The sequence below is a fragment of the Topomyia yanbarensis genome, chromosome 3 (assembly GCF_030247195.1).
Source record: "Topomyia yanbarensis strain Yona2022 chromosome 3, ASM3024719v1, whole genome shotgun sequence".
Classification (NCBI taxonomy): domain Eukaryota; kingdom Metazoa; phylum Arthropoda; class Insecta; order Diptera; family Culicidae; genus Topomyia; species Topomyia yanbarensis.
The window spans coordinates 311,417,615-311,487,191 of NC_080672.1; the positions used below are offsets into that span (position 1 = coordinate 311,417,615).

General features: G+C 37.9%; 3 protein-coding genes across 4 annotated transcripts in view; 2 read left to right on the plus strand and 1 right to left on the minus strand.

Moving 5' to 3' along the window:
* The window catches only part of LOC131693077 (bromodomain-containing protein DDB_G0270170), a 505,027-nt gene extending 492,704 nt beyond the window's left edge, over nt 1–12,323 (plus strand). Inside the window, exons 7-11 of the mRNA XM_058980586.1 lie at nt 9,140–9,284; nt 9,348–9,461; nt 9,538–9,986; nt 10,056–10,228; nt 10,288–12,323. Of these exons, the coding sequence (XP_058836569.1) occupies nt 9,140–9,284; nt 9,348–9,461; nt 9,538–9,986; nt 10,056–10,228; nt 10,288–11,919 (2,513 nt within the window). The 3' untranslated portion in view covers nt 11,920–12,323. The remainder of the gene's footprint in view (nt 1–9,139; nt 9,285–9,347; nt 9,462–9,537; nt 9,987–10,055; nt 10,229–10,287) is intronic.
* An 8,341-nt stretch (nt 12,324–20,664) lies between these two features.
* Nucleotides 20,665–41,752, minus strand: LOC131686764 (dosage compensation regulator). Of its 2 annotated transcripts, XM_058970745.1 has the most exons (7): nt 41,629–41,752; nt 41,430–41,564; nt 40,691–41,201; nt 24,011–24,184; nt 22,410–23,947; nt 21,828–22,324; nt 20,665–21,768 (listed from the first exon to the last, which is right to left on the minus strand). In XM_058970745.1, the coding sequence occupies exons 2-7, from the start codon at nt 41,512–41,514 to the stop codon at nt 20,851–20,853; spliced, it is 3,723 nt and encodes a 1,240-aa protein (XP_058826728.1). In that variant the 5' UTR covers nt 41,515–41,564; nt 41,629–41,752; the 3' UTR covers nt 20,665–20,850. The 2 variants fall into 2 exon arrangements, with proteins under 2 accessions (XP_058826728.1, XP_058826729.1); XM_058970746.1 differs by lacking the exons at nt 41,430–41,564; nt 41,629–41,752 and adding an exon at nt 40,198–40,282 and having other exon boundaries at nt 40,691–40,831.
* A 6,501-nt stretch (nt 41,753–48,253) lies between these two features.
* On the plus strand, nt 48,254–49,765 carry LOC131690618 (uncharacterized protein KIAA1143 homolog). Its single transcript, XM_058976535.1, has 3 exons — nt 48,254–48,700; nt 48,810–48,939; nt 49,524–49,765. The coding sequence occupies exons 1-3, from the start codon at nt 48,386–48,388 to the stop codon at nt 49,703–49,705; spliced, it is 627 nt and encodes a 208-aa protein (XP_058832518.1). The 5' UTR covers nt 48,254–48,385; the 3' UTR covers nt 49,706–49,765.
* Nucleotides 49,766–69,577: the final 19,812 nt, after the last annotated feature.

Here is a 69,577-nt window from a genome sequence, read left to right on the forward strand (position 1 = left end):
ATCACTCAATACATGAGAAATTTAGGGAAAATATAAAATATCAATATTTCAAGAATAATTTTTTGAGGTTTTGGCCTGCCTCCAGCCACTGTGCGCCGTGGTGACGCTAGCTCCAAAAGACGAAAACCCTATATGTGCTTCTGAGCAAACCTCTAGTCCAGCGGTTCTCAACCTTTTCATATCACGGACCCCTTAGAAATGACGCTAGGTTGCTGTAGACCCCCACGGATAAACATCGATTTTGTATGCTATCAATATGTTATTTCCAGTTTATTAGGAAACAAGACTTAAAATTTCAATATGCTCTCGGAAAACATACTTTTCTTCACGGACCCCCAGAAACGACTTCACGGCCCCTGGGGGTCGGCGGACCCCAGGTTGAGAATCACTGCCCTAGTCCAACGCGATTTCCCGCAAGAAAAGGAGTTCTGATTGAGCTGATGAGAATTAATTAAGTGGAAACAAAGCTTGGTTTGGCTTAACAAGCCAATGCAATATGCATCATTAGAGTGGTTCGAATATAACATTTTTCAGCACAGCACTTTTTGAGTTCCTTTTGTGGTCCCAAATACCTATGCAAAGTTTGGGAGCGGTCGGTTGCTTCCCGGGTTTGCGCATTGCGTTCAAAGTTTGTATGGGATTTTATATGGAGAAATCAATTATTTTGCATTTATGTTAATAAAGATCGCTATTTCATTCACCATGAAAAACCAGCTTTATAAAACTACAGTTCAAACCTTGGTTAACAACTTTGTCGAAGACGGTAACTAGCTACGAGTTTTCAAAAAATAGTTATAATGATTTTAAAACTTATGGTTCAATCCAAATGCATAATTTCATTATTTCTTCCAATACTGTCAGTACACCACGACACCGATACTTTAAACTTAAATAAATGAGAATATAGCCATCGCAGAGACTTGGTATCTTTGAATGAAATGTTCAGAATGAATTGCTGAATAACATAGACGTAGTTAGAAAATGAAAAGAAGAGAGGGTGTGGCTTGTGTACTCCCCAGTTCCCTTTTTAGATAGTTTAGTATAACATAAGAAGCACATCTTCAACGCAGGTTTATACCGCGAAAACAACACATAAATTGGTAGGTGTAAATTCTAAATATTGTAAATGTTATTTCCTACAACAAAGATTGTAATATGATTCATATTTGGGTCAATCAAAATATTAAGAAAGTTCAGTCGTTGACATTTACAAGGACGTAATGATTATTTGTCTTATACAAAGCAATCTAAAAAGGGACTGGGGAGTACACAAGCCCCCCCACTCTTCTTTTCATTTTCTAACTACGTCTATGTTATTCAGCAATTCATTCTGAGCATTTCATTCGAAGCTACCAAGTCTCTGCGATGAATATTTTCTAATTATCTAATTTTTTAATGTCGATGTCGGTGGTGCACCGGCAGTGTTGCAAAAAGTAATCAATTTCTGCTCTAGGATTTTACCATAAGTTTTAAATCGTTATCGTAGCTAGTTACGGTCTTCGACAAAGTTGTTAACAAACGTTTGAATTATAGTTTTATAAAGATGGTTTTTCATATTCAGTGAAATAGCGATCTTTATTAACGTAAATGCAAAATAATTGATTTTCCCATATAAAATCCCATGCAAACTTTGAACGCAATGCGCAGATCCGGGAAGCAACCAACCGCTACCAAATTGCACAGGCATTTGAGACCACAAAAGGAACTCAAAAAGTGCTGTGTCCGCTAGTTTAAATCATTGAAGTTTACCCATACAACCGCGAGCCACTCTAACGCATCATGTTATATTTCGCCTTGGTGGAGAAAAATTTGGGTAAATAGGGTGAAGTGCCTATTTTCACCATACTAAGGAGGGCGCCTCACTGATTCATTAATTACTCGGCCTACAAACAATGGAATACGCACAAATTGGCATCAACAGCTTTGCTTCGTTGTTAAGTATCAAGATAATAACATACATGCGCTGAAAACAGTGAAATTCTCGTGTTTGAGCGAAACGAAAACACGAATCGAGTGCCCCTATTGTTGCGCTACCATTTGACTCAATGCGTTAAACAAAGATGGCAGACACTGCTCTAACCAACGGCTTCAAATGGGTAGCGTGATAATAGAAACATAGCGATAATGGGCTCATCACCCTACCATTTTTTCTCCACTAAGAAGACTAAGCTAACACCAGTTTGGAACTAATTGCAAACAACAAAAACACTATTTGTATTTCTGAGCAAACTCCTAGTCCTGCGTAATACTTGCGGGACATCACGCACGATTGGAGGTGTGTTCAGAATCACAAATAGTGTTTTCGTTATTGGGAACTAGCCTCAATCCGGTGCTACCGTAGTCCTGTGCTCCTGTCACTAAGTTAGTGTCAGATTCTAATGAGACGAAGTCTAAACGCAAATTTAATAACCAATTTAGTTATAGGTTTTGTACCTTTACCGCGTAAGTGTGGGTTAACACAATTTTCTGCTTAGGGTTTAGGGGAGAAAAAATAGGTATTACCGTAAACCGGGGTGACTATGATCACTCTAAACTTTTTTCGTAGATCGCTTATTAAACCAGAATAGTCTACCGAATCATTTTAATTTGAATTGATTTTTACTCTAAACATATAAAATACTGATTTGTTATACTTTTTGAGTATATTGTTCGGTTTTTGGGTACAAAAACTACAAAAAACTGAAATTTGACTTCACCTGATTTTTACGAAGCTTCGTAAAGTGTCTATTTTTTATAAAACAAATAAATCTCAGATTTGAGCAAGAGTAATAAATTACAAGCGAGTTTTTATTTTCCTTTAGATTGGGATATGCTAAATTTAGTTTTAAGAGTTTGTTTATTTTTAATACTTTTTTGTGAAACTAGTTGGCAATAATTTCAAATTATTTTAAGCTAAAATTCTCAACTTTTTTATATTGTTCAATATTCCAACCTGTTAAAATGAATGAAACTTTTTGTATATTGATAAAAAACTGAAACAAAACAATTTTAGCAGCTTTAAAAGTTTTCAGAATCTTTTATTCTAGTTGGACACAAATTATACGAATTTTGGTTACTCGAATTTTACAGTACATTGAAATACTTTGTATAATACTAATTAAAATCTATTTAACAATAAGTATCTTTCCAGCATAAGTTTCAACAAACATTTGAATGAAAAGCATTGACATCAATATTTTAATGTGGGTGAACATGCAGATTATCAAAGTCACCCCCGAACACGAAAACGGACTTCAACTTGAAATCATTTAAAAAAAAATAGCTGTAAACGGGCCACTTTAGGTAAAACCTTACAATCTTGTTCTCCATACATCAGTACATGGTTTAAAAATATTAAACTCGAAAAAAATGTGTTGCGTCTAAAAATATGTAACGATTACTTCGAAAAATGATCAATGTCACCCCGGTTTACGGTACCTAAATTTTTCCCCACTAAGGAGAAAAATAGCATAACGTAACTAATGTTGAAATCTCGCTAGGTCAAAATATTTCCGGATTCCTTCTTATATTCAAATCTATTTAGGACAAAATTTGTCATTATAGAGATTTATTTCACTTGTTGGAAATCTGGAAAATGTCTTAACGGATGAAATTCACTAATAACCTCAATAATTGTGGCTATTGCTGCTAAATGAGTACAAAAGACGGCAGTTTATCATTTCATTAAATTATATAATTAAAAGAAGAAGAAACTTAATCTTCTAAATTATTCCAAAATACTCCAACTAGATCAAATCAGGTAGTAAGTGTACAATGCAAAAGAGTAAAATTAAACAGTTCTATCTGATCTAATGGTAATACTCTACGCGAAGTAAAAGAACCATGCTTCCTATTTCTGCCTTTTGAAACGTAAATATAAAAATGAGCAAAATGCTGACGTAGTAAATAATTATTTACCGTTAAGTGTGGATATCCAGGCATCTTTTCAAATTTAAATCCATGAAATTTCAATGTTTTTTCCAAAGTTGGAATAAAATTGAAGATACAATAAGCGGGGGTCTGAGGAACCCGTACCCATACAATTAAAATGTTCATAACTAGGGTTTTTTTTTCTAATTTGGACACTTCGATCTCTCGAATTCAGGATTCAACTACTTTTAAATTCTATAAATATGAACCGATGAGTTTATCTGGATCTCTTAGATTCTGAGCTCTCGAGGTACACGCTATGTATGTATCAAGGCCAGAACTGTACTGTAAATACAGATAGTAAACAATAGAAAACTCTGCGTGGGAGTTGCCAAGAATCGTCGAAAATAATCAACGCAACAAACAGTTTTTAAAGCTGTCTGCTAAACAACTAACAGCCTAAGCCTAACAAGCTTCAATTTAGCAATAAATCTGGGGAGTGTCTCCAAACTAACAGCCAGCCCCACCAGTGATGAAAGAAATGGGAGGGGGTGGGCGTAGCGTAGTTGGTAAATCGATTGCATTGTACGCAGCGCACCAGAGTTCGACTCCCGACCCCGCGCATAGGGTTAGAAATTCTTCGTAAGAGATTTTTCTAACCCGAAGAGGCGAATGACCTTAAGGTTAAAACATCTATAATCGAAATAAAAAAAAGAAATGCCAATTAAGATGAATACACCATCGTTATCCGCAATTGTAAAAGCAAATATGAGTGGATAATGGAATTGATAAGATAATGTTTGAAAACTCGTGTTTGACGCAAATTGCCATGGCTTATTGGTATCGAGGTATGGAGGTTTTGTAATAAGCCATTCTTCTAATTTTCACACTCTTAACTGGATAGGTCCTCAGTATTAGTAGGGTCTTCATACAATTCCTACATGTCCTACATTCCTGTATGTCACGAATCAACTGCGAATTCATTAAGGGAGATGGAGGGAGGGTTTTCAGCGTGAAAAAAACACTTTTTCTGTGATTTTTTTGAAATTTGAGTGAAGCGAATTGATCAAAACTTTTGTGCATTATAATTATTCAATAACATTCTGTAATAATCTATGCAAAAATATCGACAAGCGACTTGGTGACGCAGCTTTTTTTGGAACGTCTCTGAAAAAAAAACACGATTTACGGTGTTAGCTGCCATTCAAAAACTACTTGACCGATTTATTTCATACTTTGCATACACATTCTATGTAAAAATACCTAACCCTTATGTTGAGTTTTCAGGATAATTTTTCAATGCGCTGTTTCATAACGATATATTTTGATTGACTTAAGTGCTGGGCAGTTTAAAGTATAGTAGTCTTCGGGCACAAAATTGACCGATACTACCTAAAAACTGGTTTTGCATAACATCACGATACTAAATCTGGACCTTGAAAAGATTCAGTTGACGTATCTTTGAGATAAGTTACCTGGTTCAAAATTCCGATTGTGACATCAATCTGACTTCGTTTGACGCAACTGCAAATTTCTTGCCAAGCTTAGTATTTCCTAATAAGCTCCGAAGTTTGATATGTTTGTATTTTTATGTGACATCAAATTTATCACCATTAAAATATCACACTCTATGGAAACCGTGGTGTACACTACATCAAGTCATTTTCCAAAGGGGCGGTCCATCATGACCACGATGTCGAGCTTCATCAGGAAGATGTTTTTCACCGGCTCCTTCAACCACTCTTTCTGGATGATAGCATGCTGCTCAGGCACAGCTGGCCTTCACATACACTTAAACATAACAATGACAATTTTATCCAATTATTCACCGATTGAACACTTGCTCCGAGATCCGAGCCCAATGCGCGAAACGATGAAGTCACCTTACCCACGGTCTTCCTCTTCAGCTTCTGCTATAATATACTGTCGCGCAACACCACCGGATTGCCGGAATAAAGCTTCTGTGCGACACTTTCGCCTCTCTCTAGAAGTGAGAGAATGATAAATTAGTTATTAGAGAGGCGTTTCGAGTTTGTCTCATCAGAATTCGACACTAACTTAGTGACATGACTAAGCTAACGCCGAATTGACGGCAGCTCGAATAAATGAATACACAATGTGTGTTTCTGCGTGATGTACCGCAAGGAAAGGAGCTCTGATTTAAGCCGATGAGAAATTAATTAACCGTAACCTGGTTTGGCTTAGCAAGCCAATACAATATGCACTATGCTATGTTTGTCCTTAGTGGAGAAAATTTTGGCAAAAACCAGTTTTTCTCCAATAAGGAAGAGAGAGTGTTGCAAATGCCTGAACGGTTATTCCCGTGGTGCAAAGTGTGTCACGATGTCCAACTTCTTGGATTCGGGGTGAAGCGGTAGTACGAACAAATCAGCTTAATTTCATCACGGCTGCCAAAAATCAACTAATAAGGCTGTAATTTTTAACAGGATTCCTGCGACTAGTGATTCAAAGGTAATTGAAAATAAAACAACTGATCATAGTATGAAACAACAACAATCAAAATGTCTGCATTTTAGGAATCAAAAAGTGTAATTCTTCAGAGATAGACTTTTAAAATGATAATGTTCCCCCTTTCACTTATAGACAAGGTAGATAGTGTTGATAATGCTTAATTCTTCAATTTAGGTTCGGCACGCGACCTCTGGCTTGGGCCATTATTCGTCTGAGCTAAAGGTCTTGATTACAGCCTGACTATCGAGGCAGCAGTTTATAACTTTGCCGGACAAGCTCTGTTGAGGGGCCGATTGTACCCCGCACATAACCGCGAAGATTTCTGCCTAGAAATTGTTTTAATCTCATTTCACGACAGTAGACACCAGCACATTCCTCCATCAGAGAAACGTCAGTGTAACAGGCCACTTGCGTTTGTTGTTGTCTCTCCGTTTAGCCAGATAACCACTTCCCTAGAGAGGGGATATTCACATGGAATGTCTTGTAAGGAAAAGTGTAAGGTATGAGTAAGCTGACCAACGAAAAAATCCGTACATCATTCTGCAACAAAGCGTGATCGTTCACCAGGGTCAGGCAGATAGTCCGCATGGTGTACGGATTTTTTCGACAGAGTTGGTCAGCTTAGGTATGAGTATAATATCGCTGTGAGCAAGAATATCCGTCTATACTCAATTTCCTTATCTCTGCCCGTCTTAGTGACGAGCGAAGAATGCGGTTATTAAGCATTTCCTTTAGCCAACCCAAGATACATGCAGATACCCCATGACCGCGCGTCTCTTCCAGAATAGACTGGAAGGTCGCATTGTCAAAAGCACTTTCAATATCTAGGAATGCACTCAAACTAGATTGCTCGAGCGAGAAGGCCTTTTCAATGTTGTAAACAACATCGCGAAGCAGAGTGTTCGTGGATTTCCCACTTTGATATTTTGTTGCATTTTTTGCTATGGGTATTCAACTAAACTAACGTTTTTTTGAAAAAAAAAAAAAAGAATTTAAGCTGATAGGCCTAATACTCTCGGCTTCATAGTTTAAGCGCCCCCTTTGGGAATACAGTAGGATTCCGTTTTTGGCAACAATATTTTTTTCAGTTGCCAAAACAGGAACCGTGCCAAAAATGGAACCTTACATTAAAAGCTTTTGTTTTCAATTTGTGACATCATAAATGTTACAAGAATATTAATTATATAAGAATATGTGAAATGGAATGAAATAATAGAAAAAATCAACAAATTTAACTTTATTCGCTATGCCCGCCCCCATAAAATATAATAAATATGACTCCTATGTTTGAAAATATAGTCAAAAGCGATATCCATTATTAACAAAATGATTATTGAGCATTTTTCAAAAGATTTACTATGAACAAAAATAATGTTGCCAAAAACGGAAATTTTTTGTTGCCAAAAATGGAACATGCCAAAAACGGAACGTGCCAAAAACGGAATCTTACTGTATATGTAACAGTTATTTCTTGCCTTGCTTGCGGGATATACCCGATAACAAGACTGGAAAGCATAATCTTTTTCAAGACATGTTTGAGAATATCAAATCCCTTTTGCAGCAGCTCGGGAAAGATTCCATCTTTTCCAGGCGATTTGTATGGAGCAAAGCTGTCGACTGCGCACTTGACCGATTCAGTGGTAACCAATATTCGTGATAAAGCCTACGAGTCAGAACCACCATATATATTTATGATCGGATAGAGACGGTTCAGTTACATTTGGAACTTGCCAATTTCCCAGCTCATGCGAAATTCTTTCAGAACAAAATTTTTTGTCTAACACTTCAAATCTTCCAGACCTCGCAAAAGTTCAGAGCCTCTCAGATTGATGTCTGAGCTGCCATAAATGACGTGATGAGGATTTGCATCACTGCCGATAATGAGCGGAAGCTCATTTCTGCTACAATAAACAACGTTTTTGAAATTATCAGAAGGAGGTGACTCTGTATTCAGTAGATATGCTGAACTATGTGTATATTTTTTGTCTATGTTACCGACAGGACAGTCAGTGTAACTGTGACTGCACAGATAGCGCGAATTGTAAGCTCCGATATGAGACAAGCGTCAGCCTTATTTGCAAGAATATAAGCACGAGGCATTTCACGTGGGTTAGTCATGTCTGTCTTGTTGTAAGCAATGAAAGTAGTGTTAAGTAACTTTCCAATATAGAAGCTTCCTTTATGGAAGTACGGTTCTTGAACCAATGCTATGGAAGTTTTATTTTCCTGCATAAGTCGGGATAGATTCATAGTTGCAGTACCTTTATGTTGGATATTGATTTGTGCTTTTCTAACCATTGTTGATTAGAAAACTGTACATTTCATTTCCAACATATATTGCATAACAACTAGAGGACACTTCATCGAATTACCATCAGCGGAAAGTTTCACCAAACCTCCAACCAATAAAAATCCAGAAAAATATGCCGATCATCAGCGAAAAAAATTCGGTGCGTAGAGCAAACGTTTCGTTGCGTAATGCAGCATACTGGTGATTTTGCCCGGCTCTTCCCAGTCTCCGTTCACTATTAAGAAAATTTTGAAACCCCTCAACAATTTTAACCATTGCACGGGTCGCACGACACTATGGAAATGGGGTTCCCTGTTTGGTGGGTTTTTACCACCAGAACAGGGAGGCCGTAGTGTAATTCTTAGCCAGCTGAAACAACCACTACCGACACTACACGGCTTATCTAGACTGTTCGGAGAGAGCATCTGACATCGAAAAGCAGCTTCCATAGATGACCGACAGGCGTTAGATTTGGAAGGTACACAGTCATTGAACTACCCAATTTTTTGTTTCTTTCTACCATTCCAGGTGACATTGACGATTGTATTGTGTCACCGATAGTGCAAACACAGTTCACACCACTCACCGAGGCGCTTTGTGACGTCATCATGGAACTAACAGCACAAGGCCAATCGGCAACTATCGAGAATATTCGTTCGAGACTACGGACGAGGTAAGGAGAGCACCATCTCAATGGTCTCTTCCAAGTGACCTTATGCTACTATATATTTCGCAGATTTACACACATGCAGCAACCTTCGGTGGAGATGATCTACGATACGCTTGTGCAGCTCATGCAAGAGATCAAAATCTATCAAACCTCGAAAGGGTACTTCATCGTCACGCCCGAGTATGTCACATTGTTTGTGAAATAAATAAAACAATCTGTATAAACCGATAAACTTTTTGACGATTTTTTTTTTCAGGAAACGACGTAGCAAATCCAAACCGATCGATTATGGTTTTGCAAGCGACGAGACCTCACCACCCCAGAAGGATTCGAAAACGCTGCTGATGAGCAGCCACGAAGCGTTACGCAGTCTCTACGGTGAAATTTCGACCGAGCGCGACGGCGATCAGACGCATCAGTGCATTCAAACCAACCTGGCCGATGTTATCTGTGGAGGTAATCCGAACGACAAGATCCTGTATCCGAGAAGCAGCATCAGTAAGCAGCGCAATTCCACGTTGGCCGGTAGTCACAAAACATTGGAAAGACGCCATAGCTTGCGAATTTTTGGCTCTTCGAAGCGACTACAGCGATCCGCGTCCACCCGGAGTCTATCCAAGAACTACTCTCAAACGATATCAAAGGACAACAGTCCTCCTTTGGCGACCAGCTCAAGCTCAGACAACCAATCTAATTGTGATACAAGTACGTTTGGACTGTTGAAGTATGTACTTTTTGAATGTTTTATTTACAACTTTTAACTTCGTTTTGTAGAGAAACAAGCTTCTTCGCCATCTCTTCTATCGAGGATCTTCAGGCGAAGCACTCGATCAAAGAGCAAAACAAAACAGATCGAGACGTACTCAGCGCAGTTTCCACCACCAGAGTGGTTCAACTCTAAAACAACGCATCTACACAGTGTTGGCACACAGACTATGGATTATTTGGTACGTGCATTATTTGAACTACGATGAACTTTTTTTACGAAATTCATTTTTTCATGCAGGACATCCCCGTCAAATCTCGCCTTATGAATTCGACATTCTATGACAGTTCGGACGTGAGTCAACGATCATTATCGCTACCGAGACGACGCCACCACCGCCGAAATCTGTCTAGCGAATCGACGTTCTTCATATCATCGCGTGACTGTTCGCCGGTTCGTCGAGGAAAGTCACCATCCTACTATTGCGGCAGTTTACCACGATCCATCAACTCTACGCCTGCCGGTTCAGGATACTACAAAGCATCTCGGGGCAAGCAACTGTCGTCGGCGGACAAACTGCACTGCAACAGTCAGAATAAGATCGAAAACAAAGCTAGTCGAGTCGGTAGTGGTCCATCCAGTATCGACAGTGGTAAGATGACCTACATAACCTCGGGACCGTCCAGCTTTGACAGCGAAAAGTTGTCCTCTACCCGAACAAGCACGCATTCCAGTTTGGAATCTCACGTCTCGGCTGCAACTGTTACCACGACAATACAGCAGACTACTTCAAGCTACTTTATAGCTAACGACACGAAACCTTCATACATGAACTCCGGGGGATCAAAAGATCCACCGTCTTCTGCAGTAACTACCACGACCACAAATGGAACGAAGAGTAACAGTAATCACCATTACAAGGGGTTTGAAACCACCTTCGGGTATAATAACCAGGCCATCAACACAAACACAAATCACCATAGCAATAGTAGCACTAACAATAGCAACATAGTTAAGAATTCACTGAATGCACTTTGTAATGAAGTCATTACGAACAACGGCATTTTAACAAGCACCAATAGTAGTAATCTTTTAAAGATAGAATCGGAGATAACCAATGCAAGTAATGACATGGACTTTTGTCCTCGAAACGATCAAATCTCAGCTTTAAACGGAACCCTGTTAAACTTCAAGCTCAATTCGGAAACACAACCGGATATGCACGAGCTGAACAAATACAACAAGAACATAAACAAACAGGACAACACTCCGATGAACAATAGTAAAGCTTTGCCATCAACGCCTCCAGTACAACCGACCAATTTTTTCTACAAAAACGTCCTCAAAAACATCCAGCACGACGCTAAGAATATCTGCGGTGATCTCGCCACCGACAAAGATTTAACCGGCTCGATGGGCAGTAACCTACAACATAACGACCATCAGTCGAACCTGCGTCGTTCGAATTCGGAAATTAAAAAACTCAACTCAAATCTCGAGCTTAAGAATCAAACCTATCCGTCGGAAAAGATCAGCGGATTAATAGTTATGAAGAAAAGCCTCTCTGTGTCTAGCGAACCGAACCTTACCAACCAGATGCAGGAAACGAACAAAATCACAATTCTGGTGAAGGACACAGACAAACCCAACAATTCCGACCGACGATTTTCCTTCCAAAACAAGGACGATCAGATGATCGAGGAAATGTATGACTTTCCCAGCCTCACCGATTTGAGCTTCAACTTCACATCGCTAGCAGCTCAGAAGATTTTGCAAGGGGACGCCAGCCTAAACAGTATTGATACCCTGGTGGAGCTCAACATCAACCAGGAAAAACAACAGACAATAATGAAGCTGAAGAGCGATGCACGGATCATGGGACAGCAGTCGCAGGACTCCGGCAAGGTCGTGACCGACTTCGGAATGGTGTAATGAGGACGGGACAACAAAATGACAAAGCATTCGAATTGTACATTAAACCAAGTATAAGTGCCAATATTTTAATAACGAAAAAGAATGTAACTATAAATATTTACTAGGTATTATACATGCTATTATATAGTTAAATCCGTTGATTAATTGTATTATACATATTCAATGATGAAAAATAATCTATTACCGAATTTATAGAACGAAAAACATTAAAACCAACTTTTGGTGAGTTGAACACTGAACTATGACATATAATCAACGTAAACAATCCGGTCCCTGAGGTGAAAACCTGTTCGAAATATACTGAAAAACAAAAAACAGTACCCATCCGGGAATTTGTACAACATAATCCTTTTGTACAGCAATTGTATGTATAATTAAATATAATAAATAAATCAAAAATACTTGAAAATGTTTATTACTTTCATGACCGTATAATCCACTGCAGATTTGCATGTTTCTAGAAATTGAGTCGCCAGAGTAATTCCATGTTAAAACGAACGAAGATCAAACTCGATCATCGCAACTTGATTCCATCCAACGATAGACGAATCAAGTTAGTATTGTAGGAAATTCATTTTTTAGTATTATTTGCTACAGTTCGTTTCATTTCACTGAATCGTAAGTTGCCTTGAAACCCACAAACAGATAAATGAATACATATGAAATACATATGGGACATTCCACGCAAAATTTGCAATTGATTTTCGGGGTAGTAATCAAAAATATTGCACACATTTTTTTGTTTCAATATAGTAGGTGGATCTTTCGAGATGTCGTGTGTTGAATGGTCACATTTGAAGAAAGATCTTTTTTCCTTCGGTCAAAACTTTGTTTTTTTCATTGCGAAGTTGGATTGAGTAACCCAGCATGTTGTGGTAGTGTGGCAAAAAATCACAGCCACTTTTTCAAAAGCACCATTCAACTAAGCCGATCGTTTTTTCAGCAGCTATTTAGCATGATATGAATCATGATGATCCAATAAATCGACTGATTTTGGCAAAGCTGAACACATTTTTTCCAACACATACTATCAAGCGTTCAATTCTCATAGACACTCACCCAAAGTTCTTTGAACCTTAATCCCTATACTATTTTTGATTTTTATGACACAGCTGACGTTAAAGATACGTAATCGAACTTTTTTCCCTTTTTTGTACGCCAAATAACAAAAATTATTTTATAACATTGAATTATTACGACTGCACCTTCCATTTAACTACCTAGATCCCTATCCTTTTGCTGAAATAACTGTCAAAAATGATAAACCATGTGGCTAAATTCACTGTCAAGGAAGACCGGTAGTGTCAAACGAGAACGTGTTTACATTTTGTTTTTAGAAAATCAATTAAAAATCATTCTGAAGTTTTGAAGGTTGAACATACTGTTACATTGCGGGTTAGACCTTCGACTGAAGAGGATAGGCGAAGAAAAATCCACGTGTTCTTTTAATCAAAACATTCATAAAAGTTTTGTCTAGTCTAGTCTAGTCTACACATACACAGCCAATACATGTAGGGAGCCTGGAAAATTGCAGGCGTTCGTCCACAATTTTTCTTGTCATTATTAACGTTTGTGGCACATATGGAATATGACACAAGCATTAAAGCGGCCAGGCCAACTGTGCAGCGTACAAAATGAAGATGATTCAAAATTATACGGCAATCAAACTATTAATTTAATGAATAATTTAATCAACGAATCATTTTGAACCTTGAATAAGGAAGAAACCTGGACAACCGTACACAACCGTTTCAATTTGATAGGGGTTTGATAAATCGTTGGGAGTGACTTGGCTAAGAGGGTTAATGTCACTCCTTTGGTTCCGGGTTCCTGGGATGGGGCAGAGTTTATTAGCCCTGTCCTGGCTAATGAGCCAAGGTTATACCGCCTTTACTCGCTCTCTGAAATAATGATAGAGAAAATTGGCCAAAACGGTTAGTTATTGCTAAACATAAAGACAAAAGGCAAAAACGCCTAAACAGCTCTGAGAGCCGAAAAAATAAAGTCCAACGAAAACATTTCCACAAAAACAAAGTTACATAGTTAGTAATTGGAACTTCTTTAAATCAATATTACTAATACTAATTACTAATACTTACAAACTCAGCCCTCTTAGGACTCTAGCCCTTCGTCAGCTTATACAAGTAATCAAAAAATAACCAGTTTAATCTCGCCAAATTATCCGCTCAAAGCATCGAAACTCGTTTTGAATGTCCAGTGTTAAACGGCATAATCTTCATTCTGACCATCGGCATCTACGTCCATCTATTAGTTTCTTCTAAACTTGCACCTGGGAACTCAATTATTCTGATCCTCTGTGCGGCTTAAACCGACCATCCCTTTTTATTGGCAGTGCTTTATTCTCGAATTCCAGACTTCGATTCTAAACTCTGGTGACTTCTTCATTGATGTAAAATACGACACTTGAAAAATCTTCCACCCTCCGAAAATCACATCAATATTTAACACTTAAAATGTAACTTCCGGAGGGTTTAACAATGCTGGAAAGCCCTATTAAGACTGCATGAAAAACGTTCTACCAGCAAACCCGAAAAATTTAATTGAATATTCAGGATAGAACAATCGGCAAAAGACACATCAATGCGGAACGGAAACTAATTAGAGACTCGGTATTCGGAAACAATGCTAAATAGATAGTAAAACAAGAATAAGAAATGTACTCCCTTTTGAGTTTACGCCCACGAGTGGTTCCACTCAATGGCAGTGTTATACAAATTGTCGATCACCTCACACAATTGATTCTACTAATCTGTTCAAACTGTTCCGTGTTGTACCAACCGAACCACTAATTTGTAAAAAATACTTCCATTTTCTGACAATTTTGACGCGAGCGAAATTTTTTTGCTTCCAATGCGTACGACTACTGCGATCGAATCTATCTTCATAAAAGTTTTGTGTCATTAAAGACTACAGTTACGATCTACTTTTATTGTTATACCGTTCCTTTTACACTCGAATTGAGAAGGAATAAAAGGACTAGCAGGAAACCTCGTGTAGCCAACCTAACCTCCAAAATGGGGGACCCCCCGGACAAGCCAGGTGGAAACAACGCAGCAAAAGCGGAAACAAGGCAAAGGACATATCAAACCTACGAATACGAACATCAGGATACGGGGCCATATCGTGTTATTGTACAGCTACGGGACAACAACCATGCTCGGATCAACAAGCTTTCTCTCGGAAGACTCCTATCGAAGGAACCAATTTTTAAACAAAACATCACGAACATGCGAGCACTCGGAAGAAACAAAATTCTCGTGTTTCTGAGAACGTATCAAGCGGCAAACCAATTACAAAGTAACATTCAGTTACAAACCAATAATTACAGAGCATACATCCCCCGTTGCTTCATCTCGGTCACAGGCGTAATTGCCGGAGTACCTATTGATATGACAATGGAAGAAATAAACGAAAACATCACATGTGAAGTTCCCATTCTCGGTATCAGCCGCCTGCATCGCTCTGAAGAGGGTCAAAAGTTGAAAACACATCGAATCAGCATTACGTTTCGAGCTAGCAAACTACCTTCGGATGTACGTATGTTCTGCTGCATTAACAGAGTGAGGCCATTCATAAACAAACCAGTGCTATGTCTTAATTGCCTTCGATACAACCACCGTGCAGAGAATTGTCTTTCAAAAAAACGATGTCAGAACTGTTCACAGCAACACGAGACAGATGACGCAGGTTGTCCGAATGAGAAGAAATGTCTATACTGTAAAACGGATTCGGAACATCACACGACTGATACATCCTGCCCGGAATGGACAAGACAGCGGAACATCAAAACGATTATGGCAAAAACAACTCTAACATTTATGGAAGCAAGAGAGCAGAATCCGATATTGACACAGAACCGCTACGACATGCTTGAGCACGCATCCGAATTTCCAACTATGCCAGAGAGTTATGCAGCCATGACCGCCGGGGCATACACATCAAAAAAGGAGCATCAGTACAAATCACAACCACCCAAGCGCACGCGTCAGAAGACAAACATTGCGGATCACATCCAGGTAATTGCGGATAAGAAAAAGAAGACGGAAAATCGAGAAAACAACGAAGTGGCGCTATTCAACAAGTTCCGGGTCACTGACTACGAACGGTGGGCGCAACGAGTTGAAGAACAACGAGCAGAGCATCTACGGGAAGAATTAGGAAGAAACTCCAACACACCAGGTGATACAAAGCAAACTGGAACGACGAAAAAAGGAACAGGCCATATTAATATACCACGAAGCCAAGTCGACTGGTCTCAGAAAACACTCACACCTTTACCTCAAACGCAGATTAGGTCGCTGCCGACAGACGGAGAAATGGATTTATAAATAACGTGAGTATGGTGCTAAATCAAAATCTTAAAATCTTGACCGAATAATATACAGAGCTTCTAAAAACACAAGGAAGAATTGTCGAGATTACTGATTGTAGATGGATATGATATAGGACTAATCTCAGAAACTTGGAGTAAAGCAGAATTCGAACAATCCAAGTATAAAATACCAGGTTATTTTACCTTTCTGGAATCGAGAGCCGAGGGATACGGTGGAGCAGGAATTATTATAACCAAAGAAATCAAAACGCAAGCAGTAGAAATTCCCAACTTTTCCCAGATTCAAGGCGTAGCCATATTGTGTCATCGAACATTTTAGTAGTGTCTCTATATATTGCCCCGAGCATCCCACCAGCCGATTTTAAAAACAACATGGAAGAAATACTTCTGAAAACTAGAGGTTATACAAAAGTAGTCATCGGCGGAGACTTTAACGCCCATCATATTTCCTGGGATCCAATGCATTCCGACAACAAGGGATCAGTCTTATTCGAGCTGATCAACGAGGAAAATCTCATTCTGATGAACAACCACCAAGCTACGTTTATAACCGTGGAGCTGAATAAAACCTCATCTGCAATAGATCTAGTTCTCGTTTCACCACACCTGTTCCCAAATACAAGCATGCGCATACTTGAATTTGGAGTAGGTAGCCAGCATTTAGCTATAGAAGTTAAAATCGAATTTGCGAAACAAAATCCAACAAAATATTACAACAACAAATCCCGTGTAGCTGAAAGTATAAGCAAAATTGATAGCGGTAGTGTAGTCACGGTCACAGATCTACAAAAGGCTACTAAAACTATTCTTCAAAATGCAAGACAGAAAAAGAAGTACACTCCCAAATTCTGGTGGTCAGAACAGGTAGAAATCGCTTGGCAAGAGAAACGAACAGCAAGAGCACGATTCAATCAAATCGGAGGCATGGATGAACTAATAGAATTTAAGAGAACAGAAGCAATCTTCAACAAAAAGAAGAAAGACTCTGCTCGAAAGCGCTTCAAAGGCTTTGTGGAGGGGTTCGACCAGCGCGCTCCATCTAAGGCCATTTGGAATGGCCTCAGACGACTGACTGGCAAGAACGCTACCAAGAATGTGTTAGTACACGATGATCTACGTATGGCGAATGAATTCATGAGCAAGCATTTCCCCCAAAGACGAAACTACGAGGAAATCATTCCATACCTACAAACCTACTGGACTTATGGAACTACCTTCTAGCTCAAAAAAGCAATCTGCGCCAGGACCTGACGGCATAACGTACCAAATGCTGAAACTACTACAACCGGATGTTAGAGATGCCATAATTCGTGATTTGAACTTGATCTGGAGAACCAACCATCTACCTACTAGCTTAAAAACAATAAAAGTTGTAGCTATCGCAAAGCCAGGACAAAACCCGGAGAACATTGATGGTGTCCGACCGATATCCATGATTAACTGCACACTCAAGTTGCTTAACGCGGCAATCCTAAGTAAGCTACACGAAGAACTCAACGCGAACGAAACCTACCTGCCCTATCCTTCGGATTTCGAAAACGAATGTCGACGGTTACTTGTTTGGAATATGTAACTAACAAGATTTCACAGGTAAAACGACACACTGGAGCAAATCATGGGAAACGCGGGGCTCCCTCCCGAACTTATAAGCTGGTGCGTTACTTTTCTCAACGACAGGATCGTTCAGCTTCAAGTTGGAAAACAGCAGGTGACAAGACATGTAACTCAGGGCCTACCCCAAGGTGACGTTCTCTCACCGACACTATTCAATATCTACACATCAATACTACATGACATTGAAATCGAGGGAGTGGTATTAGTGCAATACGCAGACGACTTCGCATTTATTATAGAAACGGTAGAAGAAATCAGCGCGCGTGGGAATAATTATATGCAGAAATTCGAAGAACGAGCCAGAACACTTAATTTCTCAATCAATCCGCAGAAGACAAAGTCAATCCTGTTCCTGAACAGTCAGAAGGTGATTGGTATCCGCGTTGATAATATACCAATAGAGACTGCCAATGTTCATCGATATTTGGGAATACAGTTTGATAGAGCATTGAAATTTGGTGCCCACATTAGAGACTTAACTCGACGATTAGCCGATCGCCTCAATATGCTGCAAGTGATTAGTGGTACAAAATATGGCAGTCACCCACAGATTCTAGTATTAGCCTACAATGCGTTCTTCAGGAGTTTTGTGGACTATGGATCTAGCGTTTTTGGTTCCGCGAGCAAAAGCAATCTCAAAAGAATAGATGTAATCAATAATTAATGTCTCCGAAGAGTTACAGGCTGCACAAAAACGACACTAAGAAACACGCTCCAAGCGATTGCTGCTCAACGCCCACTAAGCTTCAGACGATTGCTGAATGTGGGCAAACAAGCCGTTAGACATTATTATTATAACACACCAGTCCGCCAGCAAATCGATCAGTATTCCCGAAATGATCAAAAACGATACACAATCCTAGAAACAACTGCTCAGCAACACAGCTCTATCCTTAGACACATGTCAACAGTTATAACCTCAGAATACCTATGGAAAGATGTGGTGATAGAAACGGAATTAGTCGTCGGACACTAGAAAAAAGGAGAAACCAGCACAAGAATATTCAAGCAATTAACCCTCTCTCTAATCAACGGTAAATATAGAGGACGTCCAATCATATATACGGATGCGTCCTGCGACCAAGTCTCTATTTGTGGAATTGGTATATACCATGAAGCCAGAAACATCAGGATGAGCCTGAAGCTGGAGTTCTATGTATGCATTATGTCCGCCGAGATTGAAGCCATATACGTGGCACTTCAATAGCTTAGCCGTAACAATATTTCAAACGCAGTGATTATGACTGATTCCAAATCTGGATGCGAATACATAAAAAGCTTCATCGGAAAAAGGGAGAAGGATGAAGTAATAAATAACATTCTGCAATTAGCAAGCGAATTAAATACCTCCATACAATGGGTACCTGGACATGTCACAGTGGCAGGCAACGACGTGGCTGATCAGCTGGCGAGGGCTGCAATGAACCAAACAAACATCTGCAACAACAAAATTCTGTTCCACGATGCAATGAACTATTTCAAATCGCTCAGCGAAGAAGCAGCTCAACAATGGTATCTGGAATATTCGGCAGATCTTGGAAAGGGTAGGAAGTTCTTCCAAATAGAAAACACAATACCTCGATACCCCTGGTATCACAACTTATCACTCGACAACAGAGAAGTACGCACGCTAAATCGATTACTCTCAGGACATGACTCTCACGATACTGGCTACACAAAATGCATATTAGCGAGGATTGTAACTGCGAAACCTGTGGCACGATAGAAAATGCGGAACACCTGTTATTCTTCTGCACGAAGTACACCCAAGCACGACAAAGATACAAAATGAATAGTTATACAAGCATGTATCAAATATTTCAAACAAAAAACACCGAATTGCTGGAAAATGTTGTAAAATTTCTAGAAGCAACAGAAAAACAAATCTAAACATTCTAAGCATTCTCAACATCACCAATCCGCACTGAAGAAAAGTCTAAAAAGACTATAAACATTACTCGCTGGCAATATAGCAACACTGCTGTGCCAATCCTGACATTCAGCGGAGCATAAGCTGAATTAAAAAGAAGAAGAAGAAGAGCATACTGTTATATTTAGAAAGATGAGCTCCATCGGTTTATGAAATAAATGGAGAATTTCATTCTTCATTTAATGACCCAATTGACACAGCATAACTTAGTACATGTTATTAATTAGACCTACAAAACTACTCTAGCAGGAATGGTTTTCAATAAAAAAAATTTAAAAAAATTGGTTTAGTACGACGTGCAAGGTTGTTTGAATCTATCATCATTACACCTTTTGTTTCCCCATGCCTTAGCCACCAACTTTTATCCTACTTTCCAGTTAAGATATCGACGACTTATAAGTTTCTCAGAACATTACAAATTCGACGTTCAATTCTAGTAAATATAAATGCGAATTTCTCTCGCGAGTAATTCGTTTGGCCATAGTCAGATATAACTGGACGCATATGGTGCTACTTCAGGTTCGAGTGATTCTATAATTATTGGATCCAGCTCGGGTGTCCAAAATTTAAAATCGTCGGGATCTTTGGTTGATTCTCCGTATCAACAAGTCCGGTTCAGATCGGGTTTCTCAAATTATAAATTTCGGGTCGGATTCGGGTTTTTAAATTTTGAAATTATCGGGCTCGGGTCCGTCTCGGGTTTTGCAAAATTTTCATTCTTGGGTTCAGGTCGGGTTTTTCAATTTTAAAATGTTCGGGCTCGGGTCGGGTTCGCGTTTTTCATTTTTTTTTTGATTTTTTTTATAATTATTCATAGAATTTCGGATATAAAATACAAACGATATTTTAGGTGTATCAACTTTGTATTTTAAATTTCACATTGTCAAACACTACAAAAAGCGATTGTAGCTGAAATTTCTCTTAATTCTCATTTGCGATTAAAATAATGGATACGGATACTAATATCCCTTTTGAATAAGGTATGTACTACAATTATATTACTTTAGTCACTGGTTGGAATTTAAATGAGTTACCAACGACGTCCTCCTCGACCGCCTCCGAAGCCACCTCCAGCGCCATTGCCACCAAAACTGTTACCACCACCAAATCCACCACGGTTTCCTCCATATCCTCCACGACCTCCACCACCACCACCACCATTATTGAAACCACCTGATCGTGGTCCACCTCCGAAACGATTGCCACCACCGTTATCCGAACGTGGGAACTTTGAGTTGGCGCGCGCCTGATCCAACGGCGATAAACCAGTTTCTCGTTGGATTTCAAAATCTCCAGCATCAAACACACACAGATCTTTGACCACGTCCAGCAAATTTTGGTAGCGCTCTTCTAACTGATTTGCATCCTCTGGATTTTCGGAAATCCTGATAATTAAATCTTGCAGCACGGGGCGCAATGTGACAATCAGTGCGGCCTGATGGGGATCCATTTCGTAGTTCAACCAATTATCGATACGCACCATGTTGTCAACCCATTCTACCTTCTTGCAGCCGAATAGAAGCAGATGGACAGGTGCTACCATGGACATTGATTTGCAAGCAACCGTTCGTGTACGAATTTTTTCGCCAAACACAAAGAACGGATGCGAAAAAGTAACCTGAAGGTTAGAACAGTTGACCGACGTTTTATGGATGAGTGCGGCCTTCGATTCCGTGGTTAACACCTTACGTTTTTCCTTGTGAACGCATACGTTAGGGTAGAGACCGACGCATAGCAGTGACAAAACCATATCCAACCGTGGTTCATTGTCATCAGGGTTAAAAGACATTTCAATCATAGATTCTTCGGGAAAACCTGTTTGTGAAAGCAGTTCCAGTAGTTGTCGCTTAGCTTCAGAAATTACACGAAGAGTCGGTAGCTGCAAACCTTTCCACTCACAAAATTGAATTTCGGCCTCTTCGCCGCGACGCCGCTTCTCGTTCCACATCTACAAAAAGAACAATTGTAATGATTTTTCCCATTGCTCGACACACGTGTTGTACTTACCCTGAAACCAGTCAGCAAAGCCACGTAGTCCGAGTTTCTTTTACCACTAAGAGCCTTTTGATGGGTCATCAAACGGCGTTGTCCTATATCCAACTGGAAAATTTCGGAGAAAGTTCCTGAGTAGGCAGCAAGTGTCGCAATAGGATCACAAACTCCAAACAAGGTACTTAAAATCATCATCTTGCCCAACTTGGGCTCAATCGGTAAACGAGCCAAAATCTTGCCAAACGGTGTCAGCTCTTCTGCAGCATCCAGACATTTCATTTCTTTCAGCATGACCTCTGCTTCAATAACCGCATCCAATGGCGGTGGCTCGATAGCTTTAGACAAGAACTGTCCAATCGAACCGAGCCGAAGCAGTTTGATGCTCAGTGCCAACTCATGTAGCGGCGTACGGAACATTTCAGGAGTCATGTGTTCGTCCAGTTTCTCAAACCGAGCACGCGAACAAAGAGTAAAGCATTTTCCCGGTCGTACACGACCCGCACGACCCTTTCCTGGAGAAACGATAATAAACATGACATCAGTGAAATTGTCTCTAACAGAGTTACAATACTGACACAAATAGACATTTATACTTACTTTGCTCCAAGTTAGTCCTAGCTGCCCAAACAGTGGCATAACTGGTCATATTGTTATGTGAAGTAAACAGCTTCATTCTAGCTTTGCAAATATCAATCACATAGACAATATCGTCGATAGTAATGGATGTCTCGGCAATGTTAGTCGCCAAAATAACTTTCCGCACGTTTCCATAGTGAGAAAAGACTTTCCGCTGATCTTCCCTCGGAAGCTGCGAGTGCAGTGGCAAAATAATGCACTTTGAGCCACTGAACTGCGGTTTCGACTGGAGGTACTTCATTAGGGCAAAAATCAAATTCCATCCAGGCAAAAATACCAGCACTGCCCCCGGGACATTTTGCGACTCGATATAATTAAGTAAACATTCAATTAATTCGAAGGAAACCTCCGATTCCGAAAGTCGAGCCATTGAATTTTTCGTCTGGATTGAGTAACGTCTCTCGTCAATGATCGTGTTGAGATTGGAGGTATCCGTTTCACCGGTTAGTTTGATCGTTGCATCCTCTCCACCTTCCTCATCGTCATCCTTGGCACCTCGTTTACGTTTCCTGCTATCGGCAGGGGGAACGAAGTTCACCATTTCAATGCAATCTTCGAGGAACAACTGTTCCACTGGGAACGCTCTTCCCTCCACCTCGATGCAGGGACAATTCCCAAAGTAGTCAGAGAACAAAGTTGTGTCGATTGTAGCAGACATGAGAATCACTCGCAGATCGGGATAGGTATGCAACATATCTCGAAGCACAACCAGAATAAAATCGCTGTTCACGTCACGTTCGTGAATTTCATCCACAATTACATGAGACACACCTCGGAGTCCGGCTTCCAGCTTCCTCAGCAAAACTCCAATAGTACAGAACATGATTGAACCGTATGGTCTTGGCAGAGCAGACTCGAATCGCACCGAGTAACCAACTGCTTCGCCCAGATTCTCACATCGCTCATTAGCAATTCGCTCGGAGACACTGATTGCACTGATTCGTCTAGGCTGCGTTACGCAGATGTTACAATAAGCGCCCTGTCCAGAGTTGATGTAATCCTCAAGGATGAACTGAGCGATTTGAGTTGTCTTACCGCAACCGGTGTTACCCCGGATGAGCACTACGGGATTCTCGTTAATTGCTTCCATGATTTTACCTCGTACCTTAGCAATCGGCAACTGCTCACGTTCCTTCATGCGCTCTTGCAGTTCCCGATCCTGCTGAATACGCTCCCGCGAAGCCTTCAACAAGTCTTCGCTCAGCTGTTCTAGATTTGCCGTGGCCAAATAACCCTCGTCAATGTTACAAGCAATCCATGGATTCCAGTTCGGCTGTGGCGGAGACCACGGAATGACAGATGCCTGTTGTTTCAAGTTAATGGTCTGTGGCTTGTAGTGCACTTCATCTGAGGGATGCAGTAAGCTAACCGGTTCGCTGCTATCAGTATCTTGCCGAACCTGCACTGGTTGAATTTCCACATCCCGCAAGCACTCCTCAATGCGCTTTTCCAGTTTCGGTGAAATGCGAACCGGAAACGGTTTCTGCTGCTCTTGGGCCCTGTGTGAGAAGAAGGATCTCAATTAGCATCGAAGGGAATAGGATATATGATTGAATACTGACTTTGCTGATTTAATGGTGCCGCCGTAAGCTTCAATTACACCCAGATGGAACAGCTGACGAACGAGCGACAACGCACATGATTTACTAGCCGACTGTTTGTTCGAACCAGACTCACGACCGGTGATGGAACGACGCAACTGCTTCACGAAGACGGTCATCTCGGCCATAAAACTTCTGCAAAGGGTTGAATAATTGCTTGATTTACAAATTCGATAAATGAAAGAATGTAATAAAGTATTGAATTTTGTTAGTTAGCGAAGAAATGTTTTGTTAGTAACTTAAAACACTACATTATTGTTCAGCAGCAGACTACCCATCCATTCAATTCGAGACCTAGATCTATTTTTTTATTTAAACTGAAGGTTGGCGAAACTGTATAGAGTGCAACATGAGATCCCATGATGTGATCATTCAACGGTTCCTCGTCAACCACATCCAAAATGACAGCTCCATCACGTATCTAGGTGTCGCAGCCCTGTCAAGGCGGTACGCCGAATGGACAACCAAACAAACCCGGAAAAAGGAACAATAAATACAGCATACAACAATCGATATAGGACACAACAATGTTTAACGAAATCTGATTGGAAACTCGGCCCTTGGAAAGTTGAAACCCTGTTGAAACCAGCAAAGCTGCCTGCTCGGAAGCTGCAAACAGTAAAGGTGGAGATTGCAGCCCTTCAGGGAATTCGATGGCGCCGCACATTCTTCAACTATAGCTTGGTCACCGCGCCTACCAATGGCAAACACGATAATGTGAAAAATGCATTCTTTGAACAATAAATACGGAGAAACTCAACATTAACAATTACATAGCCGTGTGAAATCTTCGCGCAGGACTGTCCAACATAACCGGTTCCAGACGTGATAAAACCCTTCGACTAAACATCAGAGCTTAAAAAAATTGATATCCCTGCGTGAACTTGAAATAATACGAAATTCAATCCATGCCCGCTGTGATGAAAGAACTGTTTGGTTCGTTTCCTTAGCCATTTGTTCTCCTGGCGCAGCGCATTCAGGTACGAACACGTTCGGTTTCAGAAGCAAACTGAGTTTGTTTATATGCTAACTCTGAGGGGGATTATTGAACAAAAGTGCACCAGTTATAGATTACGCAGTTCACTTATGCTCAAAAATGCAGAAGATGCTAACTTCTACCTTCAAATTGACCACATAATATCAAATGAATGCTTTGGTTGGTGAACAGGCATTGCATTTATCGCTCATATGAGCAAATGCGCCCGGATAGTTTGCTACTGCGACAATAAAAACTCACATTTTCACAGGAAAAGTTATTAGCACTCACAAAACTTCTCCGGATAAATAAAACGTGCTATTTCTCCGGATAAATAAAACAGCCGGAGAATGAGTGAATGAGTTTATCACGGTATCCTTTTTTCGCTCGCTGCTTTCCTGTCGTTATTCCAAAACACGAAAAAAACAAGTCTATCATACTTCTTTGCCGCTTTTCTTTGCAATTAAGTGTATTTTTTGAAGTTTTTATTGATTTCCACGAAATTAAAATTTTATCACCTTCTCCGGTGAGAAGGAAAAAGTCAAATAAATTTTATCCGGAAAATCATTCTCACGCTATTTGTGGAGACGGAGAATTTTGCGACTCATCTTATCTCGGAAAAGTTGGACATCGGATAAGCTTCTTCTCGCGTGAGTGAGAGAGAATTACAATGCCTGTTGGTGAATAAATTTATATTTATATTTCTGCACTCAAGCATTCGATTCTGCATGAAATTTCAGTCAGTTGGAAAATTAATGAATGAGGGAGACGTTGAATCTCAATGTCCGTTTGGGTAAATGCAATCAGAAATAGGTAACTGATTTTGAAATTTTGTAGCTCTGCTAAATTGCCTATAATCGCAAGTCAGTCCCATGTAGATAAGAATTCCCATAGACATGGGACTGACTTGCGATTATGGGCAGTAAACATACATCGACCATAGGCTGAGGGTGCTGTCGAGGATTATGCTAGATAGCTCGTTCGAATCGAAAATCGTCCAACAAGAGATAGACTGAACGCAACGTGGCAACAGGTTCATTAGAACAATGTAACAGCTACCGCACACAGCCGGTACAATAAAGAGGACGAAGCATTGGCCCCAAAAATCGACGGCAAAGGAACACCGAAAAATGAGCAGCATTCGCTGCATTCAAGTGAATCACAAAAAAACCATGCAAAACCATGTCCTTGTCCGGAGGCTCAACAAAGAGCGACAAGACATCACTCTTATACAAGAACCGTGCGCAAATAAGCACAAAATCTTCGACTTAAATTACTCAGCTCACAAGATAGTATATTGTAACGACCAGCCAACTCCAGGAACTGCAGTTTTGATAAACAAAGCAGTAAAATTCTCGCCAATTACTGGATTCATTCAACGAGACGTCGTTGCAAAAACAGCGAAGGCCACGACGGCTATGGGAAAGCAGGAGGTTGTGATCGCATCTGCCTATTTCCCTGGCGATGCGGATGAAGCATAAACAAGCCCTTTATCATTGGATGTGATACCAATACACATCACGCAATATGGGGGAGCACGGATATAAATACCAGAGGTGAGCACCTACTAGAATACCTGTCGTCAATGTATGCAACGAGGGAGTTGTGCCTATATTTCTGACCGCAGTTAGAAGCGAAGTACTGGACCTCACGCTATGCAGCGCTCAAATAACGGAAAAGATCAAGAGTTGGCACGTTTCTGACGAACCTAGTCTGTCGGATCACAGGCACATGATGTTCGCCATAGAAGCCAATAAACTCACAATGCAAAAACACAGGGAAATAAGGAGAACAAATTGGTATGTATTCCGCTCACACCTGTAACAGTCGAAAAAACGGAGAGTAAATTCCAATCTCCGGCAGATCTGGATAATGCGGCAAACGACCTACAAAAGAGGATCATAACCGCCTATAATGACAGTTACCCTCTTGTAACGAGGTCTGTATGTCGTGATGTTCCTTGGTGGAACGCAAATCTAGCAACAATTAGGAAGGAAGCCAGGCGTCTGTTCAATAAAGCGAAGATTACTTGAAACTGGTCAAACTACAGGACCGCTCTTACCAAATACAATACAGAGTTGAGAAAGGCTATCAATGCGCGAGTTTTGTGAGAACATCGAAAACTTTACAGAGACAGTTCGCCTGCAAAAAGCCTTAGCAAAGGATCACACAAATGGCATAGGGCAAGTGAAAAAAGGCGATAGTTCTCTCACAATGGGCAACAGTGTAACATTGGATATTCTAATGAACACCCACTTTCCTGGGTCGGTTGCGAAAGACGAGAATTCGACAGATTGTGATTGACCTAACAGGACCTCTAATTGAATGGGCTGTCAACACCTTCGAATACTACAAATCCCCCGGCCCTGATAACATTCTTTCAATATTTCTACAAAAATCGTCAGACATAATTCTTCCGGATCTACTAAACATCCTAGAATCGTCTTATGCTTGGCCACACACCTATAAGTTGGAGAGAAGTTAGGGTAATATTTATTCCAAAAATAGGTAAAAAGACTTGACACTACCCAAGGCCTTTAGACCTATTAGTTTGACATCAACAATTCTGAAATTGATGAAAAAACTGCTGGACCACTACATTCGAACGGAGCACTCATCGAAAGTTCCGCTAAACGGAAACAGCCCTACATGCCTTAGTGACACTTATTGAGAAAATCCTCGATTTCAAGGAAATAGCAATTTGCGCTTTTTTTGACGACGAGGGTGCTTTTGATAATACGTCCTACATATCAATTCATAAAGCCCTGGCAAAAAGAGGAACGAAAAAATCGATAGGAGACTGCATTCTTGCAATGCTCAGGAGTCGAGAGATCACAGCAACGTTGGGAGACACGAAAGCAACTATTACAGCCGGTTGTACGTCATTTCGCGGAATACCATTTCCCGGTATACCATATTCCGGAAAACCATATCCCAGAATGTACTATTTCCCGGAAAACCATTTCCCGGAATGTACCATTTCCCAGAAAACCATTTCTCGGAATGTACCATTTCCCGGAAAAACAATTTCCCAGAATGTTCCATTTCCCGGAAAACCATTTCCCGGAATACCATTTCCCGGAAAATAAATTGAACCACGTACCTTGCCACCACTCATTTTGATTACACTTGCTACGCAGCAAATGTCAAACTACGAAATTCTCTCTACTTTAGAACATAAAAAGTAGTTTGGAAATATGTTTGGAATTTTATTGATTTTAAATGTAAGTTAGAATAACATATCAACAATGCTTCAGATATATTTATTTTGGGATTTTTATGGATTATGCATCTAAAAAATCTGCGGTTTTTCTTTCTTATACATGCATGCTTCCTTGTCCTTATTTTAAGCATGTTTTTGATTTATATGTACTTTCTATTTCTATGTAGTTTCACATTCTTTTAAGTACTCTTTCAAAATATTTTTGGTGTTTTATTGGATTTAAGTACTAGTGGTCCTAACATACCTTCCCCATAGAAAATTTGACAGTTCATAAATTTCACAGTCGACCGACGAAAACGTGTGCTTCGAGGTCGACAGATTAATTAAAGGACCAAGTTGGGTTTCGTCGGTGGACAATTTTCGTCACCATATTAATCGCCAGATTTAATCTGTGTGAATCTGGTTCCAGTTTTAAACTATCAACTAATCGATCGATTTAATTGGTTGAAATAGACCGATTTCAACAGATTTCGTCTGTCATATTTAAGCGGTTGTCGCGTCGGCTGACGTCCATGTTAAACCCCCATAAGAGTCGGTGCAACAATCGACCGATTAATTGGTGGCATAGTCGGCCGATTGTGCCGACGCAAGCCGATTTAATCGGTGGGAAAATCGGGAGGATTTTCTATGGGGTTATAGCTTTTTGAATTATAATTGTTATTCTATGAGCTTATTCGCCTTCTTTTGGAGATGAGCAAATCATGAAAAATATTTTTGAATTTGTTTTCTTTAAAATTTGAGTACTTTTTTTGGAAATTAATAATTCATAACAATCTTCTTTGAGAATTTGCCTTTTTTAAGCATAATCTGTTTTCTAGTACTTTATTGGTTTATGAGAGCTTGTTTTTATTAATATGATCAGAGAGCAAAGAGAAGGTGTCAAGCGAACCAAACAAAAACTTGGAATGCAGAAGAATGTCATCATGTTTTGTTCCAGCACAGTCAATCAATATCTATAAAACTTATCATATCTTGATTGTAAATTTTATTTGTTGCGGAATAATGTGAAATAAAGAATAGAGGAGAATAGTTTAGTTTAAAAGTTAGTAGCTCTCTCGGTGTTCCATCTAAATATACGTAAATGGAATGACTCCTACAAAAGAAAAATATTTCTTTTTCACGGATTCCTTGTTAAAATAATTGAACAAATCCAAGATTACTCTTCTGTAACGGCGAAAATGAAATCCTTTGATTTCGACGATAAATTTAACCCATTCCTCTAGATCTCGAAGACCATTCACGAAAAAAGAGGTTAATTGTAAACGCTCGTGATAATTAAAGTTTTTAGAAACCAGAATTCTCTCTATATAACCAGGCCACGTGTATGCAGGTCCACAAACATCTTGGAAGGTAAAAAACACATGATTCGTTGGACTGTTTCTATAGACTCGGCTCAAAATCCCTAGTGGATTGTTCATGATATTGCCTTCTATAAAATGATAAGATTTTGAACGCTATAGAATACCATATATGTAAGTCAACATAGCTCTGGATTTTAGATTTCAATAGTATAAATAATTACCGAGAAAAAGTACATTCCGGGTAATGGTATTCCGGGAAATGGTACATTCCGGGAAATAGTATTCCGGGAAATGGTACATTCCGGGAAATGATATTCTGGGAGATGGTACATACCGGGAGATGGTTTTCTAGGAAATGACATTCCGGAAAATGGTTTTCCGGGAAATGGTAAACCGGGAATCGACGTACAATCATTACAGCCAATAGAGACTGTCCCCAGGGAGGCGTGCTATCACCCCTGCTCTGGTCGCTAGTGGTGGATGATCTTCTCAATGATCTGACTGAAATGGGTTTCGAGATTGTTGGATATGCAGATGACATGGTCCTAATTGTGAGGGGAAAGCATGAATCTGTACTATGCGATCGGATTCAATTAGCCCTGAACTTCATCATGACATGGTGTTTCAAAGAGGGACTTAACGTGAACCCTGCAAGTACGGTTATTGTACCGTTTTCCAATAGGAAAAAACTAAACTTGGTTCCCACAACGCTCAGTGGAACTACAATCAACTACGCAGAAGATGCGAAACGCCTAGGTGTTATCCTAGACAAAAAACTGAATTGGAACTCGCACATGACATACGTCGTTAGGGGGGGGGGGCGTAGGGGTTAGGTACTTTTAACATAGAATGTGTATGCAAAGTTTGAAAGAAATCGGTTTTTTGAATGGCAGGAAACACCGCAAATCATGTTTTTTTTTCCAAAGACGTTCTACGAAGCTCGTCACCGAATCGTTTGTCGATATTTTCGCAAAGAAAAATTACAGCGTGTTTTTGAAATGACACACTATAATGGATTGTACGTCGATTCCCGGTTTACCATTTCCCGGAAAACCATTTTCCGGAATGTCATTTCCCAGAAAACCATTTCCCGGAATGTACCATTTCCCGGAAAACCATTTCCCGGAATGTACCATCTCCCAGAATATCATTTCCCGGAATGTACCATTTCCCGGAATACTATTTCCCGGAATGTACCATTTCCCGGAATACCATTACCCGGAATGTACTTTTTCTCGGTAATTATTTATACTATTGAAATCTAAAGTAAACATGTAATTTGAACTTTAAGAACAAATCCAGAGCTATGTTGACTTACTTATATGGTATTCTATAGCATTCAAAATCTTATCATTTTATAGAAGGCAATATCATGAACAATCCACTAGAGATTTTGAGCCGAGTTTATAGAAACAGCCCAACGAATCATGTGTTTTTTACCTTCCAAGATGTTTGTGGACCTGCATACACGTGGCCTGGTTACATAGAGAGAATTCTGGTTTCTAAAAACTTTAATTATCACGAGCGTTTACAATTAACCACTTTTTTCGTGAATGGTCTTCCAGAGGAATGGGTTAAATTTATCATCGAAATCAAAAGATTTCATTTTCGCCGTTACAGAAGAGTAATCTTGGATTTGTTAAATTATTTTAACAAGGAATCCGTGAAAAAGAAATATTTTTCCTTTTGTATGAGTCATTCCATTTACGTATATTTAGATGGAACACCGAGAGAGCTACCAACTTTTAAACTAAACTAACCTATTCTCCTCTATTCTTTATTTCACATTATTCCGCGACAAATAAAATTTACAATCAAGATATGATAAGCTTTATAGATATTGATTGAAAGTGCTGGAATAAAACATGATGACATTCTTCTGCATTCCAAGTTTTTGTTTGGTTCGCTTGACACCTTATCTTTGCTCTCTGATCATATTAATAAAAAACAAGCTCTCATAAACCAATAAAGTACCAGAAAACAGACTATGCTTAAAAAAGGCAAAGTCTCAAAGAAGATTGTTATGAATTATTAATTTCCAAAAAAAGTATTCAAATTTTAAAGAAGACAAATTCAAAAATATTTTTCATGATTTGCTCATCTCCAAAAGAAGGCGAATAAGCTCATAGAATAACAATTATAATTCAAAAAGTGGTAATTGTTCCGAATCGCGGCTTTTTCGAAAAGAGGGTTAATTTATTTTGGAAATGGTTCTAAATGGCCTATTTTATAACAAGCAATGAAAAAAAATCGGGGGGAAAGCTTTAAAGTAGTTTAAACTGGAAAAATAAGTTGTTCCCACTTACCTATCTAACAATGGCATTGCTCATGAGAAAGTGACGTTAAGGGTGAAGGTAGTGTGATGCGGCTTTGCCGCATAGTCGAGTCCAAGGATTCGAAGTGGCGCAAAGCCGCTGAGAAACCGACGGACGAGGTGGTTTTGATCTTGCTATCGAAGGCAAAGAGAATAGGAAAAGAGACGAATAGTGTGAAGCCAAAAATACCTTATTGAGCAGACCAATCGTGCAATGTAAATAAACATTACTCATGCCTGAGTTGGAGGAGATAAGTATTGTAAATTTATCAAAAAAAAAATTTGAATTTTCGTCAGAATTTAGTGCAATCGTGATTGTAAGGTGCATTCTAGAGTCTATGTATGAGTAAAAACAAGTTTTACAATTATTTCATCTCTTTGTTTCGAAATGCACATCGTTCCATAAACAAATTCAACGATCGACAAAAGGTTTGTTTTCAAAATATAATAGGAGTCATTTAAAGTGCTGCCTTTGGAAACGGTTGCCAAATTCTAGTGTTGAAATCATCGTAAAGGGAGTGTTGCCGTTTTGACTGATTTTCACTCTGCGTCTCTTTCACTATTCTCTTTGATCGAAGGGTGCAATCAAACCTGTAATCCACTCGTTTGCCCGGTATACTCAAACATAGGGGCTATCCCTTGTTTAGGACCGACTGAGCGGTAGCGAAGTCGGACAGCATGACAAAAAGCGATGTGGCGTAGCCACATTAGGTATTAATTAACAATGTTTTATTTAGTAACAATAGGATAGTATTAATTTACAACAATAAAATATTGTCAGTGCCGAATGTGGCTACGTCACATCGCTTCATTCAAGTGCTGTCCGACTTCGCTGCCGCTCAATCGGACTTAAACTAGGAATAGCCCCTATGTTTGAGTATACCGGGCAAACAAGTGGATAACAGGTTTGATTGCACCCTTCGGTAGCAAGATAAAAACCACCTCGTCCGTCGGTTTCTCAGCGGCCTTGCATCGCTTCGAATCCTTGGACTCGACTATGCGGCAAAGCCGCATCACACTACCTTCACCCTTAACGCCACTTTCTTATGAGCAATGCCATTGTTAGTAAGGTAAGTGGGAACAACTTATTTTTCCAGTTTAAACTACTTTAAAGCTTTCCCCCCAATTTTTTTTCATTGCTTGTTATAAAATAGGCCATTGAGAACCATTTCCAAAAGAAATTAACCCTCTTTTCAAAAAAGCCGCGATTCGGAACAATTACCCAAAAAGTTATAACCCCACAGAAAATCCTCCCGATTTTCCCACCGACTAAATCGGTTTGCGTCGGCACAATCGGCCGACTATGCCACCAATGAATCGGTCGATTGTTGCTCCGACTCTTATGGGGGTTTAACATGGACGTCAGCCGACGCGACAACCAATTAAATATGACAGACGAAATCTGTTGAAATCGGTCTATTTCAACCAATTAAATCGATCGATTAGTTGATAGTTTAAAACTGGAACCAGATTCACACAGATTAAATCTGGCGATTAATACGGTGACGAAAATTGTCCACCGACGAAACCCAACTTGGTCGTTTAATTAATCTGTCGACCTCGAAGCACCCGTTTTCGTCGGTCGACTGTGAAATTTATGAACTATCAAATTTTCTATGGGGAAGGTATGTTAGGACCACTAGTACTTAAATCCAATAAAACACCAAGAATATTTTGAAAGAGTACTTAAAAGAATGTGAAACTACATAGAAATAGAAAGTACATATAAATCAAAAACATGCCAAAAATGACGACAAGGAAGCATGCATGCATAAGCATCCGGTTTGATTTTTTAGATGCTCCATAAAAATCCCAAAATAAATATATCTGAAGCATTGTTGATATGTTATTCTAAATTATATTTAAAATCAATAAAATTCCAAACTACTTTTTATGTTCTAAAATAGAATTTCGTAGTTTGTTTGACATTTGCTGCGTAGCAAGTGTAATCAAAATGAGTGGTGGCAAGGTACGTGGTTTAATTTATGGTATTCCGGGAAATGGAACATTCTGGGAAATGGTTTTTCCGGGAAATGGTACATTCCGAGAAATGGTTTTCCGGGAAATGGTACATTCCGGGAAATGGTTTTCCGGGAAATAGTACATTCTGGGATATGGTTTTTCGGAATATGGTATACCGGGAAATGGTATTCCGCGAAATGACGTACAACCACTATAGATTGTACGTCGATTCCCGGTTTACCATTTCCCGGAAAACCATTTTCCGGAATGTCATTTCCCAGAAAATCATTTCCCGGAATGTACCATTTCCCGGAATACCATTACCCGGAATGTACTTTTTCTCGGTAATTATTTATACTATTGAAATCTAAAGTAAACATGTAATTTGAACTTTAAGAACAAATCCAGAGCTATGTTGACTTATATATGGGTCATTCCACGCGAAGTGATCAAAAAAAGATGCAAACTTGAAATCGACCTTCACGGATTTGAACCAAATTAGAAGGAATTGTTCATCTAGGGCCAATATATAAAAACCCAAATTTTTGTGTCAATTGAACCACCCCTCGGGTCATGGGACCCCCCGTTTTGGCAAATTGCTAAAACGCTTGATTTTCTTTTGATTATATCTCCGGTTCTATTTACTCTAGAATCAAACCGTAAGTTGGCTTTTGAAGAAAATTGTTCAAGAAGTCTAGAAATAATATTATTTTTTGCCGACAGTGCTGCCAACTATGCGATTTTTTCAGTTGAATATTAAAAGTTAGTTTTTCTCTCAATACATATATTTTAATTTTGAAAATTTTAATACCATCGCGTTCCTCAGACATTTTTACATAAAAAACACTTATCATCCCAATATAATATGAGCGCTTCCTGAGATATACCGTTTTTCCTCTATTCTTTATTTCACATTATTCCGCGATAAATAAAATTTACAATCAAGATATGATAAGCTTTATAGATATTGATTGACTGTGCTGGAATAAAACATGATGACATTATGCTGCATTCCAAGTTTTTGTTTGGTTCGCTTGGCAATTTATCTTTGCTCTCTAATCATATTAATAAAAAAAAACAAGCTCTCATAAACCAATAAAGTACCAGAAAACAGATTATGCTTAAAAAAGTCAAAGTCTCAAAGAAGATTGTTATGAATTATTAATTTCCAAAAAAAAGTACTCAAATTTTAAAGAAGACATTCAAAAATATTTTTCATAATTTGCTCATTTCCAAAAGCAGGCGAATAAGCTCATAGAATAACAATTATAATTCAAAAAGTTATAACCCCATAGAAAATCCTCCCGATTTTCTCACCGACTAAATCGGCTTGCGTCGGCACAATCGGCCGACTATGCCACCAATTAATCGGTCGATTGTTGCACCGACTCTTATGGGGGTTTAACATGGACGTCAGCCGACGCGACAACCGATTAAATATGACAGACGAAATCTGTTGAAATCGGTCTATTTCAACCAATTAAATCGATCGATTAGTTGATAGTTTAAAACTGGAACCAGATTCACACAGATTAAATCTGGCGATTAATATGGTGACGAAAATTGTCCACCGACGAAACCCATCTTGGTCGTTTAATTAATCTGTCGACCTCGAAGCAACTGCCAAATTTTCTATGGGGAAGGTATGTTAGGATCACTAGTACTTAAATCCAATAAAACACCAAGAATATTTTGAAAGAGTTCTTACAAGAATGTGAAACTACATAGAAATAGAAAGTACATATAAATCAAAAACATGCCAAAAATAACGACAAGGAAGCATGCATGTATAAGAAAGAAAAACCGCAGATTTTTTAGATGCATCATCCATAAAAATCCCAAAATAAATATATCTGAAGCATTGTTGATATGTTATTCTAACTTACATTTAAAATCAATAAAATTCCAAACATATTTCCAAACTACTTTTTATGTTCTAAAGTAGAGAGAATTTCGTAGTTTGTTTGACATTGTGGTGAGTGGTGGCAAGGTACGTGGTTTAATTTATTTTCCGGGAAATGGTATTCCGGGAAATGGAACATTCTGGGAAATGGTTTTTCCGGGAAATGGTACATTCCGAGAAATGGTTTTCTGGGAAATGGTACATTCCGGGAAATGGTTTTCCGGGAAATAGTACATTCTGGGATATGGTTTTCCGGAATATGGTATACCGGGAAATGGTATTCCGCGAAATGACGTACAACCATGTGGACAAACAAACAACTCGCTTCTAACTACATTGGATTCGGGCAATTTGTAACATGTAGAGCAAACAGGGGCAACCACAAAAGATAACCTGAATAGTGGTCGCAATGACAAAGTTTCCCCTAACAAAAAAAAAATACCGAAATGTTGAGTTTTACACGTGGGAAGAGCAAAGGACGAGAAAAACTAGACAAGAAGCCAAGAGCTTGCAGCGGTGCTCGCTGAGGTAAAGAGAACTTTTGTGAGGAACAACATGACGTGGCTGTTGTGCTATCTTATGACAAACGCCATTTTGGGATAAACTGAGTTCGATATGCCATGTTACTGTTCTACTTGATTACTGAGATAGCACGACAGCGACGTCATGTTGTTGATCGTTTTGTAAAACTTTTGCGCGTCATTCCTCGCAAAACTTTTCTTTGCCTCAGCGACCTTGTGAGTTTATTTCTTCAATTCATTGTACATATCTGCGGATTTGACATGTGCATCGCCGCGCCACGCTGCCGCCACCGATATTTTTTAACTTATGCTGACGTCCAACGATAGGCAATATTTTCCCACGCTCTGATTTTCGCTGCTTGATGTTTGGTGCTTTTTATTTTCGAGCGACTTTGGTATAGCCGTTCTCTTTCCTGTTTATTTCTACCCTAGGTATGGGTAACTATTGGCTTAGGGATACCGTGCTATATTGTTCGTCCAGTATTTGTTTTTTGGCCGGCTGTCTGCGCGGTATCAGCAGATATCGAAGACTGTTTGGTGGTGTTTGTTATAGTAGATAAGTTTTCTCTATTTGTTTTGACGCATTAATTACCGTAGTGAGACGGCACACTACGGTAACAAAACTCTGCTCATGGTACGTCCATAGGGTTCTTTGTATGCAGTTAACACCTTGCGATGATCTGCCCTCGAAAGTCAAGTAAGACAGTACCGTCGTGCGGGGCTTTGCTTTATCAATTTGTCTATTTTGACGAAATATGAATTTTTTAATGATGGATGGATCATATCAGCACAGATTTATCGTTAACGTGTATGTATTATTTATGGCTAATATGAGCAAAGTCGGTTCACAAATAGAAAATTTGCTAATATGGCGTTTTAAAACATTATAGTCTAGCTGGGGGCTACTTTGCACACTTCTTGTATTCAATATAAAATAAAATTTAACCGATTTTATTTAGTTTTATTGAAATATCATTAATTCATGCTGGTTAAAGAGGTTTTTTAAACAATAAAACATCACCCATTTATAGCATTTTCTAAAATAAGATTCATTTTATTTAACATTTATAACGTTGTTCGTCAAAAAACAACTTAGGTGGCTTGAGACTGCATATTGTTTCTCGGTGAGAAAATAAATGTCATAAATGGTTTTAGGAGCATTTTAAGACTTTTTGTGTCATCAATTATAAAAATACACACTGTTGGATTGAAAAATTCGCAAAATAAAAAAGGGAAATAAGGGGCTATTTAAGATGAACATTTGAGTGCTAAATTGATGATATAATTAATACACAAGGTCACGTTCTCAAGTTATGCACTTTTTAAGTCAAGAAATCTGAAATAAAGATTGGAAATAAGTTTTTTCACGGCCAAGATTAGATTATTGCTCAACTGTGAACTTCGAAAGTTCAATGTCTTTGAAGAAATTTTACAATATAATACAGAGCATCTCTTGAAAAGAAATAATGTTATTGATCAATCCTGCTAAAAATAATTATGGAGACTAAACTTACAACATTATTTGGACGCTTGATATCTTCGATAAAGTTGCTGAGAATATTAGAATCAACTTTTTTGAAGGCATAAAAACCTTCAAATGCTCATAAAAACCGATCTTAACGTATTACAAACAAACGGTAAACGCCAACAGTTTGTGGTCTCACCCAAGATTTTATGTTTTGTGGAGCAATCTCATTTTACGAGCCTCCAATCATTTTTATCGACCCTTGAAGTGTTTTGTTTGGGTAATCTGTGCTAAGAAAAATGACAAATAACATGTGCAACATGGTTAAAAGACATGGCTCTACAATTGTTAAAAATATAATAAAAGTAATAAAAGTGCGTCCGTTAGAAAATATTGAAAAACTAAAGTGTTCAAAGTAGCCTCACATATCCAAAGTAGCCCCCCACGACGGTATAGGTTGGTTTAGTCGCATTCGCACCACCCGAACACCGTTGAGAATGTCAGGGAAAAAGTTTCTCCCAAGTGTCGTCTGTGACAGATTCCACTGCTCCATACTTCAACATTAATATAATCCGTACTGGTACAAGGTACCAAATCGGGTAGGCGAATTTCTGTCCATATACACGGCAATCTTAGTGTCGCCGTCGTTATGTTCGACGTCGTGTTGCATGTTGGTCTTTGCTACGAAGCTTTTTGACTCGTCTAAAGAGTTGAACGTTATTAGTACTACTTGTCTCGTATGATGTAGTTGTATGTGTAAGCACAAGTTACATTTTCACCTTGATCTGAAAGTCTAAGACGGTTCAACGTACAGCCAATTGCCATTGTGTTCTCCCGTAATGGGCAATATTTATTTTGTGGTTCGTTCATTTTTATTGCAGTTGAGGGCAAAGGGACTTAGCTGTTCTATCGTTTAATCGTACGCGCTATACTGATATGGGATACTTTGATTTCCCCGCCACAGTCGAGTGATCGTCAGTTGTTCCGATTCATGGAACTGATATAGGAACCTTCCAACACACTCCTGATACTACTACTAGCCATGCCAGCCACACCTTATGCATCCTCCAATATCATCGAGATTTACTACCGGAGCGTGAGTGACCTAAATTCATCATCGGATTGATCGTACCCAGTCTCGTCAGATGTGGTTCAGCATTTGATGTCTACCGCACATCTCTCTTCCGTTTCTTACATAGCCTCGATCGCCGCCGACTGATATTGTTGGATAATACCTTTAGGATCGTATATCCAAAGATCTCTGCTTATCAGCAAGAACCACTGCATTCTGAACAGCTACATAAACGCCGCTCTTCGGCAAATGAATAATGTCATCAGGCGAATTATTAGTCATTGGACGTAGTTTGGGCCTCTGATTTGTAAGTGCCAGGAATTACGCTTCATATTGTTCAACTGCTCCGTCTCCGTCCAGCATGTGCATCATATGTACTCACTACAGTTTGTGCTCGGTTGTAACCTAGGAGTGAACTTCGAAGACATTATAAACTCTATCGTCTAACGAAGCGCTGACTAGGCCAGCATCGTTAGTACGCTGTTAGATATAAACTGAAGTATCACATTTTTGGTTTCTGAACTGATATACTGCCCATAAACGCATAAGAGTCCCATGTGGATTTTTGTCGAAAATGAGTTATCCGTTGGATTGTATTCTGTGTCACCACTGAATCACACTGCACAGATAAGATTACCGGGTTTGTTCAGAAAATATCGAAAAAAATACCGAAACATGGTTGTCCCATCCATTTGGCTCAATGGATGGGACAATCTTGAACAGCGTTTTTCTCGGCTTGCTGTTTTGCAACATGGGACTCTTATGCTGTTATGGGCAGTATAGTAGTTATTTTTTAGGAAGAGACAAAACCTAAGTACTCCCAACAACATTTTTGGAACCATGATCATTTCCGAAAAGAAAACCTAAGCTCCTAAGACTAGTCAAATATTTTGATCTTTTCAAAAGAAAATTCAAATTTCGATGGAACATGGATGAGTTATTTTTAATAAAAGAGAGAGATGGGTATAAAAGTCAACAAGTTCTAACAACCGAGCTGTAAAAATCTATATCAAAACATAGTTATCGACGTATGAATCGGAAGGGATTAGGTCAAGCACACCCTAAAAAAATATTCGAATTTAAACCCATATAGTGCAACGATTCCACATATTGTTTGGAAGATACCCTGAACAGGTCCTTAGGCTCTTAAATCATACGATATATATTAAAGCAATTCGTTTCGAATTTGACGAGGCGGAATAACATTTACGAATTAGGTTGCCACTTGCACAGGATTCCAGCGTATCGTTAAACACTGTTGCTGATTTTTCGTCAATTCCAGGAAATTGCAACTTACCGTAATTTTTGAAGAACCAAATTTCTCAAGCAACCCCCTACAGAATGCCTAGACTATTTTAATAATCTAAGTTTACAATACTGAAATAATGATGGGAAAACAGATACTACTTACCGATACCGCTAGAACAAATCAAATTTTCAAGGGCTTCTCACGAGTACAGCTCTCGAACGTGTATCTCCATCTAAGACTCTGACATCTAACATCACACGATCGGAAAAGGGAAAAGAGATCGTTTCAAATAATTGCCTTCAACATGTCAATGCCTCGTGCGATAACGAGCTAAAACAAGTTTAAAATCGATCCAGGAATATCCTAGCGAACAAGAATATTTCTCACGATATTAAACGCATGTTCCTTTTAGAATAGAAGGCTAAATCATTTGATTCGATCTCTTTCGGAAGATGCTATTGGATTGTTGTTTCGAAAGCTGTACTCGTGAGACTACAAACCAAATATTAGAAAATTTTACGAGTTCTTCAACAAGAACAGTAAAATTTTAACATAGCAATAGAAATAGAAAGAAATAAGGAACGACTCATTTCTCAACATTTCTGACACTGAGAAACTAGAACACAACCATTCAATCACAGAAATAAGAACTTACCTAGCGTGGTCCGGCCCTACAGCAGTGTACTTGTACTCCGGGTTCAACTTGTTCAGTTGCAACCAATGGTTTAGTTTGGCCTTGGCATTCTCAATCGTCCAGTTACCGTGGATGGAAGCATTCACATCTAGCGATTCAGCCGACTCCATATTGGCCGCATCTTGAGCTATTTCTTCCTTCGACGGAATATACTCGTTGTTCTCCCTGACGTAGGGTCTATACGCCTGGCCTAGATCGGATGGTCCAAGGCCCCCTTGGAACACATTAGCCGGATTGATAGCCATTAACGAGGGTGGACCGCCTGAAGAGGGTGCTCCACCACTACCGCCTTCGCTGCCACAATCAGCAGGCACATCAGAAGCAGCGATTTTTCCTACCCGAACCAGATAATTGACAAAATCTTTGGCAGCATTACGCTCAGCGTCTTTCTTGTTAGTGGAATTGCCCGCACCCACGTATGATTCCGATGGAACTCGAACTTCGCAGAGAAAACGCTGGCGCTGCTTCGGGCCTACAGATAACAAGCATTGAGTACTTTAATGGAACAAACCCAACTCATGACAATAGGTTTATTCCAGTGCCAGGAGAAACTGGAAGTACTCCGGAGAAAATCGGTCCTGTACGATCTTTTTTTTCTGGTAGGAAACTAGTAATAAAAAGCAGCATTTTTTGCTCGTGTTTACTCCGGAGTGACTTCCGTGAACTGGAACAAACCTAATATCTACAAAAGTTGACTTACCCGTTGGCCGCACTTCAAAAGTAGGGTTTGCATTATTCTTCTGGCACCATTCGTAGAAAAATGATTTGATGTCTTTAGCCGCCATGATAACGCAAGATTTCAGACAAAAATCAATATCTTTACAAACGAGTTGATCTGCCAAAATAACAGAAATTTTCGTTAAAAAACTAGTAGAAAACTATCTTTACACCTTCTTTACCTGGATGAACGAGAATGTTCACGATTAGAGAACAGTTTCCACCAAAAATATGCAGAATACGTAAAACTGTCCTCCACAAGCCGCACGAGAAAACTGATAATCAAAATGGCGAAACGAAATTAGAAATCGGATAACTTATCTAGATCAGTTTTGGTGTCTCGTCCTCGTGTCTGCCTGACTCCTGACAGCGGAAATTTGCAATCAGAGATGCCAGCTCTTTTTTTTAAATGATTGCATTAAAAATTGTAATGGTTTGTTTAAGGTCTTAAAGGTCATTATCATTAAGGTCATTCGCCTCTTCGGGTTAGAAAAATCTCTTATGACAAATTTCTAACCCTATGTGCGGGGTCGGGACTTGAACCCAGGTGCGCTGCATACAAAGCAATCGATTTACCAACTACGCTGCGCCCACCCCTTCAGTGTAATGGTCTGGGAAGTACCACGAAAACTATTTTTCGTCAAAAAAAATCTATATGATGTGTAATATTAAAAGAAAATAGTGCACATCGAATATAAGGATAAGTAGTATATAAGGATAAGTAAAGAGAAATAGCTTACGGATGAAGAAGCTAAAGTAATAAAACTGAGCTTTAAAACTAGTGTAACCAAAGCCTGTATTTTTTAAATCTGTGAATATCTGCAACCAAAATAAAAAAATCTGCAAATATCTTTATAATTAAAAAATTAAAAGTCTGCACATTTGTAGACATGCCTGCAAATCTGGTATCTCTGTTTGCAACTACTAGAGGCAGCGACGCCAGATTTGCGGACTTAAGCCAAAAACATGTGTTTTTGAATCCAATAATTTATTATTTATTACATTCAACCAACAATCTTTCGGCCTGAAAACATTTTTGCCTTTCTCATATAGAAAGGTTATGCAATCACTCTGAAAAACGTCAACCTAATCCCGGCCCGGAGGGCCGAGTGTCATATCCCATTCGACTCAGTTCGTCGAGATCGGAAAAAGTCTGTATGTGTGTGTGTGTGTATGTGTGTGTGTATGTGTGTGTGTATGTATGTGCGTATGTGTCAAATAATGTCACTCATTTTTCTCAGAGATGGCTGGACCGATTTGCCCAAACTTAGTCTCAAATGAAAGGTGCAACCTTCCCATCGACTGCTATTGAATTTTGGATCGATCGGAATACTGGTTCCAGAATTACGGGTTTCAAAGTGCGGCCACACAGAAATTTCTCATATAAACTATAGGAAAAATTAAAAATAGAATTTTTATTTTTGATGTTAAATGTGTTCAAGGTGCATGAAACGTCGAGATTTGATGCAAACTCGAAAAAAAATTTGACGACGATTCACTTTTTTGGATTTTGGCACATTTTTGCCTTTCTCATATAGAAAGGTTATGCAATCACTCTGAAAAACGTCAACCTAATCCCGGCCCGGAGGGCCGAGTGTCATATCCCATTCGACTCAGTTCGTCGAGATCGGAAAAAGTCTGTATGTGTGTGTATGTGTGTGTGTATGTGTGTGTGTGTATGTATGTGCGTATGTGTCAAATAATGTCACTCATTTTTCTCAGAGATGGCTGGACCGATTTGCCCAAACTTAGTCTCAAATGAAAGGTGCAACCTTCCCATCGACTGCTATTGAATTTTGGATCGATCGGAATACTGGTTCCGGAATTACGGGTTTCAGAGTGCGGCCACACAGAAATTTCTCATATAAACTATAGGAAAAATTAAAAATAGAATTTTTATTTTTGATGTTAAATGTGTTCCAGGTGCATGAAACGTCGAGATTTGATGCAAACTCGAAAAAAAATTTGACGACGATTCACTTTTTTGGATTTTGGCACATTTTTGCCTTTCTCATATAGAAAGGTTATGCAATCACTCTGAAAAACGTCAACCTAATCCCGGCCCGGAGGGCCGAGTGTCATATCCCATTCGACTCAGTTCGTCGAGATCGGAAAAAGTCTGTATGTGTGTGTGTATGTATGTATGTGTGTGTATGTGTGTGTGTATGTGTGTGTGTGTATGTATGTGCGTATGTGTCAAATAATGTCACTCATTTTTCTCAGAGATGGCTGGACCGATTTGCCCAAACTTAGTCTCAAATGAAAGGTGCAACCTTCCCATCGGCTGCTATTGAATTTTGGATCGATCGGAATACTGGTTCCGGAATTACGGGTTTCAGAGTGCGGCCACACAGAAATTTCTCATATAAACTATAGGAAAAATTAAAAATAGAATTTTTATTTTTGATGTTAAATGTGTTCAAGGTGCATGAAACGTCGAGATTTGATGCAAACTCGAAAAAAAATTTGACGACGATTCACTTTTTTGGATTTTGGCACATTTTTGCCTTTCTCATATAGAAAGGTTATGCAATCACTCTGAAAAACGTCAACCTAATCCCGGCCCGGAGGGCCGAGTGTCATATCCCATTCGACTCAGTTCGTCGAGATCGGAAAAAGTCTGTATGTGTGTGTGTATGTGTGTGTGTGTATGTATGTGCGTATGTGTCAAATAATGTCACTCATTTTTCTCAGAGATGGCTGGACCGATTTGCCCAAACTTAGTCTCAAATGAAAGGTGCAACCTTCCCATCGGCTGCTATTGAATTTTGGATCGATCGGAATACTGGTTCCGGAATTACGGGTTTCAGAGTGCGGCCACACAGAAATTTCTCATATAAACTATAGGAAAAATTAAAAATAGAATTTTTATTTTTGATGTTAAATGTGTTCAAGGTGCATGAAACGTCGAGATTTGATGCAAACTCGAAAAAAAATTTGACGACGATTCACTTTTTTGGATTTTGGCACATTTTTGCCTTTCTCATATAGAAAGGTTATGCAATCACTCTGAAAAACGTCAACCTAATCCCGGCCCGGAGGGCCGAGTGTCATATCCCATTCGACTCAGTTCGTCGAGATCGGAAAAAGTCTGTATGTGTGTGTGTATGTATGTATGTGTGTGTGTGTATGTGTGTGTATGTGTGTGTGTGTATGTATGTGCGTATGTGTCAAATAATGTCACTCATTTTTCTCAGAGATGGCTGGACCGATTTGCCCAAACTTAGTCTCAAATGAAAGGTGCAACCTTCCCATCGGCTGCTATTGAATTTTGGATCGATCGGAATACTGGTTCCGGAATTACGGGTTTCAGAGTGCGGCCACACAGAAATTTCTCATATAAGCTATAGGAAAAATTAAAAATAGAATTTTTATTTTTGATGTTAAATGTGTTCAAGGTGCATGAAACGTCGAGATTTGATGCAAACTCGAAAAAAAATTTGACGACGATTCACTTTTTTGGATTTTGGCACATTTTTGCCTTTCTCATATAGAAAGGTTATGCAATCACTCTGAAAAACGTCAACCTAATCCCGGCCCGGAGGGCCGAGTGTCATATCCCATTCGACTCAGTTCGTCGAGATCGGAAAAAGTCTGTATGTGTGTGTGTATGTGTGTGTGTATGTATGTGCGTATGTGTCAAATAATGTCACTCATTTTTCTCAGAGATGGCTGGACCGATTTGCCCAAACTTAGTCTCAAATGAAAGGTGCAACCTTCCCATCGGCTGCTATTGAATTTTGGATCGATCGGAATACTGGTTCCGGAATTACGGGTTTCAGAGTGCGGCCACACAGAAATTTCTCATATAAACTATAGGAAAAATTAAAAATAGAATTTTTATTTTTGATGTTAAATGTGTTCAAGGTGTATGAAACGTCGAGATTTGATGCAAACTCGAAAAAAAATTTGACGACGATTCACTTTTTTGGATTTTGGCACATTTTTGCCTTTCTCATATAGAAAGGTTATGCAATCACTCTGAAAAACGTCAACCTAATCCCGGCTTTTTTCGACTCTCATAAGGTTTCTGGATTTTAACAGGGGCGTAGTTGATTGTTTACGGAGAGGGGTTACACCCCCCCCCATCTCTACTGTTCACTTCCCTCCTTTAAAAATCTCCTTTAATCACCCCTCAGACCACCACCCCATCCAGCCCTCATACCCCTCCCTTTCAACCCCATCATCTTTAAACCACCACTATATCACAAAGCATACCAATTTAAACTCGGGAGTCGTTCGTTCATGGGACTTTCGCCCTCCTCACATACCCACCCCCGCATGAAAAAATGAGTTAGCAAGCAGATAACATTGATCTAATGCTGATTAGGCTAATGGAGTATTATATTTTTTTATTTCAAGTGTTTCACCGTCAACTCAAGTTCGTGGCTGGCATGCCATTGTGTATAAGTGCAAAGTGTACTAAGAATGTAATGGACATTTCCACAATTATGTTGAACATAAAAAGCCTCCGTGCCATAGTTTAGAGAAATGAGAAAGGCACAATTGCATTCAATAAAGTCAGATTTAATTTCAATAATTTTGTTTTATTTTCAATAAAATATTTATGAAAAAAGGGAACAATTTTTTTATTGAAGCAATAAATTACTTTTATTGAGTTCAATAAATAAATTGATTGTCTCCCGACCAATAATTTTATTTATTGGATTTAATTCATTTTTTTATTATCCTACAAATCTTGGAAATCACTTAAGCGGATCGTACACGGGCACACTGATAAAATCAGCTATATTGAATCTATTGATTTCACATACACACTTAATTTGAATTACTGGGTACAGTAAAATTTTACTGGGGTTTTGAACAGTAAACCGTTCGGTAATCAATTCAGTAAAACAATTCGGGTACCGAACTATCCGCAATCCGTTCTCTCCAAACGTCAAAAATACTGGTCAGTCAGCAGTTTCCTCTGCAAATGGCGACTTGACACCTAAAAAATGAAAACTTTACCGCAATTTTTTAAACAATTCGCTGATGGCTCCGTAAAAATATCACTTACCTGTTCAAGTCGTTAAAAGAAGTTACTGAACAACTTTTGCCTGGCTTGGTGTGTACGCAAAAACGATTTTTTTTATTTTTAAAATAAACCCAAAATGAAAAAAAAACTATATGCATTGGATGGTGTTTATGTCAAATAAAAATAACCCTGCGGGAAAGCCAAGAAAAGATGTATTCATTTTTTTCTGACAGGGAATCATTTATCGTGAAATTCGATATGTCAAATGCTTCTGATAATGTCAAATCAAGACTGTCACCATATTTCTTTATTTGAAATTTAAATTTTATTTTCACGTTTCCTGAGTTGGAAAACACATTGTTGTAATCACGAATATCAGCTTTATCGATGTATGTAATAAAAAAAAGATTTTTTTCTCATTTAATGACCCAATTAAACGTATTACGAACTGAACAATTTAGACCGCCATTATGGCACGTAAAAAGCTTGATACACTATTTTAATTTCTCCCTAAGGGCCAATTTCTTCACCCTCGCCTAACTTTTAAACCAGATTTATCAGTACGTGAGTACGTTTAAACCGGGCTTAAGGCTAGTTTACAGTTCGGCAAATGGGTCACGAGATTTGGGTCCCTGTGTATTTTAAACGGAGTTCTGGATTTCAAATCCCGTGACGGTAAATGAGTCTACACATAAATGGCAGTTTTCCTGATGTGTAAACCACGGGAAACATCACAAGATTTTAAAACTCTCCACACAAAAATCCGGCCGGGAACAATTCGACACAAATTGTTTCCGACGGGGAAAAAAGCATTTTTATAAGGTTTGGAATTCGCTTCAAGTTTGATACTGTTTGTATTTTTAAGAAGCAGCAGAGTTTTTGATTTGACAGTTTGGAGAGAGATCTCGGCGGGAAATTTTCCCTGATAAAATCCCGACAGAAAAAAAATGTTGGTAAAAATAAGAGTTTTTTACTCTTAGCAAAAAACAACCAACCAACTCTTAGTTTAAAAATAAAACTTTTGTTTTGAGTACTATTCTTCGTTTGCTTAAAAGGAGAACTTTTACTTGGATTATTATTCTTGATTAATTTAAAAGTTTTACTTTCAACCTAATAGCTTGCGTTGGTTGTTTTTTTCTAAGAGCGGAACACTCTTACACTCAAAAAAAGTAAACGTTATGCCTATTGATTTTACACATAGATTTTTGCAAGTAAGGGAGGAATATAGACACTATTTGCTGGTACATAAACCCAATGTGTGTATTTATAAGAAATATTAATCTTACATTCACATTTCATAACTATGAGGCACATAAAAGCCATTCTATATCAATATGCACATATAACTTATGTGTGTGCATACATAGTTTATACAGTTCACACATAGAAGGTATGTGTGCGCGTGATAATAATAGCATTTCTTCTTCATATGAATTTTAAGCGGTGTGAAGCAAATAGAATTAACATTTGGATTTTTTTCAGTGTACTTTTACCAATATTTTTTTTCTGTGTGTAGCTAAAATTATCTTATCAAAATCCAACACTATAGTTTTTGGTGCTATGACGATCCAGCGCTAGCTTAGTTCTGACACTAAAGGCGGATTACTGCACCCTCACTTAACGTTTACGCCATGTTTAATCGTACTGATAAATCCTGGTAAGTTGAGCGAGAGTGAAAAAATCGACCCTAAGTTAAAGTTGGATTCCCAATGTAAGTGAAAGTCTGTTTAAACCTGCCTCGATACCTTCCCTGAAAATTAAAATTTTGTTCTTTTTCCTATTATCTGGACAAATTTAGATCAATATTTTGAAATCTGGAGCAGACAAGAATATTTCCAACGTTGATAAGCCAGTTTGTCATTGACGACACATAAAACTGATAAAACTCTGGAAAAATCTTGATAAATCTGGATGGTTGGCACCCCTGGTCGAGGAAGCCATAATTATAGCAGAAACCTCAGATGGGTGAAAAGTACGCATTATTCGGGAATTTTTCCGGTAGAGTGTACCATCTGATCGCAAAGTGCATTTATTTGACTGTAGTTGTGTGCTATAGTTATTCGGTGCAGTATGCAATTATTGTTTGTTTACCAGCAACCATAACGGAGCAGCATCTTATCGCAATACAACTATTTTTTACGATTTTTAATACTATACTAAACTTTGGGACAATGTCCAAACGAAATGTCGCATTTATCAAACCAGAAGAACCTGATTTTCTCAAACGAATGAAAGCCCAAATCGGATACCGAGAAGGGCCCTCGGTTGATACCAAGGTAAGTTCCATTTGAGATTATTACCGTAGGTTCCTTAAGACGATTGATAAATTTAATCCTAATACCAGATATAACATACCTAATAAATAGTTTGAAATACATATTTCAGCGGCAACAAATACAAAATCTAGAGGATTCAGATGACGAGGACCGGGAAGATCGAGAAGATGAAAAACCACAGGTAGTGGTGTTAAAGAATGGTGATTTAACTGCAGAAGAAGCTGCTGACGCTGAAAAAGGTAAGAAACATCGGGAAATTTTTCTTTAACGGCAATAACGGTAGGAAGACAAAATGCCACCTAGAAACGAGTACTGTCGCCCGTTTTGTGGTCTCAGGTGATTGTTGAACTTTTCACGAATTTGAAATGATGCAAATAAGAAGAGCTAACCTTTATATTGTTTGCGCCTGGTGAATCATTGCAACTCGTATTCTAACAAACACCTTAGATGCACTGATAAATTTACAGTCATAACACCACGATGAATAAATCAATGCTAAAAAAGCAGGGCTGAGGTAAAATCGATCTAAAAGCTTCCTATAAGACCTTTGAGCGGCTGAAACTAAAGGTCACACAGACAAAGTATATAAATACAAAAACTTCATGTGTTAAAAAGTGCTCTCCATAAAAAGTACTCGCCCTGAAAAATTAGCAAGGATGAACCTATAGTATAAAAAACGGATAGACATAAATAATTCGTACGTAGGACAATTCGTATGCCGCCATATACAACGTTATAAGTCGGTAAAAATCGCTGGTTTCAACTTAAACAATATGTATTTCTTTTGTTAAGAAGCCTCTCACGTAGAACTTGTTTTTTACAGAAGAAGCCGAAAAGCCCGCTGACCTGAATCAAAAAGTAGTTTTCAAATCCAAAAAATCCAAAGTTGGTGGAAGTCTAGATGACAAACAGATACTGGACCGCAAGACGAAAAAAAGGAAACAAAAAGCAGCCAAAAGTAAGCTTTCCTTTGGCGATGATGACGAGAACGAGGACGATACGTAAACTTCATGTTACAAAAATCTTCAATTTGTTTTCATAATAAAACCAAACAACTTACATCTAAATGACTTTAAAACAGAATTTTTTTACTAAATATGCGAAGTTTGATTGCGTATTTCTCATATTTTTCTTTTTCAAAATTGTGTTGAACTAAATACTGTTATAATTCAATACTAATTCGTCAAAAGGGCGAAACTGTTTTTTGTAAACAAACTTGTTTCGCTCATTAGTCTGCTGCAGAGTGGAATTTCATGAAAAATATGCGTTAATGTAAATTTTTACCGTTCGTAGAAGTAATTTCAATTGTTTTCTGCTTTGAAATTATAGTAAATTAAGAGATATCATCAAAATAAAAGTTTGTTTACAAATCTTATTCGCCCTTTTGCAAATTTAATATGGAATTATTATCATATAGTTATATGTAAACGATTATTTGGCATCTATTTCTTTTCTCGACTTTGTTTTTATTACCGCAGAATCTGCCATTCATAGTAAGCCTTTGGGCATTGGAATGGCTTGTTATATCCGTTTTTTGTTAGTCATCCTTATACGACACCTGGTTAACTGGGTAATACACTGCTAATTCAAATGGTAATTGGATGCACAAATCATATGCAAAATATGAGCTGTTTACGATAGCTCTAGTTCACCCACAAGATGTTTCAAGTTTCTATAGTAATGTGTATGGAAACTCGGAAATAAAAACTTAAAATCAAATAAAAAATTCCACATTAACTCTGCCTACCTCAAAACTTGTGGTTATGTAGCTTGTTTTACAACGAATAGCTTTGTTGAAGGTTGCAGATTGATCCAAGGACAACAACACGTCCAACCCATCAAAGTACAGACTAAGTCTGCATAAGATCATGAGCACCTTCATCACCACATACGTATGGGGCAACTGTAAGCAGAATAGCATCCTGACAGAGAAACAGAAGGGATCCAAGAAAACACAAATGACTTCAAAGATCAAGCCATTATCGATGCAATCATTGTTGAACAAGTAGTGTGTAACCAACTGAAGCACTTGTCGCTCATCAAGATATGTATAAAGTTGACCCTGTAGCCGTGAGAATCCTACGGCAGGCGATGGAGAGGGGAACGACAATTCTGCAGTCGAGATATGGAAAAGACGTGTTGCGGTCTAGAACATCAGTAGGACACCCAATCGAAACGGGCATGGCTATCAGACAAGGTATGAAGAAAGCTCACCGGAAGAGATCACCTTTCACTCAACGGAACGACTGGATGTAGTAATCAAACTAGTCGAAAGGATTAGTGGCGATATCGACACAGCGTTTGGCCTAGACAAATTCCGATCTGTTCAGCTTATACTAGGGCGATAGGTCGACATTTGAGGCTGCGAGATCGACGAATGCGAGATGATTCGGAATATGATTTTTTTCCCGAACGGGAAATAAGCTATCAACACGTCCCCGCGTTAACCTGCAGCTTCGGCGTCATCAAATAGAACCAGACTGACCTGGAATATCTAAAGAGAAAATTTAGCAAGGCGTTTAGACAAGCGGGAATGCGCCATACTCAATCGGTGCCAAGCGACAAGGAATGGTCGACATCCAGGCACTATGCGTAGTGCAGGTGCTACAGCTGCGAGAATACTTTATGGAAAATGCCAACCGACATGAAGTATATCAAGCAATTTATGCTTCTGACCGCAACTACAGCGCACTTCACCTAGCGCAAGCGAACCACGACCTTAACTGCAATCTGCAATGGAAAAGATTGCAGAGTGGAAGCAGAAATAACCCACTTCAAGTCGCCCCTGAGTTAACTCCTAGTCCCTAGTCCCAGTGTCTGCTCTAAATTTGAGCCAAATAGGATGATTTTAAATCGAGGTTAGTGGGGTAACTCGCATTCCCACCATTAGATGGCACTGTAGGAATCAGTTTATCACTAAAAATGATAATAAGAAAGATAACTTTTTTGTCTACAACTTTGTCGAAAACTGAAAATCAATTCAACTTCCTAAGGAGAAGTTACCAATTTTTTAATGAAGATTTGTCTGAGTCAGTTTTCCATGAGGCGCAACAGCACATGGTATCACTAGTCGATTTCCACGAACTTTTTTGCAAAATACTGATTGGGTTTAGCTAAATAGTATATTTAAAAGAATTTGAGCACATACTATAAGTCATCTTTTAATTAGCAAATTTTAGTTCTACATTTCACCACCTAGAGGCGCCAATGCTAACTACTCAGCGAAAAGAGATAGAAATTAACTTGTAAAACAAACCTTTTCTAGTAATTCTTGTGTACATTATCCATATTCTATCTCTCTTCCTACAAAATTTAGTGCCGGCCCAACCATGTGCTGTTAGGCCCCATGCAAAACTGACTTTCATTAAATGTTCAATAATTTCTCTTAAGGAATTTAGATTGATTTGCAGTCTTCGACAAAAGGTAGGTAATAAATTTATTTTCTAATTTTCACATGCAGTGATAAAATGAATTATACAGGGCCACCTAGCGGTGAAAATGCAACTTAGTACGCATTTTCCATGTAAATTGGCGAAAAGTCCCATACAAACCTCGAACACGTTGGTCCATTGTCCGATTTGGATGATTCCTGATAGGACTAGAAATCGACTCAGGAATGGGCCGATTGAGTTTTCAATGGGCGGTCTAGTGCCCACTCCAACAAGTGGCAGAAGCCGTACGTCGACAAGGCTGCATCGACTGCGGCTCAAGCTACGTAAACTCTCTTTTGTGATCGAGTCCGGGATTATAGCCATCCAGGACAGGATAACGCCTACGAGGAATTGCAGAAAGTATGTTTGCCACCAAGACGTCGAAGGTATATGCCGGATATGTTTTTCGCCACACGAGACCATCGACATCATTATGTCGCTAAGATTTTACACAAGCATTCAGAACAATTGCAACATGGTCTTTTGGAAGAGATTGTACCGAACTACCGTTATCTGCCTGTGCCCGTTTCAAGCTGTACTGGGATTGCACTGTGCTATCGGACAAATTTCTATACCACGAACGGTCAGATATACTGCTGGTCTATGACAAGGCTCGACGTCGCCGTTCCACTGGACCACAATCTAGTAGATACACACGGTGGACAAATTGCCAGATATCGCCCACTGGCCGTTTACTGAGTAGTAAACCACCAACACATGCGCCGGATCGTTTTTTGTACTAATAATAGTTGATACTAATGAACAAAGTATAAACTATACAAATAGATCACTTTATTGCTTTTTATTTGATTATTCCTTAATTTCTTTCCTTTCTTTCTAGTATTTTTTCATCTATGAGAAATATCCCAACAAACATTAGGAGCTGAAGTATAAGACTACTTGCTGATTAAAAGCAGATTAAAGGCTATTTAAGCTGAATAATACTTTCGCTGAACTATTTAAACATTAACAGTTTATTCAGCCTATTTAAACTCCAGTATTCGCCACTTCAAATTACAACTATACTACTAACAAATGTAGTAGCGGCAATATTAATGCTTTTATTCAACCATCTTAATTAGACTGAATTACGAGTTGAATAAATGATGCTGTTACCAATACTATTACCTTTAATCATTAAGCTCCACTACATATCTTCAAATGGTTGTTTCTACCTATACATTTGCCCTTATACCACCTTTGACTTTTAGCTGAATTATGTGTTTAACAAAGGTAATTTTAACTCCAAAAATTGACACGATTAGCGAAACATAACGAATAGTAACCAACCTCACTTAGAACCCTTTTCTACAGTGCTTTTTTACAATTTCATGCAGTTAATTTGCAATTTCAATTTCATCCTTAAAAAATGTCTACTAACAAAAAAGAAGCTATCAAGTTGGTTCGATGCACTAGTAAACCTAAAAAATAATTCATACCAAGGAATTGCATATACATGCACACTTAGTTGAACCCAGCCAAATTCCCGCACAGTCGAGTAATAAGTAATGTTTTATACTGATATCTCGGAAAATTCTCGATTTGTCGTAACAAAAAGATCGATTGTAAGAAAATCATATCTTTTTCAATGACAATTTTGAAACAAAAATCGATTTTACCAGATCAATTTTTTTTAAGTTAACAACATCGATTTTGAAAAATTCGTTTCTACATCGCCCATTCCTATTTCGAAGTAAGTGCCTATCTGTGGACTATAAAGTCCTTGGAATAACATATGATTATTACATTGGCGACAACTGTACTCGTAAATCTTTCAAGCAAAAAAGCAGTATATTTTCTAAAAGTTTCGGTATATTACAATCGTGATGTTTTCATATATTGCGGTTTAGAAACAATAACAATAGCAAATTTATTTTGTTGTTCTATATCTACTGAGTTTTCAGCATGTGAAACCAACGATTTACAGTTTTTCAATGTAAAAGCTTGCCAAATCATACGCGCTCTAGTTTATGTAATTCAAAATGGTCTGTTTACATAATGAACACAAAAGGAAATTTTTGTTCAAAGGATGCTGTAAATTTTTGACACCACCATGGACAACAATACCATGGACCATTTGGCAGGGAATGGTAACTAAATCGAGGAGATTGCAACCTTAGAATTATAAATGGCTTCAATCCGTCATTCAGTTACCACAACTTTCATATGACACTTATTTTTACTTGTCTAAAAGTTTTGCGACATCCGTAAGTCCTCATCTTGGATACAAAAAAAATCATTAGTTTTTGAAATTAGTAAATTGTCTAAATTAAAATAAAAATTGTTCTAAAAATTATCGCATAAATATTTATCGTAGGTTGGGATCCGAATCCAAGCAAACTAAGTTCACTCAAATCTATAAAAGGCTAGTGTAGTCTTTGTACAGACTCTATTCAGCAGCCTTGACTTTTCGGTACATCGGTGAAATCTTAAGCATTCGATGTATGCAAGATTGGTGCAGACAGTAAGGTAAGTGCTTAGTATTCAACAGGTTGTTGATTCGGATCCAGGTACGTGATATGATATCCAACAAGGTAACACAATTTTTCTTTAATTGTAACGTAACACTAATAAAAGTATATGGCTTCCAAAGAGATTGATGACGTGTGTAACTTGAAATAAATGTCCTTTTTAATAATTTTTCTATGATAATTTTCTCAGCTGAATAGCGGTAACGAAAAAGTTTATTGATAAAGCTGAACTGTTGTTTTCTTCAGGCTGTACACATGCTGAAGAATTGTTCTTAAATGTGTCTTAATCAGACAAGCTAAATAAATGCTCCAAATCCCGGATGTTTAAGGTGAAATAAACGATGTATGATTGATTACACGTATACCTCCAACGTTCAGCTAGAGCTGAATGCAGCTGTTAAAACGTTTAAAAAACCACGAAATGTTTGTTGGGATGCGTTATGCGATGGAAAACGCGTGGTGGGGCAAAGCCTCCCCTTACCCCTTAGGTTGCTACAGCTCTGTTGACAAATACGTGAAGTGCGCTTAAGATAAAGTGAGCAGATGTACCGGATTAGGCAGGACAGTCTCGGATTTCAAGGTAATAGTATATTAAACCGTCCCGGAAAGTGCGCCGCATTTTCCAAAATTCTGGATTTTGTTTCAAAATATCCATATTGTACATCCATATTGTTCAAAACGCTCATAAAATTTTGAGTCATGCTGATTGTCACGGTTCCCCCTTTTGGCTTCTAACATGGCCTGTGTGAGGCCAAACCGAACTGAGCGCCACAAACATTTTCTGGTATGCATGCCAAAATTCAATTTTTGATTAGTTACCATCAACATAGAAATTTTAGGGACAGTATTTAGCTTCCGACTACAATTTCAGTTCTCAAAAATAAATTTATCTGGGTGTTTCCAGCGCTTCATTGCATGTGACAGTATTTTTTACCCATCAGCTATCTCAAAATGGCAATTCTTATAAAAAAATTTATAAGTGTTCCACAAGTTATGCAAATACATATTTGGAAAACGTACATCGTTAAAATGTTTCTTGTGCGCGTCCCGCAATCGTCTTGAAAACGTCTGGTCTGGTCAGGTAAATGGAAAGTAATGCAACTCTATTAGAGGAATCATGTTAAAACACGATCATTTAAAATGTGATTTCCACTAAATTTTAGGAACATTTCACCTACGTTCTTATGTCATTTTTGTTGTATTAAAACAGATTGGATGTTATATTGCTCCCTTTGTAAACGAGATGGAACGGGATTTAATTTCGAAAAAATAATCTGGCGCCAAACAATAAATGCATAGTACAACGTGGAAATTATAGCCTATCATGTGAACAACTAACATCTCAAAGCCCCACGAAAGTTCTGTTAAGCTTTTGATGTCTTGTATTTTCATATCTGAAATGCCTTTCCAAAGCTTACTGTTATACCATGTTTTGTGCTCATTTATATACTTTATACAAATACATATCTACATAAACCCCCTCCAAATTTGATTACATAAGGGTAGCGTAGCAGATAGATAGGGAGAGAGAGAAAATATATAGATGGTTATAGGCACCAAGCCAAGAACAAATGCCCAGAAAACATAACGCGCTCGCTTTACGTGTACAGTCGAACCATTCTATTATGAACATAGCGTTGCCTCCCAAGAGATTCGCATTAGCAGGAATTGTCTTTGAGCACAAGTGACGCATTCGGTAAGCGGTATTTCCGTTTTGGTTTAGCCGAAACATGTTTGTTTTCTAGCTCTAATTGAATTTGACAGCTAAAAGATTGACGTAAATGACCGTTTGGAGGAATGATACGATCGTTCCACTGATAACAGAGCATAACGGCAAAGAAAAGGATTGTTTGTATTCAGTGCGGTAAAAATACAGTTAATTCAATCGAAGCAGTGAACACTGCCCAGGACCGGTGGTACCGAAACCGTGCAAACATCTGAAAAACATCTGATAATACAAATACAAGATATAGCTGAGGACAGTATCGAATATAAGTTGGCCAAAAATTCTTTCAAATCATATAAAAACAGATGTTTCATTCAAACATACGTTTGATCCTTTGTTGTACGTGATTGAAGTTTAACATTGTGAAGACCAGATGAAATTAATATTCCATTATGAATTTTCAAATTTTTTAACAAGCACTGCTTCCGAATGAGTATTTAACCAATTTTGAATGCTTTAGCCTTACTTTGAAATCCTGGATATTCCCAAACCGTTTAACGCGTTTTTTATTAACCTCTTTTCTTACTATAGATTTACTTGAAACGGCTCAATGCGTTAACACAACTGAGCCGTGGATATTTAAAATTTTTACAATAAATTAAACTAAAAAAAATAAGAATGTCAGTCTGCAAGATCTTGTTGACGTAGTTTGCCGCTGCGTGTTGAGATCCTTTTCCCTGGTGGTGAAGCATTAGTTGCCTTACACGTCGCAGCCTGGGGGTCATTCACATTGATCCCTATTTCAACTAACCTCGGTAGGAGGAGAGTTGAAACAAATAGAACGCTGTTACAAAAATTAATATGTTGATGATTTCTACCATTTATTCGGAACATAAACGGAAGTAAATAAATAATATAGAACGATCATCGAATGATAGTTTTTTGTTGATTTATTTACTAAAAACAAAAAATTATTTCAACCCTACTCGGTCTCCCCTACTGATTTCTTGCTGTTCAGATCAGAGGTTCTTATTTGTTTCTTGTTCTTTCGGGTCGCTGTTGAAAATCCGTCTTCATCGGTATTTGCTTCTTTATTGGTGATGCTAGTTGCTGGGTTTGGAACGTTTGTCTTGTTCGTTGTTCCTTAACTGTTGGTCGATTGGGTTGTTTTTTTGGTTTATCTGTAAGTGTCGGTGGTTGCTTGTTACAGTTATCTGTAGTAGATAAGTTTTGAATAGTTGCTTTGGCGCATGTTTTTCCGTATTGGGCTGGTTACTGAATTGGGATATAGGGGTCTGCCCAGGACATGTGATTAGAGTTGTTTGCTTATAGGCAGGAGCGGATCCAGAAAAAAATTTCGGAGGGGGTCCGAAATTTCGATTTTGAAATGTTCATTGTACAATACGTAATATGTAATACCCTCATTTAATTAAAATCAGCTTTAGTGAACGAATGTGATTTCGAATGTTTTAGAATTTAGAATGAATTGAAAATAGAAACTGCTTTAAAATTTCTCATGAAGTTAAAAATTTTCGGGGGGGGGGGGGGGTCCGGACCCCCAAGACCCCCCCTCTGCATCCGCCACTGCTTATAGGTTACGCCGTTCTTCAATGATTTGCATTCGGTAGTCATGTAAGAAGGTATTGGTTTAGTCACTCGCATCCTCACTAGGGAATACCCCTGATAAAATTTCTCCAAGTGGCATTTCACCTCTCCGTATTCGTTTGATGTAATTTTTCTTAGTGCGCTGTGCCAGATCATGGTCATTTTCCAAATACACTTGATTTTGATGTTATTAAATTCGACCTCGTGTTGCATTTTGTTCTTTACAATGAAGTTTTCTGCCTGTGTTAAACTTCTAAACGTAATCAATTTGCTTTAACTAGTCGTTTTACCTCATGAACTATGGTCTAACACGAATGTTCTTAAAGTCGATCGAAATTATGTTAACCCGTAGCATAGACACTTTGGTATCCTTTGGCAGACTCATTTCGGTGCACAGCCGGGGACAACGTTATAACACTGTTTGTGCACTGGATATAGAACAAAGCGCTGGCTTGCCTTACTGGTCTCTATAGCTTAGCGATTTTTTGCTTCTGCTTTTTGCAAGGTCGGAAGATAGACTCCTCCTCCTCATCACAATCACCCAGTAGCGTTCGATGGGCCGAAGCTGAGGGAAATTTGGTAGATTACCGTGATTCTGTCGCTAGGCGGCGCCAACGAGTAATAACTTTTTTCTATCTGATGTCTCTCAAGATTTTGATTGTTTGCATATTTGAGTTTCCAGCAAAGTTGTTTAGGAGATCAAAAACTACGTAATGGAATGTCGAATCGCGCGATATTTCACTACTAGGTGACGCTAATGTGTTTGACATGTTTTACGTATTGCATCTAAAGCTCCTGATTTTTAATGGAACGGATTCTTTGGCAATGTTGCTCAGGTGATCAATCCCAAGGAATAGGCATACGCGATTATGAATTCTGTGTTGTCGAAATACACAGACCGCGCGTTCTATTTACCTGATGTTAATAAACAATTTCAAATTTAACTGTAGCGCTTGATGTGTGTCAGTGTACAAAAACGATTATATCTTAACCAGAACATATTGTTTTTCTGTCATCTTGTTTAGAGAGTTATACTACTGGAGCTGTAGAGTTTGGTTTTCGGAAGGGCTCCTTGTCAGAATCACATAGTACAATTGTAGACGAGACAGGAAAAGTCACCCACTAAAACACTGCTAGAACAAAAGGTTGGACAAAACAGCTGAATTTTTTTTTTAATTTTTCATCAAACTATATTATTTTAAATATTCTTCAATATTTTCTACATCGCTTACCATTAAAATAATAACTAAAAACTTTGAGCCAAATTTGTGACACATAGTCAAACATCCTTAAAAATTAACTCTTTTTTCTACGAAATCAGGCAATAGGAAGCAGTCTCTACTGAAATTGAACAATGCAATCAATGAAGTATTATGCTATTTTCCCCCTAAGGAAAAATATGGTAAACACAAATTTTCCCCTATTTGCGAAAATTTTTGGTGAAACCAGTCTTTGTACGTAAAAAGCACAAATCCTAACTTAAAAAAGGCATGAGTGCGTTTCGACTTCGTCTCATCAGAAATTGACACTTATTGTCGGAATAGATTAGCGCCGGCTTGACGCTAAATCTCTAAAACGGAAACAGAAGTTCTGTTTATGCCGATGAGACACGGTGAAACCGAACCAGGCTAAAACAATTACGCGTTAAAATACTGAACCTAAAAATTCTATTCTGCACAAAATTGTTTTTTTTTTTTGAGAAATCTGTGACCAAAAAGACATCTTTCAAATGCGAAACAAATTGAACGTTCGAAATTCCTGATAACTTACACGATCAACACAGAAAATAATGGAAACACTAGAATGTGCATTGTATATTAATTAGCCATTCTTTAAGTAATGCATTTTTACCAAACATTTCAAAACTTTCTGAAACAATGGTTCTCAAATTCATACAATTCGTTTACTTTATTTAAATCTGTTTGCCTTTCTCATACAGAAAGGTTATGCAATCGCTCTAAAAATCGTCAAGCTAATCCCGGCCTGGAGGGCCGAATGTTATATGCCATCCGACTCAGTTCGTCGAGATCGGAAAATGCCTGTGTGTGTATGTACGTGGAAAAAAAATTAAACCACTGTTTCTCAGAGATTTGCACAAACTTAGTCTCAAATGAAAGCTGCAACCTTCCCATGGGCTGCCATTGATTTTTTTTGTTGATTGGACTTCTGGTTCCGAAGTTACGGGTTGAAGAGTGCGACCACACAGCAAATTCCCATATAAACTGAAATAAAAAATTCTCAAAGGGGGGAGTAAGGAAAAATTCCAAAACCGAATTTGTATTTTGGATGCCAAATGACTTTAAAATGCATGAAACGTTGAAATTTGATGTAATCTCGAAAAAAAATTTGACGAAGATTGACTTTTTTGGCTTTGGTACATTTTTGCCTTTTTATAGAAAGGTTATGCAATCGCTCTAAAAATCGTCAATCTAATCCCGGCCAGGAGGGCCAAAAATTTGTTTAGCTTGTATAGGCCTAGGTAGGAGTATGCAGTAAGGGTTTGCTACTTATAACTAGTTTAAAATGTCTTAACGGATCTTCCTCCTTGATTCGCCGCTGGTTTCAAGCGATGTTTCAGTGTCGACACATAGTATCTCAAAATCGTGGCTGTCGATCCAATGTTTGTACTATGTGCAAATCATACTGAATATGTAATATACATTTCCACGATTGTATTGAATATAATGAGCCATGGAATCATAGTTTGGACAAATGAGAAAGGCACAATTGCACCACTAGGTGGATTAAAACAGGTTTTTTTTATTTTCATTCTATATACTCATTTTTCAGTTTATTCATTCCTTGAATTTTATTCGTTTCTTTTATTTTATTCGTTTTGAATTTATGACTGATTTAAAATATGTGATCATTTCAATTTAATCATTTATTTCACTCAGCATTCCAGAAATTTTTAGCCGTCTTGAAAGCAAACGCTTGTGAATTCATCTTACCAATGTTGAATTGAGAACTTCAACTTACGGACGTACACAAAGACAAATCAATCGTCAATCGTTCAATCGACGTATTATCTAATTTGTTTATCTTACATGATGCGATGAAAATGGGATGAATGCTTCTTCTAATATTAATAGATTCGAGTAATTTTGGTATTTAGCTTTGAAAGCAATTCGAAACATTCGTTTCGGTCCGGGCCTAGTGAAAGGGAGCATCCATAAATTACGTAGCATTTTTTGAGTGATTTTAACACCCCCCCCCCCCATCGTAGCATTTCGTCAAAAACCACTAAATACCCCCTCTGGTAATTACTTATTACCAAAAATTTAAAAAAAAAATAAAGAACGATGTTAGTTAGATGAAACGGGTTAAGGTTGTCGTGACATCAGGTCAACCCCTTTAAAAAAGCTACGTAGCATGATATGACCCCCTACCCCCTGTCGTCACACATCATATAATACTACGTCATTTATGGATGATCCCAAAGGTGCTACACCGACCATAACAGTGTCTAACCTTCATCAAACCAAAAAGGCTGGCGTAGGTAACGTCTTTCGATTCGTGAAAATGCCCATTTCTATTAGTCGTATTTCATTTACGTCGAACTCAGTCCACATTAGGTACCTAACACTAACGCCTTGTAGTATAAAAACTAGTTAGCTATATTTGACGTTGAGTTTTAGTAATATAATACGCGGTCAAATAGTGTATTCAATCGAACCTTCGGCACATGCACGCCCGATTTCCGTAAGCCGAGTCTCAATGCATAATTTCTAGTAGATTGCACATTCTACAGATTTAAAGCTAGGTATGAGAAGAATACTTCAAAAAATCTAATATTAACAACGAGCAATGGTCAAAATTAACTACGAATAATTCAGTCTAGTTTTGTCCATATTGTTAGCATTAAAATGTGTGATACTTTGGTGACATTCTTCTAAAATAGCAATGCTTGCCCATCGGTTAACGAAGTTTGGCAGTTATTGTTAAAACATCCAGATACAACTTGTAAAAACCGTACTCGTTACTAAAAGTATTTAAGACATAATAAACATCAGCACGCTCAGTTATGAAATTAATTTAAAAATTTTACTGGCCGCTCCTATCGGAGGGCGATAATACCGCTTTTCATCATTTCTCCTTCTACGGTAAGGCACTCTTCATCTAAATAGACAAAAACACGTAGATATACAAAAATTTCATTTAATTCGCAAATATCGTCGAATTCAAAGGGACAACCTATAAGGTATTATGTGGCAATCGATTGTAATTGTGTGTTTTTTAGAAAATCTAGGAATTGATCTTTCAGAAATTGTAGCCGAAATCAATTACAATCGATTGGTACATGAAAAGATGTAGGCCATTGCTTTGAATTCAAAGTTAGTTGGTAAATACTAAATAACGAAACATAAAAATTGTTTTTTCAGAAATTGAAGCCGATATTAATTACAATCGATTGGTACATAAAAAGATAGGTCATCCGTTTTAATTCGAAGTTATTTGCCAACTAAACAATTTTCTGTAGTTCTAATTATTTTTGTCTTTTTGCCTTTCTCAATAGAAAGGTATTGCAATTGCTCTGAAAATCGACTTTTTAACGGAGGCCCGGAGGGCCGAGTGACATATACCATTCGATTCAATTCGTCGAGTTCGGTAAATGTCTGTGTGTGTATGTATGTGTGTGTGTGTGCGTCTGTGTGTGTACGCGAATACAATCTCACTCACTTTTCTCAGAGATGGCTGAACCGATTTTTACAAACTTAGGTGCAACGTTCCCATAGGCTGCTATTGAATTTCTAATGGATCCGACTTCCGGTTCCGGAATTACAGGGTGATGAGTACGATCACGTAGAAAATGTCGGTTTTAATAAATTCTGCAATGAATGTATTATGGTGAAATTTTTTCCAAAATGTGATCACAACTGCTTCGATTTGTAGTACTAGGTCACTAACAGCCAAGTCTTGGCCCCCATCATCGGTCCCGAAAGCCCCGGCGGAAGTATCCAAATTCAGAATAACAGTCACCTTGGTTTCTCGGAGATGGCTAGACCGAACCAACCAAACTTAGTCTCAAATGAAAGATGTTGCGTCCCCGTAAATGGCTATTAAATTTTATCCCGAACCAACTTCCGGTTCCGGAGTTACGGGTTTATTTTTTTTATTCATTTCGTTTATTTGATAGGCACAAATGCGTTAGCTTGGCGGTGCCAAATTCTTTTGTTTTTACATTTTGGATATCTTAAAACTAGGAGGTTACAATGTTGAAATTTTTTTTTACGCAAGAAAAAAAAGTTTGCAGCTATCTTAAGACTAGAAATAAGATTCAATATACAAGAGAGGGCCAAAAGATTTTTTTTATGAAAAATTTTAAAACAAGGGATTCAGTTTGATATACAAGAGGGGGAGTAATAGTATTTTACGAAATATTTTACAGTTATCTTAAAACTAACAATATAGTTCAGTACACAAAAGGTGGAACAAATATTTATGAGAAATTTCACAGATATCTTAAAACTAGGGATACAATTCTATTTACAAGATGGAGGACAAGATAGGAGTTACGGGTTGTGGCGTGCGATCACATAGCAAATTGTGATTCAAACCGATACTCCGATGAACGCAAAAAAGGTAAAAATTTCGCTAAAATGTATCTCAAACAACTTAAATTTGCAGTTCTAGGTCACCGACGACCGAACAAACTTTTGTTGACATTGACCACCATAGAGGGTTCCGGAAGTGCCCGGGAAAAGCGGCCATCTTTCAAAACTAGCAAACTCATATCAGTTTCTCGGAAATGGTTGGGCCGATTTTCACAAACTTAGTCCCAAATGATAGCTATATTATCCCCACAGATGTCCGTCAAATTTCGCACAGATCGCTTATATGGTTCCGGTATTATAGACTGAACCGTCCGGAATTCCCATATAAGCCGGAACTCAAAATTTTTTTCAAAGGGGGGACCCCATGAAATTTCAGATATCGAATTCGTATTTTTGATACCAAACATCTTTAAAATGCATGAAACGTCGAGATTTTATGTTATCACGAAAAAAAATTTTTTTATAAAAATCGACTTTTTGGGACTTTGCCGATTTTACACCTTTTTCAGTTCAATATTACTGTGGCTGCTTTTTTTTTACAAAATTTTAGAACTCGAATAATGATTTCTTTTCTTGTATATTTGTCATGTCATGTATAATAATAAAATGTAATACTTGCATTTGAAAACTTTTAATGAATTTAAACAACGCAAACATTCTCGTGTTCATGATTGAGAAAGGCACAATTGCACCGCTAGGTGGATTAAAACAGGTTTTTCAGAATTGAATTGCTTGTTCAGAAATTGTAGCCGAAATCAATTACAATCGATTGGTACATGAAAAGATGTAGGCCATTGCTTTGAATTCGAAGTTTTTTACCAACTAAATGAAATTTCTGTAGTTCTAAGTATTTACGTTTATTTTTTGAAAAATTATGAGAATTGTAGTCGAAATCAATTGCAGTCGATTGGTACATTAGAAGTTATTGGCCATTCCTTTTGAATTTGATCTTTTAGAAATTGTAGCCGAAATCAATTACTTTGAATTTGAAGTTGTTTGACAAATAAATGAAATTTCTACGTAATAAATGTGGGTTCTACGTACTTATGTCTATTTTTTGAGAAAACATAAGATAATAAGATAAATAAATGAGATAAATGGTTCTTTCAGAAATTGTAGCCATCATCAATTACAATCGATTGGTATACTAAAAAGTATAGGTCATCGTTTTAAATTTAAAGTTACATGACGAATATTTTAAAAATTCTGAACTTCATATTTACTGATTTTTTTCTATTACCTACTATTATCTTGTAACTTACATACAATATTGCGTTTCTCCACGCTTGTACGAACATTTTGATATAATAATATTGAGTAAGCATGTTACATTTCAAACCGTAAAACTGAACAAGGTGCAAAAAATTAATCAACCGTGTGCCACGCGAATTATGAAAATCATACCGCATTGAACCTCAAAAAAGAATAGTATTTTTTGAAAATCTACTTTCTAGTATTAAGGCTTTCATTACCCAGGTAACCAATAAGCATGCTGAATGCGTCTTAAAGGCTACTTGATAAGTATTTAAGTCGTTTTAAATGCTACTTAAAAGTCGCTTTTGGCAAAATATATGGCTACATTACTGCTGTGCTATGAAAATGCTTTTTTACTACTGTTGTGCATTCAGAATGCTGCTTACTGGCAAAAAGTTTTTGAACAGTTTTTCAAATGCTGATTAACAACAATTATGCTTAACGAATGCCAGCATACTGGAAGAAGCATCCGGAATGCAAATTTTACGCTACTTTACTGCATACACTAATGCTTGTTTATTACCTGGGTAGTGTAGGGAAAATTGAAATTGATTGACAAACGGTTGAGATACGATTGTTTGAACAGAAAGCTCATTTTGTCTGTACTGACTTTCAGTTACTGTTTTTACAATTACTTCGGATATACAAATTTGGTTTTCATTATTTTATGATCACCGTTTTTATAAAGATATATCCTATCCAATGGCGAAGAAATTTGAAATCGGTGAACAAACAGCTAAGATATGGCGAGTCAAAGTAGCGTTCGCATTTTTTTCGCTGACTTTGTTTTACTCCTTGTGCTATAACTTACGGTAGACACTTCTATTCTTCGACGTATTAACAAAAGACATAGCTTTCCAGTGGTGAAGACGGATTTAAAATCGATTAAGTAAAAGCTGAGATATGGCCGGTTAAAGTAAGCGTTCCCATTTTTTTGACCCCCTTGGTAGTCCGCGTAACTTTTTACCCCCTTGGTATTCCGAGTGTTAAATGTGGTTTTATCGTGTAAACTATCAGTAATTTCATTTGGTGGACATGGGTGTAGTATCATGAATCAGAATATATATATTATATTATATTATATTATATTATATTATATTATATTATATTATATTATATTATATTATATTATATTATATTATATTATATTATATTATATTATATTATATTATATTATATTATATTATATTATATTATATTATATTATATTATATTATATTATATTATATTATATTATATTATATTATATTATATTATATTATATTATATTATATTATATTATATTATATTATATTATATTATATTATATTATATTATATTTTAATATCCATACGTATACTTATCCATATATGCAATCATATTTATGCATGGAAATTAGGAGGGACCATAAGGGCACCAGATTGAAGCGATTTGGATAGGAAAAGAGGAGCAGCAGCTTCCTGTTGCTAACATTTCGTGGAGATTGGGTGGGTTCTTTTCCCCACCTATTGGAGCTACCTTTCACTATAATGGGTTGCATTGCGATTGACTTATATGATCTTGTTATTGGAAGGAGATTCTCGGGACGAACTCCGGTTGTTATTCGCTTCTTCGCGAAAAGAATCAGTGAAGTTTTGTTTGGATTAACTGATAATTGAACTTATCGACACCACAGTTCTACAGCTCTTAATGGTTATTGCATTAAATCAAAGATTATTCCGATGCAAAGCTCTGTAATTTGGTAATCGTCAGTAAACCGTAGGTTGGACAGCCAAGCTCATTTAGTTTCCTCAACAAGCCAGGTTCAATAGCAAAGGTGAAAGAACGCCACCATGACGACAGCCGCAAATACTCAATTTCCTCATCTTTGCCTGTTTCAGTGACGAGCAAAGTATGTGATTACTAAGCATTGCGTTAATCAAACCAGAGATACATGTACATACCTCTTGACTGCTATTCGCTTCCAGAATAGACTGGAAGGACACATCGTCAAAAACACTTTCAATTACTAGGAATACTCCCAAGCTAATTGATTGAGCGAGAACTGTAAACAACATCGTGAAGCAGAGTGATCGTGGAGTTCCCACATTGATAAAGAGTCAAAATTTGTCAAGGGGGTCACCCAAATTAGGTGATATCGCTACTTTGATAGAAGATCCAATTTTTTAGTAGTATTTGGTATTGCAAAATCAAATATAGGTGGATTTCACGAAAAAATTTTTGACATTTTAAGTTTTTAGACCGATCATTTAAAAAAAAAATTAAGGGCAACCTAATTGACCAATTTGAACGAAGTAACCAGCAATGAAATTGACGTAAGATACAGATTGTTCGTGATTTTTTTTAAATAACCTGCAACAGACATGTTGGTCCATACAGATTCGCCGCAAAACAAGCTCTTTACGCCTTCAATCCACTGTTTGCAATCCGTACGCGGTGACGTTCGACGTGGAATGACATAGTCTCAAATGGCGGGCTATTTGTTTCTTGATGGCAGAAGGTATATGTGGTATTTTTTGTCGAATAACGAAGAGACACAGAATACTCTTTTATTTCATTTTTTATAAACAATTGTTTAAAAAATATACAATATAACAATTTTTCGAATCGGAAAAACATGAACAATCTGTGTCTTACGACAATTTCATTGCTGGCAAGGTTGTATAATTTTCATTCACCTGAATGCGAATTAAACTCATCTGCCGCATGGCTTTCCGTGCTAGATTTATCGAAAGGCAATACTTGAAAGAACCATCGAACAGATTGAAAACGAGAGCCGAAATCAAGCTCGAGAGAGTGAGAGCGACGGGAGACAGAGAATAAACTAACTCACAGCATAGGTTCATTCATATGCCATTATCCTCAGACCATTTTCGTGTAGGCTGTGAGTCCACACTCGCACGAATTTTCGGAGCCAAGAATCATGAGAATGAAATTCGCAATAATTGAATGAATCGCTTTCGCGTGAATGCCATTCGTGAAAGCTATTTCCATGCCGGTGCTGTTGCTGTTCTTGTGCGCGTTGGTTATAAGTATCTACGTAATTGATTCTCTTGGAAAACGAACATCGGAATACTGCTTTTTCATTGTGCTCAAACACGAGAATTTTACTGTTTTCAACGCATTTGTGTTATTATATTGGTTCTTAACAACGAAGCAAAGCGGTTGATGTCAATTTTTACGCATTCCATTGATTGTAAGGCAAGAGATTACCAATATGCAATAAATAGATGAATTGAGATCTTGTTAAATGGAATTTATAACATAACAAATTTAATCGAGTAATTTCATCACAAGATGGAGAAATCAATTTCGAAAATACAGTATGATTCCGTTTTTGGCACGTTCCGTTTTTGGCATGCTCCCTTTTTGGCACACTCCGATTTTGGCAACAATTGGGTTCCGTTGTTGGCAACAGTCTTGTTGTACTTAATAAGTCTTTTAAAAATTTACAATAGATATTTTTTGTATCAATTGATATTACATTTGACTTTATTTCCAAAGATTGGAGTCATATTAACCCTTAAAGGCGCAAATCAATTTTTTATAAAATTTTGTGAAAATTGTTTCATAGCTTCATTACATTACTGTGATAATTTTGAGATGGTTTTCGCAATGTGGTTTTAAAACAGCGTTATGCATTGAATGGTTAACTAAATTTTACACTATATGTGTTGTATTTAATGATTACAATAAGTATATAAATGAATTATTTAGTGTCTGACGGAATCAATTTTTATAATAAGACCTAGAGTCTTTGCAATTTGAGAGTCTAGAACAGAGGAATGCGCATGCATGCATAATAAAACTAGTTCTGGAGAAAATTTTCAATAGAACCTTAGTAACATAGCGAGCCTCTTTCTCTTTCGATTATTACGACTTCGCTACAAAACTTGGCACTTAATTTTCATTACATTTCGAAAGCTGACCATAGTGAGTCCCAAAGCCGTATTTAGGAATACAAAACTAATAGCACCCAAATAGTTTGTTTTAGCTTTACCTTTATGTCTTTGGCAAATTTGTTAGTTCTTTTGGTGATTTTTTTTAAATGAATGGAATTAGGGTGGTCCTTGTGGTTAGGGTGTTCAAAGTATCGACTGTTTAGATGTGTGAAGTTTACCTGCGCAATGCCCTACAACATAATAACACAATTAAATGAGAGCAAGTTTGCTGAACAAACAGGGCGATGTATAATGGTTAATTTGTTATAATTTTTTAAAAAGATTTGAGGTAGGGTGGCTCTTGAAAAATCGGGTTGTTTACCTCTCAAATGCATTGTTCTAGAGATTTTTGGAACTTTCATAGGCGCATATTTTTACCGTAGCACTGATGTTTCAATCCATTTTGTTTGAACAGTTGCAAGTGATTTTTACAACAAAAATGTTTTGTTTTTCAAACCTACATATCTTCAAGCATTGCAATTCGATTTTCAATCTATCAATAAATCAATAAATATAATTATTTTTTAAAAGAGCTGTGTTTTTTAAACAAGGTTGTTCATTAATTTTCAGAAAGAAGAGATAACAGCCCCAGGAGCGAAATCAACACTACCATGTAGTGAATCGTTTGAGTTTTGACGTCCAGTGGACCGAATAAAAGCGATTGGGATTAAATGATATGTTACACCTCCGTAACAAGGGGCATTGCGCCCGAGAAGTGCGCGAAGATTGTGAGAATTTTACTTTTTTATTTTGGTTATAGATATTTTAACCTTAGGGCCATTTGCCTCTTTTTGGGTTAGAGAAATGTTTTTTTTTTTTGAAAAATCTCAAGGCAATCGATTTACTGATTGAGCTATGCCCGTTATCTCGAGAATTCTACTGGATGACGGCTGAATTTGATTAAACATGAATAAAATTGAATTAATAAAACAATAAAAAATCATTTGCTCTAGTTACATTTCGATCAGCTAAAAA

Excerpts from the sequence above, each read along its gene's own strand:
- LOC131690618 (XM_058976535.1), top strand. The coding sequence starts at position 48,386 with ATGGGTGAAAAGTACGCATTATTCGGGAATTTTTCCGGTAGAGTGTAC. Across the intron at positions 48,701-48,809 it reads GGCCCTCGGTTGATACCAAG|CGGCAACAAATACAAAATCT; the intron begins GTAAGTTCCATT and ends TACATATTTCAG. Across the intron at positions 48,940-49,523 it reads AGCTGCTGACGCTGAAAAAG|AAGAAGCCGAAAAGCCCGCT; the intron begins GTAAGAAACATC and ends TGTTTTTTACAG.
- LOC131686764 (XM_058970745.1), bottom strand. The coding sequence starts at position 41,514 with ATGGCGGCTAAAGACATCAAATCATTTTTCTACGAATGGTGCCAGAAG. Across the intron at positions 22,325-22,409 it reads TAGGACTAACTTGGAGCAAA|GAAAGGGTCGTGCGGGTCGT; the intron begins GTAAGTATAAAT and ends TCGTTTCTCCAG. Across the intron at positions 21,769-21,827 it reads CTTTGCTGACTGGTTTCAGG|ATGTGGAACGAGAAGCGGCG; the intron begins GTAAGTACAACA and ends TTCTTTTTGTAG.